Genomic DNA, 69,538 nt, shown 5'->3' with positions numbered 1-69,538 from the left:
GTTCTTCCCATAAAACGTAGCAACAGTAACTGTCTATGGTGACTCAGTGGCAACGACTGTCACCAGCATAAGGGTCCGCGAGTTAACGCGGCAAAACCTCTCTGTCGAATTCGGGCAGAACGGATTATGCGGATTCTTTATGTACCATTAACCAGCAGAACATTTTTTCGGTGACATGTTTACGGTAATTTTTTTCAGGAACGCAACTCAGTCAGATACGGACCCTGACCGTATTGTCCCATAGAAACTTTTTGTTATCCACGATGTCATCGCTATTACAGTGTATAGCCGCTTACAGCTCTTTTCAGTGTTGCCGGGCACAGATTGCACCGCAATGGATACAAGTCCTTCCTGCGCCTGCACCGACAACCCGATTTGAGATTACATCGGTCACTCCGTATATCTTGTCACCTACACCAGCAGCGCCAGACGGTGACATGATCCGCCTGATCGGATACGCCGTTAGCGGGGTTTCCGGATCAAATTCATCAGCAGATAAATCTGCCATAATGCACGATCATCATTTACTGCGTGCACGTGGCCTGCCAAATATATGGGCAGTCCCGGATGACAATGGAAATCTGATTAAAGTGACAAACGTTTCCCGAGTTCCGGTTGAAACGGGCGGTCTGGACATCTCGTTAAATGCGAGCATTATGAACGAACAGAACTGTAAGGCCTACTGCAAGGCCAGGACCCGCGAGCGGTAGGCTGCCGACAAAAAATTAATCTACGCAATCTGAGACTTCTGAAAAAGACTTCTGAAAAAGTCGCCCTCTAAACAACTGAAAAGTGACTACCTATATTGTGAACATATTATTTACAAAAGAAAACTATAATCGTTAGTCTGTAAACATTCTCAGCGATATCACAACTGTCGCATCAATGAATTTGGTTTGAGCTGTATGAGGTGATACACCGCCTAAGAAAATATCCAGAGGTTATATCCAGAGGAGGCATTTTGTAATTTTTATCGCAGCACTGTTGTGGATAACTAATAAAGCATTCCAGTATCGCATTTGCAGGCCCGATCTTTGCTACGTCCTATGTACACCAAAATTTAGCGAACTGGTGATCCTAGCTCGCAGCTCGAACTTTATGCAAACTGATGCATCAAATTGGCCAAAAATTTGTGAACTAACTGCCGAAGCGCGCTCTACCGCTTTTTTTGAGCAAGCTCTTAATTTGCTGCCATTAGGAGAAGCGCAACAGCTGTGTGAAGTATTTTACCTTTGCCTTATGACAATACAGAGATTTTGGCTGCCTTTTTAATATTCAAATTTATACTGCGAAGCAGTGCGCCCGCGCTTGCACTTTTTGTTATTTTGATGGTAATGGCATATTAAAATGTGTCTACAGCTGGTTTGGCGAATGTGTCTACAGCTGGTTTGGCTACAGCTGATTTGGCATCTAGAGAATCATCATGTACAACCACGCAGGTGACGTTGTTACGTGTAGTGTACGTATGTACATATGTCCGTACTATCGGAAGTGTACGATACGATGCTGTTCCGCTGTACTTGATTTCTCGTATTTCTTTGTGCTATTTCACTTAGCAACTTCGTGTTCCTTACTTTAGGTACTTTGCTACGATTCCTGTTATTCAGTTCAGTTGCGTTTCCTTTATGGTACAATAAAGATCAGATACAAACAGCTGCTTTGCACGGTACAAAGTTATACGTACTTCTCAACATATAGATATTTACATTACACTACCACCATCTCGGGCGGTCAAATTCGCGATTCATTTCCTCCTCCGGTCCCCGAAAAGCGTTCTCACCGGTGTTTATTTTCCTAGGCATCTGGCTGCCAGCGACTGGGACGTCAGTCGTCTGATACATCTGGGCTTCCGGCATTTTTTCCGTTCTGTTGTACAGTTTCAGTACGAGGACATTTGGGTGCTGTAAACATACCCTACACGATTAGGCTGCGATGAACAGCCGGCTAAATTTATAGCCGTTTGCGTTCAGACTGTGATATCAGTAGCGTTGAGAGCTACGGCTAACCAGCTGTTCATCGCAGCCTAATCGTGCAGGGTATGTACACAGCACCCAAATGTCCTCGTACCTCGTCCACAGTCGGCCATAGCGCGCTGCTTTTAAGCTGTAAAAGAATAGCTTTAGTAAATCTGCGCGTTCTGACCGCTTACTACCGATGTTCGAGGCAATTTATGCCATGTTCTTTCTGTGACGCACCGTTTTGCTGCAGTCGGATGAGGGTAGAGCTCTCAGCCGGAAATCCCCAATAGGTCCAACGTTGCAGTCGTTGGCGTGGCGACAGTACTGCACCGCTATAGTGGTCGGCTTTCCGTGTATAACATGGTAGTATGATCGGGTTGTGCTGAACGGCTAATTAAAGCTGGCGCTTGGGTTTTGCGTTGGGTCATTTTTGGCGCAAACATTACCATCACCATACGGAGCTCCGAAGAACGTGCAGTCAACACCGTCGCATCCGCGCTCGACCTGCGGTTCGCTATCCGGTACTGCCTGTTGCGCACTTTGTATCAACGAAACGCATTTTACGACGTTTAGACTTTGGTGGTTTTGCGCTCGTAACACGTAAACCAAAGCGTTTAGTACCGAAAGTAGTGCCTGTTCGGTGCACACACGGTAGGTTTTGCGGTGACGATAACGGTAGGCTTTCGTCATACCGTTATCGTCATCGGAAAACCTACCGTCTGTGCACCGAACAGACACTAGTAGGTATTGGCTTACGGTGACGAGAGTGTAGCAGTATCCGGCAGCGCATGGCATGGATTTAGTTTGGTTTGGCGCAAGTTCCACACCGCAGTGCGCATAGGCGGACGAGGTGCAGTTCATGCAGGTGACCGGAGCTACTGATGAAATTGCATCTAAAAATACAAAGTATAATTTTAAACTATGGTTTCTTTGCGAAAAAACAACCGACATAATGTAATCTAATATTATCTGTACTTCTATAATATATGATTAAAAAAACTTTTATTAATAATAATATACTAGCACATTTTTAGTTTGCGGACATTCTCGCCGGTAACTAGAACTCAGAAATATTGCTACAAAGTATTATCGTTAAGAATTGCCGGTTAATCGCGTACCGGTCTTCTCCACCGATATATTTCTGGACTTTGTAGGCTCACTAGCAGTGCTCTCCTCATCGTACATATAACCGGGCAACGTGGTACTAAGACCGTCAGCAGTTGCCGGCAGTGGAGAAGACCTTGCCATCGGTATCTTTCCATTGTCATCAGGAACAGTCCATACATTAGGCAACTGAGCCTTCGTAGTAAATGATGGGCAGCGTGCATTACGGCCGAACGATCTGCTACCGCAATCGACACTCCAATGACGTCGTATTTCACCAGGAGTATTAGGCGGCCATCGGACGCTGCAGGTGATTAGTAGTAGGTGTCAGATGTCAGTGCCAAAGTTATTTCCGGCCCAGCGGAGCCAAAAAGGCCTGTCCATTGCGGTTTAATCTGTTCTTGCATCACTTGATCGCGTTGACGTCGGCTGGCAGCTGCGATAGCGATGATATCGTGAAAAACGAATGGTCCTTGCAAAGTATCGGTGTCTGTTTCGTTTGCTAAACGATTCGCTGAACCTAAAATTCATAGCACCTGGTCAACCATTAAAATATCGTTAAATTTTGACTTTTGCATTGCATTGCAGAAGTTATTGCTTGCAACATCACAGTAGAGACTTTATCTAGACTGACCAGGAATAGCACAGCAGCACAAAGCAACATGGGAAATTCGAACAAGCCAGCTCATCGTGCGCATCTCCATTTGGAGTACAATTTACTGTGAAGTTCTCTCGGCGCGAATAATTTGGTCGGACGCTCTGTGCGAACCTTTTGTTGAGGTAGGTATGGCTGGTGTATTTATGTGCATACAGTGGCGTAGTGCTGAAATGTTTTGGAAATCAGCTGATTTGTTTCTTGGAGAGCAGGTTGATCGACGTTATAAGGTTGATCGTTGTGTCATGCTCGCATGGCTATCTGAAAAACATTCTGCAGGTCTATTGACGAAGAATTAAACGTACTTGATGTGTTTAGTTAGTTTAGTTTACGAGTACTCCGACAGTGCTGACATATTATTAAGGCAATTCAGCTATATAGTACGTAGTGCAGGCATGCAGTAGGTTGCAGTTACTGAATTTACTATGTAATATGCATTCGCCTATTGATTCAAAGCGTCATTCCTCCAGAATGTTTCCAGGGAAAACACAGCAACCGGTTCGGTTAAACTCCCTACTCAGTAAAAAATGTCACAATGTCACTGAGTATTCCTGTCTTTCTCAATACACTTTCGTCGTTACTCACCATTTTCTTGAAAATTCGGCAGCTAAACTCGTCACCGTGGGCACATTTTAAGGAGAGGATTATTCTGCGTTCGAAGTAGAAACTATAACACCACCTTGTGATTGATAAAAAAACTTTGTGCGTACTAATCTTAAAGCTACAGCAACCCGGTTTTCACGGATCCGTGGCTGACATGCAGCAGGCATGGATGGCCTTTTTATTTAATTTAAGGGTTTTGGAACTGTACGAATCTGAGTTACCTGATAATGGGACCGATTAGCGTCGAGAATTCATATTTTTTGACCGGTTTGTGCAAGTCGCACAAGGACGTTTTCCCTAACATAGTGTCATATCAAGATGTTTTGACCTGAGAGAGTAATTCGCATACGGACGTTACTGCCTGACAGTAATATTTTCTCCGGACGTCTGACTAACCCTAAATTTATATGAAGACCTTTGACCAGAGACTGCAATTCGCATCCGGACCGAAATGAGTCCGACCGTCAGCTAGTCGTACAGTAAAATTTGAAACAGTGTTCATAACACTGGACAACACTCCATGGTGCCACTGATATGTACAGAGTATATATGCGTCCATCGTTGCATGCTGTTCTCTCCGTGTTACTTGATTAATTGCTTTTTCCGAGAACCGTTCAACTGCAATACAATCGTTTCTAATTTTGTTCGCCCCGGATAGCAACATTATGACGCGCGCTTAAGTAAGGCCTAATTAAACTGTTATGTGTTGCATGACAGAGCCATTTAAACGGTGTAGAGCGGATGTTAAATGAATGTGCATTTGTAGCTCGATGCGCGGTTGTAGCTCACTGCAGCAGACACTTCCTTTCCAGTGTTTACACTGTAGACAAAACTGCGCCTATTCCTGGTGGGTAATTAACGATTTCTGATCTGTAAACACAAATGTTTGAATTATAGGTGGCTCAAACGGTGTCATAGCTCAGTAGGTGTAATTGCGTTTTTGAATTGCACCTATTATTCTCGTGGCTGCAGCCGAATCTGGGTATTACAGTAGTGCACAAGTTAAATAAACTATTATTTATTTCTTTTGATTCCATATCTCCGGCACGTTGTAACAACATCTAGGTTGTCGCCTTGTGGTCATTTATCAAGTGCAGAGTAATTTCACGCAAGAGGGAAAGCAAACCGCCCGCAAAAGGCACCGGTGACAATTTAATCTTGGCGTAATTATGTTCTGAGTGAATGCACTGCCATAAGCGCTAACTCATTCATGCAAAATCAAAATCTTTCATTCTCGTTGCCGTCGTTAGCCTGTTTCTGTTCAGTGGGCGATTGCGCACTTCTTTCAACATTTACCTGATCAACATGCTGCTGTGTCATATAGCGGCGTTCTCGTTAAAATGCGCCACAATTTTCAACATGCATATCACGGGGCACCCAGTGGAAACTAGCGTTGGCTAGTGCGCCGTGCGGATTCTGTACCTGTGGGTCGTTGATTCACTCGGCGCTTCCGGGCACGTGCAACTGGCACTGAGCCGCATCTGGGCTGTGACCTTTCCCCTCTCTTACCGTAAACACCACACAAAACGCGTGGCAATTCTGGCATGTATCCTCATGTGTATTGTGGTGTGCGCAACTCGTCTGCCTCATTTTATTGTGACCATCACCGAACGTTTAGGTGAACAAGGGAAAGCGTGTGTAATGCCTGTGCATGTGTATTCCCTGTTTTTCTCTATCATTCGGAATATCTCCATTGCCAGTATGATCATTATATTTGGGTCGGTGCCGTATGTGCTCGTTGTGCGACGTATTAAAAGATAGAGCGTTAATGCGTGTCCTCCGGGTAAGAAACTGCTTGCGTTCATACAATTAGGGCAAAAGATATTCCTGCTGGCATGGTGCAGTAATGGGGCTTCCGTAGTATTGGTTAAGAAATTTGTTCCGGAATCGTTTGTATTGTTATCCGAGTCGGAAGACGGCTTCCAGCGTCAAAGATCTCAGGTTACACATGTGGACCCGCTTATTTCAAGTATCAGGTTACTTTCAATTTCCGCGGTTTTTAGGTTAGTCAATACCATGAAAGGAAACGAAATTAAACGAAGTGTACAGATGTATAGGATGCACAATTTTTTTTAAAACCAGCCAAAACTAACCAGAATACTTTGGCCTGATACAAGATTTTCATTATTAATGGGGTCCGCCTGCGCGCATCGTCGTTGCTATACAAATATTATAAAACCAAAAACGACAATTTACATTTAAGATAAAAGTTTATCATTTAAGATAAACGTATGTCGGCCTATCCACAGTTAAATCATGGGCTGGGCTAGCATTAGAGCCAACTTTTCCATTTTCTCTGCTAGCAAATATTACGTCTAAAAAGACAACTTTACTGCGTATCAAGGAGGAAACCGCCTCCAACTATTAGTTTAACCTACTTCAGTAAAAAGGTAACTGATAATGGGCTGCTCATAACAACATTTTTGTATACACACCAGATCACTACCAATAAACTAAGGTTTTTGGCTTCGCTCCGGTCTGCCGATGCACGCCAACGTGCATTTTTCTAGTTTATACGTGGGTCCACAGTAAAAAGTAAAAATGAGTTTGCATGGGAAAGTTGAACTCCAGGTTATCCGTAACCCTTGGGAAACTGCCGCCAGGGTTATCACAGCGTTGGTTATCACCAAAACATTTTCTTAAAAATTTGAAAGAAGACGTTATTCCCGAAACATTATAATAGTTGTCGGAGTGTAAAGGTCCGAAACATGTCCATCGATTCCCGGCAAGGGTAACATCATTTCCAGAATGTGTTTACTAGTGTTAAAGAGTAGATTTCCAAGTGCTTTCCTCGATCATTTACAAGCTGCACCGCCGGTACCTCGGATTTCTCGGTTGTCTGTTTTTCGACCTTTAGTTGCATCTGCGGCTAAAGGTTAAAGAAACGGTAGGCGGGCCACTTACCTACCTAATAATGTTAATTACCTCTATTTTACTGGCTTATATAGCAAGCGCTGCAAAAGCAGTCAAACCCATTGCCTTGATCACAAAATCTCTAATCTTTTCTGCCTATGCTGGGGTAATTACCTCCCATTACATCTGCCTTTAAAATAAAACACGTGGGCTAAGAACAATAAAAACTGTTAAAATTCAAAGTGTTTTTAGAGAGCCGCACACCTGGAATCGCTTGACTTCACCGTTATTTTGTTTCCACTGATATCAAGGGGATGCCAGTGTCGCTAGAGCGACCCGCGGATCCTTGAGCACTGGCGTCCACGCACCTTGGTCGCACTTCTGGTTAGCAGATTCCCCAAGACCCCCATCGCACGGCAATGTTTGATCGTTCAGAAGGCGTAGAATATTAAATCAGATTTTGAATTTTTTTGGGTTGCCTGTGCCTTTGCAACGCGTTATCTGGGGCTTAGTTCTTGAAAGGTCACCGATTGATCCGGAAAATGGCTTTTCTGTGCAGATCGTTCTAACCAAAGGGTTACCGTTTTGGTGGTGAAGGGGATACGGCAAAAAATATCCGGGGGACGGGAGACTTTTTACCGGTCGCAAAGGTCACTCACTGTGTTAAACCTGAACCTGACAGTTATCTCTTGTGTTGTAGGGCTTCAAGGCAGCCGCAACCCGCACTCACTGAGCAGTGGCAAGAACGCCGTGTTCTGCATATCCTCGACCATCAACATTATTATCTGGGGATTTGCCATTGATACCGGGCATTTCTTCCCGCATTGGCGGCTACTAGCGGACATCAGCCGATTGTTTGGCAGTCTTAACTGTGTCTTGAACGATACCGTCTTTGTCGTCTGCGCTCCAGCGGCCAAAGAGATTTTCTTGGCCAAACTGAAATCAAATTGCAGAACCAGCGCAGCCCCGTCTCTGCGCAGAAAAGGACGTCGGTAGTCATGCCTCATGGTAACGCAAACGCTTAAGTGGGTCCACTAGCGAGCAATCGGTGTTACTATTTTTGGACAAACCAAATTCAGAATTACTACGCCGAGTACAACTAAATTCAAACGATGATTAACCACTCTTCACCAAGAATGCTCTCCATAGAATATGCAAGTTGGGACAACGCTTTTTTCTGATTGCAAAAACCGAGTTGGGCAGCATAAACCCAATAAACATCTAACATAAGTATGGGTCATGAAACACGAAACAGGAAACACTGAGCAATAGTAAATATGGATTAGTGAAACATTAAAACATGAAACACTAAAAATGAAGTAAGATTCGGGAAACGATGAAACATGAAACGTTTCGTGTTTCATGACTTATTTGTAGGTTTCGATTCTTTGTAATTCAGTGTTTCATTGTTTCATGTTTCATTTCTTGTTTGGTTTGTTAGGTTATGACTTCGTGCTTCCTGTTTCTTGTTTCGTGTTTCATCGCCTAAATGTCTCACTATGCATGTTTCAGTGTTTCGTTGTTTCAGGTTTCTATTCTTGTTACTCGTTAGGTTTTTTAACGCTCCCTCTCCAGGCTTTGCGTTTCTTGTTTAATGTTTCATGGGCGTCGCCTTCTTGCATATGTGTTTCATGCGTTTCATGTGTTTCATGTGTCTCCTGTGTTTCATGTATTTCGTCTGTTTCATGATCGCCTCATGTGTTTAATGTGTTTCACGCGTTTCTGGTGTTTCATGTGTCTCCCGTGTTTCATGTATTTCGTGTGTTTCATTGTTTATTTCTTAGGATGCTTACGCCATTTAAGTTTTCTGAGGCTTAAGGTTCACCTTTGTGCTTTATATGTCAAGCTGAGCCACCTGTAAATCATTGTCCCAACTCAAACATTCTCTCCAAGAATGGGCACCAATTGGTTAACCCGAAGACCGTAGCACAACTTCGGCTGTTTTCTATAACAGGATGCCAATTTTCACCGCTTGTCGCATTACCGTTTTAGCATAAGGACATGTCACGATACGGTTATTTCGTCAAAGGCATCTTGCAAAAGCACCAAAAAATCATGAAAATAATACTATATCCCTGAACGTATAAATATGTGCGTACATTTCACGTTATTATCCACGTTGTAGACAATTAGAATTTTTTGTTGTTATATTGCAGCGTTTCCAGTTATACTGTTGTTGTTCTTGTTGTTCTCGTATTACTGTTATATTTCATTCGTTATAAAATTTGCCTGCGGCTCTTGTGCCAGTAAAATTTCAGTTTTTGGGTTAAGTAGAACAAAAACAGACCAGTCACTTTATTGTGATACCGGTTAAACGATAAATAACGCAGTACATTATTTCAACACATAATACACTTTAAAAGTAGACCTCATAGTAAGCTTGAAACTGCTTTCATTGGTCAGGGTGAACAGGGCATGGTCAAATAAAAAAAGCACATATTAAAACGTATTTAATCTGTGTAACGGTAGCTCTTACGTGAATTGATTGCCAGTGTGCTTCTACTTACGTATTAACACAGGGCCGCCCCCCAAGACGCCTCGCCCTCCCCCTGGCGAAGCGGCAGTGTGCAGTAATAAATTTTTTTCCACTATTTTAAGGTCTGGATTGGATGCCTTCCGCATTTTTTTTGTTAGCACCTTTTTTATCTGTTAGTTCTGTAACCATTCCCGAGCCAAGAATTTAAATTATTCAATGTAACCCACAGGCTAGCAGTGTCAACGGACTCCGACCCCAAAAATCAGTCTCTATGTACAGTGTCCACCAAGCCGACAGGCAGATTTTGTTCAGTTTCTTCACGTCTAAACTAGCCAGATGCTCCACGCTCAAGCTGCCCTCATCGTCCGTTGTCCATGCCGGAATCCAGTCACGTCCCGGAATACGCGGATCCTTGATCTGATATTCACAGAGATTCTGCAAAAGCTGTAAATTAGTTTTTAAGAAACGGATACATGATAGGAAGGTAGATGAAATCATTATTAGTATTAATACTTCAAAATTTCGAGTACAATTCACCATCCTGGTGAGTGGTGACGGGTTTCTCTAAGTTATGCAAGATGGCCGGTGTATGTACAAATAATGTACTTCCCAGTTTCGTGCATGAAATGCGCGCCTTCACCGTGCAATTATAATTTGTGCTTACTTGGATTAGTTTCCTACAGTCTGCGTCCGACTTTCCGGCAATCAAATTCCGCGTCAGCTGCGCAATTTGTTCCACTTCCAGGGCTTTGTCAGAGCACACATGCTGCTCGAAGAGATCCCAAAGCGTCGCCACGTCGAAGCTTTGTAGACTGCACGATGCACAGGGAATGCGGAATTGCACTACAGGAGGGCGGTGGTAACTGAAGTGTCTCCAGATAGCGCCTTTCCAAACCAATCGTTCACAACAAGACACAACATCGGAATACACATCCCGGATGCTGTCGAGGTAGTTAGAGAATTTCGTGTCATACATTTTCACGGTTATTGAGCTTCGGAAAATAATCAGCCGGTCAATATGGATTCCGGCGTCGTCCAGGACCATTTTGATATACCGCGCGGCCTTCCCGGCGTACGTCTGGATTTCGCTGCTGACGTAACTGTGCTCTCCCATCCGTCTGTCCCGAATGCATATCGCCCGCGTGACCGGCGTGATCAACTTAAAGATACAATTGTACGCTGCGTAGTTCCACTCCAGGATGGCATCCGAATCGTCTAGCGATATACACACTTCTTTGCGCATTTCCGGAAGAGTTAGTATCTCGTCGAACAAAGAGCAGGTTCGTCGGCAGCGCTGCTGGCTTAGGGTGTTTAGTGAACGCAAAATCTCCAAAAGAAGCTCCGGTGGCAAGTAGAGCGGTTCTTCTTCGATGTCAAGCTGCAACTTGCGCTTTGATCCTCTTGCTGCTTCGTTTTCCACTGCTAAGGGCTCTTTATTTATCAACTGGTGTTGTCGTGTGAGGCTGCTCATAGTCTGGGCCATCAATCTGACCTGTTGTAACGCAATCTTTGAATGCCTGTTAATACGTTTGCTGCATGTCGCGTACAATTCAGTACGGGGACAAATATTACATTTTCAGTCCACACTATGGCGGAGTGTGCCACTGAGCAGCAGTGTTCTGTTTGAAGTTTTTACTTTTATGCAGAACTGGGCATTTACACTACCTGATCCGTGGTTTACAAATTGCACGTTATAATCCACAGAAGTACATCCAGAGCGCATAAACCAGCAGCACTGGGTTACAACACAGAAACGCTTGGCGCAAAATGCGATAGAATACATCACCTACTTTTTTCAAAACCCTACATCATGCCAGTGGCGTAAGCGTCTACTGGACAACTGGAGTGCGCCTGTATGTATGGCGGCGGTGCCTGAACTTACTGTATCTTCCTCCGTCAGCCAATCCACACTAGTTTGTTGCACATAGTAAATTCTTGGGCCAATGATGTTGACCACATGCAAACGCTTATCCAGCTCCAGCCTTTGGCGGAACCTAAGCCTCGCTGCAGGCTCCATTGTCGGCCAGCATTCCGCAGGCACGCTGCACGTTCGTGTAACAAAATGCCCCCGCCGCAACAGCCGCTGCCGGAGCCGCTTGCCTGATAACGGCCGTCTCAACTGCTGCTTGGGCAGAAGTTTGCGGGAGATGCGCCCTTCTACCGTCACATTCACCAGAACATAATTTGCCAAGTCGTCAAAGTTGCACATGAGGAGTTTTCCGGGATTCCAAATCCAAGGTTGATCGCGACTAGAGCGCAGCAGCACCTGCAAGTCGGTCTTTTGGCTGCAGTGGAAGTACGACACTGGAGCAGTTTATCGCTGCAGCGTGGGTAAGAACGGGGACCGTATATATTCTTGTTCTGTTGTGTAGAGCAATCAAACACCTTTCCGTAGTTCACCATAACCGCGCGCTGTGTCAGGCAACCAAAATCCACGATCAGTCGCTGTGTGTTGTCATTGCTTTCCGTTAGACCGATGACGTGGCCGTGCTGCAACTGCCCATTCACTTCCACGTCCACAGAATTCCAGCTGAATGCCGATTGTCTGCCATTTTTATACAATAGCATTTTTGAACAGAAATGTTATAATATGCAGTGCTTCTCCAGACAAACTCATCGGATGATTAATTGCCATGTACTGCTCCCACTGCCCAGTCGAACTGTTTCGAAGTCTATCATTTGTTGGTTGCACTGGCCAGTAGGTTTCCTGATGAAACAATCCATTACCGAAATGCCAAGCCACAAAAAAGTTAGTAGCAGATTCAGAAATGTAAATTTCATCTGAAAATTTCACCGCTTCCTTGTAATCTATACTACTACCCCAGTTTATCTGCATGCGCCAACCGCGCAGCGCACTCACACTTTAAGCGTTAACAACATCGATCGTAAGTGCGCTTTGTGCAGCGCAATTTCCGGCAAACAACAAGCCCGATTATGTCACTTCAAACAGAACAGTACAAAGTGTATTTTCAATCGACTGCAGTTCTGAGACTGACATTTTCATTTTCATTTAGTATCTGCCGGCATTACTGGCTCAGAATTACTGACAATCAGTACTAACAGTGAAACGAAAAGGCGTTGTTTGGTAATATGTATGAGACTGCGCTCTATAACACCGGCTCGGCTGGCGATACACCTGTACAATAAAATAAGCTTTTTAATTTCAGCATGCACGGTTTTTATCGGCATTATAGCGCAGCGGAAGTCATGATGACTCACGCGCTACACCAAGCACAAACAACAATAAAACTTTTGAAATCAGCTTATCACATAGAAGCCTTCCAATGCCATATATATGCCATTTATATATACTGCCATATATATGCCAATATATATGCTGCCATATATATGCCAATGCCATATATATGCCAATGCCGTATATGCCATTTGCTGAGCAGATGCTCATCAGATGACCGTGTCACCAAACGATACTGTTCATTGATTACAATTTACCATGCGCCTCTACGGGGTGCGTTTGGCGGTCTCTGGGCACTTTTCCGCAAGGGGGGGGGATTGTTTGATCGGACTAACACATCAGATTTCACAGCTATCATTGCACACTAGTACAGATTCACATGTAGTATGCAACATTACGTACTACAAAAGCTGCCCTTCAGTTACTGCATGTTGAACGAGCTATGCCATTGTAAAGTTTAAATAACCACCGGCGAATGTGGCACGCACAAGATGGTTAGGCGACGCAACAATTAATAGCAGTGGCCAGTAAATTACATACGCCCTCATAATCAAGGCAGAAGAACGTTACATAATTCACAAGGGCTGCCTCTGGTCAAACGGGGTGCAAGGGAGTTTTATAGTACATACAAGGGAGTGAAATAGTTGCCGATATTCTCATTTCGAAGCGATTTTTGTGGGGGTGCTTTACCGATTTTGTGTTATGTACCGGCATACTCGTTTTTCCTTTTCCATAGAACTGTTGAGTCCCGCAAAATCGTTGCTTTGTAAACTGGCTTACAACTGGGTGTTAACAAAATTTAGATATTTTGCATTTTGCAAAATATTGAACATTATTCACCGTCCATTATTGAACATTATAGACTGCGCCAGTTTGAAAAATAACGGTACTAGAGTCGGTACTAGCGTGAACTGCAGTCCTGCAGTTATTCGATAAGGCACAGGGCCTGCGAAATCCCGAATTTTTGTTATTCGCCGCTGTTTTTTTTAAATAAAAAATAAGTTCGAGTGTTAAAAATCGTTGCTATTATATTGAGTAGAGTTCAACAGACTTTTACTCCGTACACGAAGTGCTACTTTGCTGTTTGCACTGTCGGAGTATCACTTGCAACTGCTTCAAGTGCCAAAGTCCTTAATTTCTCCATTCGAAACGTGTGTCTACAGGTTTTTGTAAAAAGTAAAATCAGGTACGCTTGAAACAGATGATTTCTACAGGAATACAATTATACAGGGTGCTCTGAATGAAACTCATCATGATTGTGTTTTGGGAGCTATCTGTATGAGTTTCGAGCGATCACATGCGCGAATCACCTGTAGTCAAAACAGTGTGAGTTGTAACACGCCAGGCGCGCGTATATTTTCCTGAGTTTATACTGCAGATAAGTGGTCTCTTCCTAAAACCTCCGGACCCATTTGTTACCATCTGTCACCACTCACCAGACAACAACAAGGCCACTACAACATCTAACTGAAATTGCTTATACATCGCCTTTAGGGGAGCAGACGATCGTGTTGGCAGCAAACGGTGTAAGATCATGAAAGCTGCGTTACTCACCAGATTCGAGAAGTACCGGATCAACATGTTACCAGATAGCTGAGCAGGCCAGCTTGTCCGTTCGCCCCATACATTTAAAAGAAGACTCAAAGTAAAACCAGGATTATATTCAGTTCGATCAACTTCCGATTAAAATGAACCATGAACGCAGCTTGGCTGCATTCATGGTAAGTCGGTCACAATAAGTTATCACGAAATGGTAAACCGCTTGAACAACATTACAGCGGCTTTAATACGGCTAATACGTCCTCGAATCCGGCTTTACTGATGGTGCTGTGGACTTCGTTCTGCATAGCGGTCATGTTCAACGGCACGCTCGCCTTACCACTGACGCTAAACGTAAGAATTCGAATAGTCCAGTCGTCCGTTGAAACCGATGGTTGGTGTTCAACGTCATCGTTGACAGTGACGGCGACAGAGTGCGCAAGCCCATTAAAAGCCAGGAGCCATGGGCGTATAATCTGTTCGGCAAATATGTCATCGCTCCGCTTTCGATTCTCCGCTCTGATGGCGACAACGTCCTGAATACTAAAAGCGTGTTCGGTTAGGGTGCAGCTTGACTGGATGGCAGATTCCTCTCTGGAAACTGAATACCAGAACAATAGTTAACGTTATAGTGTATTTTCATTATCTTCAGTTAAAACACAAGAGTTTATCGTTTGGCTTCCATCAGTGCAAACTGCAACCGTTTGTTGCAGTTACAAGCAAAAGCTAACTAAGAACTTTTAATAAAATAATTTCTAACGAAAAGGTTTTGAACCACGCTTGCGCGCATGACTTATAAAACGCGCTTGGCTTAAAACCCACCTTCTACGGCGCCGGTAACCGCGAAAATGACCATGCACAGTATCCGTAACGCTGCCATTTTGTTTTTGGAGAGCAAAATTTATTGAAAAGAATAAGAGTAACAATTTGTTTTACAGCTGTACAAGGAAAGCAAAAAAAATTTCACCGGGTGGCTGGACAAGCAAGCAGCTGTATGCCCGTGTTGTCAGGTCTCTCACTCCGCTGTAGGTCGGTTGTTTTGCAATGGCATCTTGGATGCAGCGGTTTCAGTAATTGCAAAGCGTCAGCGGAAATGTGTTCAGCCACTTCAGAATTTAAATCGACAATGCGAAAAATTCTGTGAAAATGTAACCGTCGGCGTGTTGGACGCCCCGGATTACTTGTTGAAATCGGATATTTGTGGAAGCGTTTTAAGTCTACACGGTTTCCAGTTTCTACTGTACCTAAACGATGGGATAGAAAGTGTCAACATGATTATAGCTCCTGCGTTAAGCTTTCAATACGGCAATCATATTCCTGAGTCACCTGAATAAGAGTACACCACTACTTTTATTTTTTCACGCAAGAAACGTTTTCGGCGTTACAGCAAGCAACTGGAACGGTTCGTTTTTTATGGCGCAGAAAACAATTCAGTTATGTTATCCAACTAACGGCAGTGTTTTTGCTTCTAAACGGGAATAGGCCCGGCATTGCAGTTTGGCCCGTTGTTGCAGTACTGTACCGCTCCGCTCTGTGCTGCCAGCTTGGGCGTGTAAAAGAAGCGCATTTCGTTGAACAGCCGGCCAGCTGTGGTGTTCAATGGTATCAACCGGCTGTGGTCATCACAAGGGACGCTGGAGCCGCCGAAACCAGGAATCAAGTTGCACAGGACGCCACCACAGCCGCGCATGACGAACGGTATAGACCCGGCTTCGGTCTGTAAGATTGACAAATGAATCAAACAAATACGCAACTGAAAATAGTGGGAAAAAGCTCGCAGTTTGCATTTAAAACAGCATCGTAGAATATAATTACGCTGCCCTGCAAATGTTCGAGCGTCCGGCCGCGCTCTATTGACGGATCAGAAAACAAAAAAATTCTTCAGGTAGTACCCAAGTTATCTATAGTGTACGGCCAGTGTTGAGTTTTCAAAACGATTGAAATTTCTACCGGAAAGCTAAGTGATAGTTTTTGCGCTAGCTTATCAAAATATATGAAGAAGATTTGATTAGCATTCTTGAAAATTTCACCTGTACTAAATGTATTTTACCGTTTTAATTTATTGTTTTTCGTACCTTCACGTAAGTAAAGCAGTATCCGGCATTGCATGCCACCCGTTGTGCTTGTTCATCGCCCGGGCTTTGCAGACCACATTCTTCCGTAACCAAACTCAAACATTGAATGCAGCTGTTTACTGACGGAATGCTGGGCACTGTAATACAAATACATTATTTTTGTTTAGTTATTACAAAATGTTTTACTGGGGTTTTTTTAGCTGTTCACAGCTACAGTTACGTAGATAGGGGCAAATGGTGTCTGCAAGTTCTCGTTGTACACTACGACTTAGCGGAAACCAGGATCTTAATAAAATATGCCTGACTAATGACGTCCCTAAATTCCAGCATACAAGTTAAAAACCGAGGAACATAAAAGTACAAAGGTTCTTCGTTTTAACACATTCTGCGCAACGAAGCGCTTCTCTGTTCGAACTAGTATTGAGTCTGCGAGTATTTGCTTAAGCGCATTAGTGATTTTATGACTTTAAAAAATAAATTCTTGAAACTCGAACCAATTTTTGGTTTTCTACTTCCTTTTTCGACATTGTACACCGCGAAGTAACGAACCTGACATGCCGCTCGTAACAACGGTCACCGCCACCGCTCCGTTATTCGCCGGCTGATTGGTTGACTGATATCGCGCGGCAGTTCCGTTGTTGACAGATTTCGTAGCCAGTGGCGGTACCACCACCGGTATCACGACAGGAGCGAGTGGCGCTGGTGTCGTCGTGTCAGCCGGTGGCGCAGAGGCAGCTTCTAACGCTGTGGTGAAGCGTTGGGCAATCAGTTCGCCGCCCGTACCGCACCAGTCTTTATCGCAGTACTGCAGACTGCTGACATTCACGTTGCCGGGCAAGGTGGCTAGAAATACGCGGATGTCGTTGAACTTCTCATTTTCATTCACGGACGGCGTTTTGACTTTGTTCGCAGTGCTATCACACACTTCCTGCTTCTCCCAGCCACGCGGCAGCTTATCGCAGGTTACCAAGCCACAGCCGCGATATATGGTCCCCACTACATAACCCCAGCCTTTAAAATCGTTGTTGATAAGTAACAGTAATGCATATTAAGCATTCCTCTGTCAATATGTGCGTAGACGGTGTTCCCGTAATTGTAATTCATATTTAAAGGAGTAAGACTGCCACCGATGTATAACAAAGAAGCGGTTTGGGTAGCTGTTAGATGCATGGCAGTCTGCCGAACTTGGTATTTTCGTCATTTTTTCTCGAGTTCGTACTCGTACCTTGACCAGTGCCGCCCTAAGAATAAGACATGGGAGTAAATAAGACGCGTAAATTTGTGAAAGAGCAAGCAAAAAACGTAATGGTGTTGGGTTACCATCATAAGAGTGAAGCAAACTCCCTCCGGACAGACGATGCCGGTCCGCTTGTCTAGGTTGGACGGCGTCCATCCTTTGTACCAGCCACAAGCGGTTCCAGCTGCGCCGGCTTGCTCCACCGTGCCATTGCAGTTATAGCACGAAATGACATCAGCCAGCCCTGTAGAACGTTTTTTATTCACAATAAACAGGATAACTGCAGAGCAGTGAATTAGTCTCACACAGTATATCACTGAGCGAACTGATTGCAAAAAGTAAGCTTGAATGAAAGAATAACTTTTTGTTAAGTTGGCCATTCACTGTCCAACAAATAATTTTAATCTGAAATTCGACTTCTAAAAGGCAATTTATGATGTTTTTTTTAAATTATTCAAAAAGAAGACGCCGTTGCGCTCGTATTTGCGTGATTAAACTTCGAAAATTAAACGACTACACGAACAAATTTTTGCTTCGCGTAATCTAGTAGTAATACTTCTTGTACTACGTATACGTATATTAAGTAAAGGCTTGTCACGTTTTTGCAACAAGGTATATACTATATACTGTATTCCGCAAATTTTTTTGAATTAACCACGGTTATTTTTCTAATTTCGTGAAATTTAATAAATTTTAAGGTTGTCAAAACTTATTTATTTATTTAAATTACGGGCATTGCCAAACCTGAATCAGCGGTACCCAGCAAGAACAACGCGATCCACATCCAAGCCATCGCAAAAATGGGAGGAACGTTTTAGAATTTATTGCGCGGAGATGAATGCAAGCAGCTTCAACTAAACAATAGTTATAGACGCGTCTGTTTATTGCTTATACAGACGATTACATAATATTATTATTCACTTTGTCTACCGATGTCTACCGGCGTTCTTGAGCGAGTGAAATTAAATTTCCCCAGTGAAAGTGCAATAGCATGCGACTGTAGCATTTCCTGTTTAGTCGCCTCTCAGGCTTTTTTGTTTTGCAGTATTACTGTGAGTGGATTGGCGGTGCTGACAGTATTAAGGTCTGTAATTGGATTTTAACTGCATTTTCTACCTGACAGCTATGCAGCCTTTGCAAATTTATGCCAGTACACTAAAACATCGCTTTAATTTTAATCAATATCACTTAATGCTACTACGTATGCTATGCTCGTATTTTTAATTTTCTTAAGTTATTCTTAGGCCTCTATTTATCAGCACAAGCCAGTCAAGACAGAGTAATTAGTGTAGTAAAAAGAAACCTCATTAAGCATTAGATTTTCTTAGGCCTTGGATTTTCTTAGGTTTCTTAGGATGTTCTGAGGTAATTGAATCCAATTTTATGTAATATTGGCAGAACATCCAGCGATATTTGTTGGGCAGCCTTAATAGCTAGGTTTTCGTTTTGTTTATCCCCTTTTTTATCGCATAGTTTATTGAATTATTTCTTTTTGTCGCATGGGTCCTTAAAACGTCACAGAATCAATCTGAAAGATCCTGATTTTCAGCAACTTTACAGCAAGCTGATAACACTGGTTTATCACGTTCTGCGAGTAACAACTGCACCTGTGGTTCAAATTGTACCAAGTACCCAAAATACAGTGTGAAACCTCGCAACGAAAACATGCCATTGCTTTTCAGTTTTATAAGCATAATTTTCCTGACGTACTCATATATTAAACTACGTCTGTAAACACTTTTGCCCCTGAAACAAATTTCCGAGTGCGCGCCACGCAATAAAAGCAGTATTATTGTACTATTTTTTTGCGTTTAACCGGGAACGGGTCCGGAATTGCAGTTTGGTCCGTTGTTGCAGTACTGCACCGAGCCGCTCTGCGATGCCTGCTCGGACGAATAGAAGAATCGCATCTGGTTGAACTCCCGGCCGGCACTGGTGTTCACCGGCACCAACCGACCGTGCTCGTCACACGGGACAGTGGAACCACCCGCACCCGGAATCAAGCTGCAGAGGACGCCGCCACAGCCGCGCATAACGAGCGGTATGGAACCGGCCTGTAAGGATAAACATCATTAGACAAGCTGATGAACTGCACAGAATAATGAAAAGTAATTTTTAACGACAAACTATGCTTTTATTTTAAAAGCATTTTTGTAAACATTTCTGTAAACTTCATTCTGTTAAAACACGTTCGAGCAATGTCTGAAAACGTACTCTTAAAGCGAAGCAAATATGAGAAAAATCAAGTATGCTTTCGGGTGTTATTGATAATGCGCATACATATGTACCTTAACATATGTATAGCAGTATCCCGAGCTGCAAGCTTCGCGCTGCACTTGTCCAGCGGCCGAGCCATGCAGACCGCACTGTTCCGTAATCAAACTTAAACACTGGATGCAGCTTGTTACTGCTGGAAGTCTGGCCGCTGTAATGTCGAAAGCAAATCGTTGTAACTACTGTATTATCACATTATCCAAAGTACGACGGCGTTCTACACAAAATGTCGCTATGTTATCATTTTATGCGGTAACTGTATGAAGATGCTAATATTTACGGATTAGTTGCGGGAAAGGTAAGGAGACTGATTCTGGAACCACCGAATGAATATTACACGTCTGCTGGCCGTCAGCGCGATTGGAGATGTCGATGGTGTGATCATATGCTCGCGGGCAGTTCAGTCGGTCATCGCTGCTGTCCACACAGATGATGTCACTGTGGATGTAACCGTTCAAGGCACGGCAGTAGGTCTCCCTCGGTCCTGCCGCACCTGCAGCATTTCACAAATTACACTTTGATTACCAGGTCTGGAGAATTTCTGCACTCTCCAGTAAAGTTATCGAAATCTGTGAAGTCCGCTTAACGCTATTACCAATACCGCTCCGTTTTGTCTGTTCCGTTTATCGTAAGTTTTTCTTCCTTTCGACGAAAAAACCGAATTTATTTTCTTTACCAAAATGGTACGTAGGCTTTAATGGTTTTCACCTGCAACTATACATGGGTGAGTAGCATTAACATTTCATACCCTTCACAATGGTATAATCGATGACCACTTCATGCGAGTAGTTGTGCGAAGTTTTCGGTTTAATGAACATGTTGAAGGCAAGGCGTTGTTTGTTGCTGACAGATGTCAAGAGTTGTGCTACTGATTTGGGCTCAGGGTTACTCGGACTGGAGCCGCCCGGAATACGCTTAATAAGGCTGCCATGGCTGTCCAACTCCCCGTTCTCATAAACTTCCAGGGAATCCTCCGTGGCTAAATCCGAGCGTCTAGTTTAAAAAAAAGGAAGAATAAAATGCGGTCGTATTTGTACTTTATACCAAACAAATAAGCGCATAGCGTTAATACTGAAGATCTATTATAATTAAAACTACGTTAATTATACGTGTTAACTACCTCTGTACAATACATGTTAAAATACAGACAAAAAAAGAAACGGCCAGTCGGTCCATTATTTATAAATTTAATAAATAAATCAATGGACAGTGCGCAGTGCGGACCCGTCCAATGCGCATGAATCACCAGCATTAGGTTAGATTAGAGAAGCAATGCTTCTACCGCTCTGCGTTACTTACGGTATGTTGAAATAAATGGCATGCGGTGCCGTACAGACGGTCTGCACGCTGACCGAGCAGTTCTGCAACGGAATAATCCAGTAGTGCAATCTTCCCGCTCGCCCTGCAGCATCGTCGCTGTCGGGACACGATAAGTAGAGTATCCGGTCACAGTAGTGCTCCATGCGTACTATCAGAAACAGTTCCATAGAATGGTACGGATGTTTTCTCACAATTCTCGTTAACCGCCAGTTCTTGGCATAAAACTGCACAAAATTAACACTTACCTTCGAATCCTGAATAGTCGTAGCAGAAAGCTCCATCGATACATGCCATCAGGAGCACAGAAAGCGAAATATATTGAACAGATCGTAATTTCATGATGAGCAATTTATCTTCGAGGACTTCTAGTATGCAACAAATGATGTCTTCGCTTAAAAGTTTCCAATAACCGCTCTCAGCAAGTTTAATGGAGTTCATATCCAGTCAACTGCAGAAATAACTCAAAGCATACAAAATTCGGACTGTAAAATAAAATTCAAGCAGTTCCGTCCAGAGAACGCTTAAAGGCGGATACTTATTTATTGCTCAGCTGAATACTTACAGATACTACTTAATTACTTTTGTCTACAGTACAGCGGTGTATCAGCTTTCTCTGGCAAGAAATTGCCATTAATTTTATTAAAGTTTCTCTACTCTGGTTCAACACAATGAAGAGTCGCATGCATCAATGTTTCTTATGTTTCTCTACTCTAGTTGAACAGCCGCGTTATTGATGGCGCTGTCACTTTCCTAATTACCGTCGGAATAAATTATTTGATTGCTCCTGGCAGCGATAGACTTTTAGAAGTTATTTTCTTATTGTGGAATATAATTCCGCACAATGAAATGCTTGTTATGCATTTACAGTATTTGCGTGCGTTACGTCGTTGCAACAGCTGCAGTACGTCGCAACGCACAGAATTTTGGGTGCGTTCGCAGAAGTCGCTCATACCGTATGAAAACCCTTGCATCACAACGATTGCACGAATACGCATACATGCTGCCATATATTACATACAGTACTGCCTTTGCGGCCGTAACCGTACACTGCGGCTTTTGTCTTTTCTGGCGTTTTACTGTACTCATGACTGTTTATTGGCAGGACTATTTAGAAAAGCAATAAAAGCAATCAGACGTCAGGTAACGGTCTATCAAAGCAGAAAAAGACATTACGATTTATTGTAGAGACAATCTAAAAAAAATTGGAGTGGACGTGGAAGTAACGGTTGTATCCAATCGGTTCTGAAGGCAGTCATAGAATGATGAGGCGATTCGGCTGGCCAGGGTTTCACGAATCACGACAGCTGTTAGTTTTCAGCATACCGTCGCTGGGAATAGTGAATTATTGTCGCGCTGGTAGCAACATGTTTACGTATTCCTGGACAGTCTAAAATCAGCAGCAAAAATTAAGTGAATACAAAAAGCATGCATCATGTCTAAGACGTTAAAAGCTTGTTTAATGTTCTCTATAAAACCGTTGTGCGCATTGATCAGAATGAACAAATTATCGCCAAATAGTCAGTTACCGGCATGTGCGAAAAATTCTACGTTTGCGTTAATTCCTTTGGAGAAGGTCACTTCCTACCTTTGTTGGGAAATATCGGACGAATTTCAAGGGGAAATCGCCAACTGGCTGGAAATTGCATTTCTGGCTTGCGTTGCAGCTGAGGAGCGTGGCTGACCGCTCATCCCCGGATCGAATCCATTCGTGGTATGGCTGAAACTGATTGTGTAGCCCGCCGGAAACGGGCGCCAGTCGATCGTTTTCGTCGCACAGAGCCAGCGAACCCGAAGCACCAGGGACCAATCGGCACGGAATGCTGCCACCGCATCCCCGCCACACCACTGGCATGCCAGGAGGTTCAGCCTGGAAGAGCACACGCTGGGGTTTTGGTTCGCAAATAAAACGGAATGTAGCACTGGTTTTGATTAGCTACCAGCCCGTCGGTCCAGCCGTTTGGTTAAGAAACCTAAACACTGGAAATGCCGATATCGCCGGCGCCACGACAATATGTTGGCCACTATCGTGCTACCAAAAACTTGCTGACCATCATTTGCGGATCAACAAAATATCGGTCAGCAAATTGTCGGGAAGCGAAACGACGTTCAAGTAATTGACGTGCTACCGGTACTGCCGGCTCACTATAGCGCAAATCTCTCGCAAATGTGCACTTAGCTTGTTATGAAACTCAAAACTAGCAGACACAGCGCCTGCATGTGCTGTTGCGTAGTGAGACGCGACAGTAGCTTCCGGTTAAGAAATCATTCCTATGCTTATTCGACTGAAGTGTACGTCGGTTTTGGCATTAAAGTTCGCAACAGTTCTGCTTTTGGCTGTTAGGACAATGCAGCGCAAGTAATTGTGACTGTTAAAATTGCCGGTACAATAATACCGGCTTCGCTCGTCCGGGCGCAGAGGTAAAGCAATTTCTGATTGGTCTAATATTGCCGCTTTTTATCTGTGACACAGTCCGTTTCAGTGTTTGGAACAGAGTCTGTACATCGTACTCTCACTACTCTGTATTCCGTACTTACCCAAACGTAAGTGAAGCAGTGCGGTAGAGTTCCCGACGGTGAACACTGGGTCCATGTGTTCACCTTCTGTGGCCTGTGGTAAAGCGCCACACGATTCATTCACCAAACTCTTGCAGGAGATGCATGAATAAGAAGAAACATATCCGCGCGCTGCAGCAAAACATATTCTATACGTTTATTATTGCACGCGAGTCGGTCACGCGACGATGGCCTTTCCCGTAGCCCTGGCCAGGAATAAATCATCGAAAAACCGGCCATTGAAGCCGTATAGCTATTAGCTAGACATTCGCATCGTTATAACATGCCTGTTGTTTATTCGTTTGCGACTTTGCCCTATTGCTTATGCGGGAAAATGTACAGATACAGATATGTACATGTACAGTTTTTGTAAGATCGGTTTAGAATTCTGAAACTATGATACATACCTTTAAAGACGAAGGTCATGTATAGAAATGGTATAGAAGCAATTACTCTCCACTTCATGCTCATGTTTTTTTGTGGATCTATATAATATGGATAGTATCCAAAGTTCTGCCGAAGAGATATTCGCGAAACTAGAAATCCCCAACCATCGACTGCATGCCAGTTAAATTAAATCAGTGGCAGGCTGACAGCTATACCGTATGGAGAAGAAAAGATCGAATGGCTCTGCATCGGTGAAACATGGGTGACTGAATGTTATCAGTTGATCACACACAATCGTAATTTCCATCGCGATTTGTCGCGATATGGCGCGGTACTGTCGAAAATGCATTACAGAAAAGCAGATGCTTGTTAAGCCACCAGAGCCTTTTCTATGCTTTACATTTGCTTGTAGAAAAGGCTTCAGGACAAAAAACGTTTGTGAAGCACTCATTTAGTTAATAGTTTTTATACTAGATTCTGCACTGCATTCTGCACAAGGCCAGATTATCTACCGATCTAGCTAGAAATTCCGAGAATCAATATCGGATCAATCTAATTTCTTCACTTTGGCAAATTGTTTCGCCGAAAACAAATCCGCATTAATATGAGCATGCTCTAGATTTACTAATGCAATTTCACATGAAACTCTAGAAAAATTTTGCCAGACAAGGCCTGTTGCGTGGCAGTCTACGAAAGAACAATTACAAAAAGTAGCAAACGCCCGTAATTAGCTGTCTCAGCCGAGTGTACAGCGGACGCCGCTGCTGAATTCCGCCTCCTCCAAAACCCCGTCGCCGTTCTTATCCATTGTGTGAAACATCTGCGTAGCTTCGGTTCTTGATGGTTCGGTGTTTCCGAAAGGTAAGCCGTCCGGCAGCATCAGGTTATTCAACACTTCTTGCACTGTCTGCAACCATGGCTATCACATACATGTAGGTTGCCCAAATTTCAAAACATCGTATTATCTGATTCACGCCACTTTGTGGATATGTTAAACAGCGCATCTTTTCTCAGAAAAATCATAGACTTACTGGCGTGCGATGCTGATACAAGTTCTTCAAGGGGAAACTGCGAACCGACTGGTAATTGCACAGATTGCCGGCTTTGCAGTACTGCACCGAGCCGGCTCGCAGTTTCCAGGTGGGCTCTTGGCGAGCCGAGAAGGAGCGGATCTTGTTAAAAGGATCCCCATTGCTGGTGTCGACCGGTTGCAGCTTATCGGCGTCATCACATAGGCCGATCGATCCCACTGCACCGGGGACATGCTTGCATGCCAAGGGTCCACAACCACGCCATACCGTCGGCACATTTTTATTGCCTTCAGCCTGAAGAAAACAACCTCCATAAATTCCTGTGTTTAACAAGGGATGAACCACCAGCAGCAAACATTTTGATGCATTGTGGTGCGCCAAAAGCCATGTTAACGGTATTCAGGCATAAAAAAATCATCATAAAAATATTTTAAAAAATGTGTACTGGTTCATTGCCTTCAGTTTTATTATCAGGGGAATCGGTGGAAGGTTAAACTTACCCAAACGTAAGTAAAGCAATAGCCGTAATGACATGGATAAGGATCAGTGGGCATCGCTTCCTCACTGGCGCCCAAAACACCACACGAGCCATTCACCGGACCTTTGCACGCAACACAGTAGTAGGGTGCGCGAGCCTCGGCTTCGACTGCAATTCATTGAAATATCTGAAGTATTTCTAGACAAAGCCTCAAGGGATAAGCAGTACGACGTCGTACCGAAAAAAGTGCTTACGTTCCGTATCCACCGCGAAATGTGTGGGCTGACTGTTACACCGGTCGCTATCGCAGTATTGCAGTCGTCCGGTCTGAGTGTGATGCTCATTGATAAAGGTATACTGCTGATTAAACGGCGGTCCAGTGGGAACATTCTTGCCTTTCCGGGTGTTATCCGCGCCCACCTCGCATAATTCCGAAATATTTCCTTGATAGGGAAGCGCGTAGCACGATACTCGACCACAACCGCGCTCCACTCCGAATGCTAAATCGTACGAGTAGAATTTACAATTCTTTGTCAGCAGCTACGTCATAATTAAAACCAAAAGCACTGTTTTGTAATAAATTCGTTCTATATGTGTATGTAATTACCCTTTCCTGCAAATGTCTCGCTCTGCAAAGCATAGCAGCGATTATTGGTTGATCCATGCTGAGCAGTTCATCTTAATATTCTGCGTACCTTTTCGTATTTGTAACAGAATCCATCCGGGCAGGGTTTCACATCTTTTTCCAAATCGGAAACATTCCACCCGGCCGTTAACCCGCACGCCATGCCGGCGTGACTGTTGCAATGGTAACACGAAATCGTCGCTTCAGTTCCTGTTTGAAGAAGTTTAGGTGCAAAGGCATTATTCTGGACATTGACTGTTTGATTACAACATTTAATTTGGAAAGCGACCGATAAGTTGCACTGTATAGAGTACAGAGTGTAGTACCGTTTATTGTGAGAACAGATAATTTTAACGATGTTTGCAAGTGCACTCTCGTATTCAAGGATCTAATAGGTTAGTATTTGGCCACCCATTTCGCACTGCAACCAGAACGTTATCGTCTGGGAAAATCTTTGCGTTTTGGCGCAATGTCCATTATTATACCGCTTGCGTTTTCTTAATTCCATATACAATTAATTTTTATAGTCAGCAAATTTTCAGAACTGCGTAGATGAGCGACAAAGGCATAATAAACTGCAAGGAATATGGATGCGTCGCGTAAGTGTTAATACACGAATATTAAGTAAATCCGGCAAAAGATTGTTGCGGCCTTTCACTAAGAATGATGTACGACATGCTTTACATTGATTAACAGATTCAATCATCCTTACATCTAAATTGATCTAATATTAAAATGCCACGTTTTGTAAATTTATTTATGACTTACCTTTTGTAATACCCGTAATAAAGACGATTGTAAGAACTGAGTAAACAACGCACCCCATGTTTGCGGTTATAATTGTTATTACAAGCTCAACCTCGGCCTCCGGCCTCGGTTGAGAATTTTTAGAATCGAAGAAAGTAATGTGGTAGTTGTACAAAGATTTAGGAAACGGAATTAACTGGATCGGAAATGCGGTTTGTTTTGAATTTGTAACTGTCGTCATTAAGTACTCAATGCTGCAGAATTCAGCTAAGTCAGTTAGTTATTTCGGTAGAAGGTCGAAAGTGTTGGTGTTTTCCCGTTATGATACAACCACGTCGCAAGGCGTAAAGCAAGATTGCACTTAGCGTTAGTGATCTTTTGTTACGCAATAAGGAATAAGGAGCATGTTGTGTAAATGAACAATTGAATTACGCTAATATCTTACTGTAAATATAATAAACGGAGCTATAAATGTAAAGAAACAACCATAAATATTCTAGAAAATTTAGTTTAGAACATGTCAGTAACACATTCAATATGAATTTCATTTTGCGCTTAACATAACTTAAGCCTCGGTTGGGAAAATGTATGACTGAATTTCGAATATTGTGTGAGCGGTTTACCTGAAATCAACTACTTCAACTACTAAACATCAAGTACTGAATCCGTGTACTTCTATCTGACCGGCGAAAATGTCTGTACCTCTATATGGTCGGCAAAAATCCCTGTATTTCTACTTAACCGGCGAAATCCCTGTACTTCTATCTGGTCGGCAAAAATCCCTGTACCTTTATCTGACCGGCGAAAATCCCTATACTTCTATCTGGTCGGCAGAAATCCCTGTATTTCAATTTAACCGGCGAAAATCCCTGTACTTCTCTCTGACCGGCAAAAATCCCTACCCATCTGGTCTAACAGGCGAAATCTCTGTACTTCTATCTGACTGGCAACAATCCCCGTACTTCTATCTGGCCGGCAAAAATCCCTGTATTTCAATTTAACCGGCGAAAATCCCTGTACTTCTCTTTGACCGGCAAAAATCCCTACCCATCTGGTTAACAGGCGAAAATCTCTGTACTTCTATCTGACTGGCAACATTTCCGGTACTTCTATCTGGCCGGCAAAAATGTCTGTATTTCTATCTGGCCAGCGAAAATCCCTGTACCTCTATCTGACCGGCGAAAATTTCTGTACCTCTATCTGACCGGCGAAAATCCCTATCTGGTCGGCAAAAATCCCTGTATTTCTATTTAACCGGCGAAAATCCCTGTACTTCTCTCTGACCGGCAAAAATCCCTACCCATCTGGTCTAACAGGCGAAATCTCTGTACTTCTATCTGACTGGCAACAATCCCCGTACTTCTATCTGGCCGGCAAAAATCCCTGTATTTCAATTTAACCGGCGAAAATCCCTGTACTTCTCTTTGACCGGCAAAAATCCCTACCCATCTGGTTAACAGGCGAAAATCTCTGTACTTCTATCTGACTGGCAACATTTCCGGTACTTCTATCTGGCCGGCAAAAATGTCTGTATTTCTATCTGGCCAGCGAAAATCCCTGTACCTCTATCTGACCGGCGAAAATTTCTGTACCTCTATCTGACCGGCGAAAATCCCTATCTGGTCGGCAAAAATCCCTGTATTTCTATTTAACCGGCGAAAATCCCTGTACTTCTATCTGACCGGCGAAAATCCCTGTACCTCTATCTGACCGGCGAAAATCCCTATCTGGTCGGCAAAAATCCCTGTATTTCTATTTAACCGGCGAAAATCCCTGTACTTCTCTCTGACCGGCGAAAATCCCTACCCATCTGGGCTAACGGGCGAAAATTTTTGTTCTTCTATCTGACCGGCGAAAATCCCTGTACTTCTATCTGACCGGCGAAAATTCCTGTACCTCTATCTGACCGGCGAAAATCCCTATCTGGTCGGCAAAAATCCCTGTATTTCTGTTTAACCGGCGAAAATCCCTGTACTTCTCTCTGACCGTCGAAAATCCCTACCCATCTGGGCTAACGGGCGCAAATGTCTGTACTTTTTTCTGACCGGCAAAATTTCTCCCCCATGGTCTGTCTCACCGGCAAAAATACAATCGGAAGTTATATCTTCCAGTCGGAAATTTTTGCATTAGAGGAACATTTATTGTGCTCATCGTAGTCCCTTCTTTTTAATAAGTATTTATGTTAGTCTTTCTATGTACCTTTCCCCGTTAAGGTACAGTTATCCTTTTCTTCTTTTCGTCAATTAAATGAGATGCCGCTCACCTGATATTATACTACGTGTTAGCATCGCTCGAAAGGTTACACATTTTCGCCAATCAGCTGTTATTTACCTTATTATAAGCCAATCAGCGAAATTCGTTTTGGTCATGCTTTGTAACTAAGTGACGAGAAGATCGAAAAACAAAAGTCGTAAGGACAAATAACATAATCTAAGCGTTTTTTAAGCTATCGTGGAAGAATTAGCGCCGAAGGGATAGGAGGAAAATGAAGAAAAACTATGAAGTTAGCTCTTTATATTAATAATAGTAATTTTAAAAACATAGCATACGTAATTTTAAAAAAAAATATTTAATTTTAAAATCATAAGTGTCGTTGTACCGCATGCCGTTAGTCAGCAGTTTTCGTTCGAAAATTTTCGCGTTTCCGCCAATCCTCTTTTAATTTCTAACAATAAGCCAATCAGCGATTCGTTTCGAGCGCGTTGTGTAGTGAGTGTGTCTCCTATACTCCTACAGAAGTGGCGACGGTGTAGAAGGAGACGTTGGCCGAACAAACGGCTCAGTTTTGCATATGAATCAGTTTGTACATATGCCATGTGTCAGCGGTTTAGATTCGAAAGTTACGCATTTCCGCCAATCTTCAATTAATTTCTAATGATCCGCCAATCAGGGAAATTCGTTTTGAACGAGTCTCATAAATTAGGGGAAGAAAAGATCGAGAAACGAAAGTCGTTGAGTCAAACTACGTGATTTTAGACGTTTTTTAAGCTATCGTGCGAAAATTAGCGTCAAACTGTGAAGGAGGAGATGTTGGCCGAAGAAACGGCTCAGTTAGCTTTGTATATATATAATATTAAAGCGAAGCTGTAAAATAATCCAGGTCAAACAAACGGTATAAGCCGGCTTACAAATTACAAGTGAGCGCGCGCATGCAGTGCCTGTCCTGCTATCAAGATTATGTGGATTAATTGATTCGTCGTTCCGATATTGGTATAGCTCACCCATTTATCGCCGCGCAAATACACAACTTGTTTCACATTTTTCTTGAAACGTGCAGGCTATTCAACGATCTTTTAACGAATAGAACGGTATCTGGAGCTCTTCGGGCCGGTATAGCCGGCTAAAACAGCCATTTATTCATGATTTGTGCCCACATTGAAATAGATAGGACTTCACCAATAATTTTTTTCGCAGTGCGTAAGTTGACTTTTGCGGAAAAAAGCCGAAACCGGCCTTCTGTCTGAGAAATCTGGTCAGCGCACAAAAACTGCCAAAACCACCCATTCAAAATAAGAGCATATTATAATACTTTTGTTTATTTTGGCTGGTAGACACGAAATGTAGCGTACCTTTAATTACAGGTTCTTTAATGTAAGCACTTCGACTTGCTCTCAGTTGAAATAGCCAGACAAACTTATAAATTTCCGAAAAGTGTTTCGTTTAGGTTTCAGGACAACCGACTCAAGCTCTTGCTAAATTCCGTTTCGTCCAGTACACCATCACCGTTAACATCCATTATGCGAAACAGCTGTTTAACCGGACTATCTCCCGTTCCAGGATTGCTGTGTATCGGGCCTTTTGGTGACTTCAGCTGATCCATGACTTCCTGCACCGTCTGGAAAACAGCAATTATTTACGAAAGGCATGTTCTTTGTAGTGGCGTATAAGTTCGGCTGAATAGCTGGGACGTACTGGTGAACGATTCGGGTACAGGCTGACCAAGGGAAAACTGCGAACCGACTGATAATTGCATCGCGTCCCTGTTTTGCAGTACTGCACTGTGCCGGCTCGCATCTGGCCAGTGGGTCCATATCGAGCCGAAAAAGTGCGGATCTTGCTGAAAGGGTCGCCGTTGCTGGTATCCACCGGTTCCAACTTGTCAGCTTCATCACACAGGCCGATCGAGTCCGATGAGCCAGGAATATATTTGCAAGAAACCGGTCCACAGCCACGCCAAACTTTTGGTACACTTCGGTCGCTCTCCGCCTGCAAATCATCGCACACTTAGGTTCTGATCGAATAATACCTCGGAAAATCCACAAATTAAGGAAAACGTTTTGTGGGAACTTGAGCTGGTTGGTAACTGTTCTGCTGGAATAGATGCCTACTGAACTTACAAAAACATAAATAAAACAGTACCCGGATGGGCACTGATATTCGTCGGATGGAACCCTTTCCTCACTTGCGCCGAGAATGCCGCATGATTCATTCACCGGACCTCGGCAATTAACACAGTAATAAGTTTTGCTCGTCGCATTGGATACTGCAATTAACATATGCGAAATTAACTTATTACCAAAAAGACTTAATTAAGAACAGATCTAGCACACGATAAACGCTCGCGAAGTAGTGATTAGCAACGAAAAAACAAACTCTCCAGCTTACGCTCAGCATCCACCGCAAAGTGCGTGGGATCCTTGTTACAACGGTCGGTATCGCAGTACTGCAGGCGTCCGGTCTGCCACGTCCGGTTCCGTAGCTCACTAACGAAGTTATACCGTTGATTGAATGGCGGTCCGGACGGGAGAGGAACGTTTTTTTCCTTTCGATGGCCGCTACTGTCCACATCACAAAGTGCCGACACGTTACCTTCGTAGGGCAACTCGTAACACGGTAGCCGGCCACATCCCCGTTTTACTTCAAATTCTAAGCAACGGTATCGAGCTTGTTTTCGATATGCTGTTGCATTTTATCAGTGCCAGTGTCTGCTTACTTTTGGTATCAAATACATCGCTCTGCAAACACGGAGCTATAAGACACTTTTCAATCGCTGACGAAAGTATTAATGAGCTAGTTTGGGGCGTTAACATTACGCTTTGGTAAGTGTAGCAGAATCCATCCGGGCACGGCTTGACGCTGTTCTCCAGATCGGCAATGTTCCACCCGGCCGCCAGTCCACATGCCATGCCGGCATGACTGTCGCAATGATAGCACGATACGGTGGCTCCGCTAGCTGATGAAGAAATAATTATAGCTATCTGATACTTTGAGTGTTTGCGGTTTTCTACTACTTCATAAACCTGCAGTATTCCAATATATTGTTTTTAGTGGGAGCATAGCTTTTGCAGCGTATTCAAATTCAAATGCCAGCAAATTTTACAATTTATAGGATGTGTACAATGTGTACTTCACTACTGTGCAAACGATACACGGAGAATTTAAAAGCATTACTATAGCTAAGAATATCACACCTGTGAAAGAACTGCAATCTGGGAACTGATTAAAATTTATATAGTTTGGAAATTTACCGATCTCGGTATTTTGAACAATAGAGGTTTTTTGATGCTTCCGGCTGCTGCGATATTTGAGCTCACAGTGCGAGAAAAATTGATTCATAAGCTATCTGTTTTTTTATCTGCTTTCAGACATTTTGCATTTTGTCTAATAACTCACCATTAATGCGGTCGGCGATGAAAAAGGTAGTTAGAGCTGCGAACAACAGTATTTCCATTTTCGCGGCTTTCTTTTTGGATGAACACTGGCAAACTGAAAAATTTTAAAACGGCAAACGGGTTTTCAGTTCCAAAGCTGTTATATACAATTTCGTTATCACGATTGCAAAGACTGATATAACTGCTTCACTACAGCAGAATTTTTATCGATGGATCGCCTTTCGCAACTAAGTATGTTATGTGTACATTGCCGTGTGGAGCAAAGTACGATCTAAGAAGTTTATGTAACATGGTTTACCACTCTGGATATACGATATTGGCAATATTATTCGCTGATTCAAAAGAATATTGAAATAGGCTTTCAGATGGTATGTACTTAGTTCGATTCCTAGGTTGGGTAACTTTTACGAGTACTGTATCTCATAAAACCAAAAACCAAAATAAAAACCAAACCAAAAACCGAACCAAAATCAAACCAAAAAACAAACCAAAAATAAAAAATGTTCAAAACAACATTACAGTTTTTTATTAGCATGTTAATGGATCGAGTTTGACTTTATGTGCCATTTTATGTGCTCGAGCGAGAACATTCGCAGTCTTGCACCCCCCGACTGTCAAACACGTTCCCGTATTTATGATATTTTGTAGGAAAATGATTTGTTTACATAGGCGTGAAAACCATTTGGCGCGCAACCTCCCGATGGGAAATCATGAGAAAAACAAACTCAGAAAAGTTGTTCAAACGCAAAAATGTGCACAAAAAGTTGCAATATGGGCTGGATTTCTTTAAATTTTGCAAATAATATGTAAATTCACACTTCGCAAAGCAAGAATGTCGCAAAACGATAACGGTGCTGGCAGTTATAATCTGATGTTTTAATTACTGAATGACGAGAAAGGCTTCCAAACGATTTTTTTGAACGGCAAATGGAAACGGTGAAGGCTGGAGTATAAATTGTGAATCTGGGCTTACATTTAAGCAAAGGCATTCATTTCCGTCAGGTTATTCATACGAATAATTAATATTCCTGCCGCGTATAACTTAATACTCGTTTAATCTGCGCAGTCAACAGTTGCTGCGAGTTTCGGTTTCTCGCGGTTGCGTCAAATGTTGTTGAACAATAAAACAACGCAAATCGCTCCGCGCTCGATGGTCTTCATCATTAAAGCAATCTTTTGTTGATCACATAGAATCCAGAAAATGGCTTGGAAATACTATGGAATTCTTAACATATTTTATTAATTTTTTTTAGCCAGCACCCGTGCAGGATCCCGTGCCCACGGCCAACACCCGTGCGGGACCCCAAAAGATCACCCGTGCACCCAGCCAACGCCCGTGTGTACCAGTGCACGCAGCCATAATGAAATTTGTTTGCTTGCACACGAATTTTGTGCTATGTAACGGTTTACTTTTCTTAAAGTTTTAGGCTGGCGAAATTAGGCTGTTCTAAGAACAGGAAAATGTTCATTTGCCCGCGCGGTTTTACCGGTTATATATTCTTTTATACTTTGTAACATCCATTTTACTACTGCTGTAATTTCCTGCTGCTCTCTACGAAATAAATTACTGTAAATAGTGCTAAATACGATAACTGCAAAAGTACCAGTACCTGCAACAGTCTAAATATAAATTTTTTACAATGTATTCCTGCTGCGCTTCGACCATGCAGTGCCCGCCAGAAGCGAGTGCACTTTTCTAGTTTATTCGAAACTCGATTTTGATGAACCGGCTACGTAAGATTAGCTGCAAATGGTCGACGAGTAATATTCCAGTTAAACTGTACTGGATATGACCGAAGGATTATACAGTAGTCTAACATTACTTACGCCGCTTGAAAATCAGTAAAGCAAGCGGAGATGTTCCCACGAAGCTTACCAGACCCGCGGAAAAGCCGGAACGCATAATCAGAGAATTATATTTTTGGCGGTTGAAATACCATCCAATTTTGCGCTCCAGTCTTACTGCTCTGTAAACCACTACTTCATGAATGGTCTTGGATGTACAATAGACTTCATTCGCATTTAGGGATTGGAGATGACACAACTATGGCATGGTTATGTTATTTTGAATCCCTAATAGCATGAGTTTATTAATCAATTTGTTGCGTATCGCTGTACTGGAATTCTGCAAGCAGTCATGTTAGAGCTTTTCACATAACACTGTTATCGCTAGCATGTCGAAAGTCCGGCAAGTACGCTGCGGCCGTGTGCCCCTCAGTCCATTCAGCACATTCCAGCCAGGCTGCCCAGGATTACCGTCAAAAGTTAATTGAAAATGCATCGAGTAAACAAAGACAGTACTGAAATCCTATTTGTGGAAGCGGTTAAGTGCTCCACTTCCGCGTATATCCATCATCAACAGTGCGTTCCTCTGGCTGTTCAAATAAAAACCCAAGCCTTATAATCCCGTAAGCGCAACCAATACCAACTGGTGCATCCGTTGAAGTCTTTTCCCCAAGTACTTTGCAATTGGGGACAATAAGCGTCAACCATGCTGCCGCGATGTTGATCTGCACGTGTCGTACCGATGTCAGTTCCCGCTAGCGCTCTGAACCTGAGGCCGGCATTTGGCTGAACGCGCTGCCGTCTGCCCATATCGGAAACTTGCCCGACGACGACACCCTGAAGATCAGCATCGGACATCGCTTGGGCGCGAAAATCTGTGAGCCACACCAATGCTGTAAATGTCGTAGACCTGTGGATGGCTACGGACATCACGGGCTGTCATGCCCTTTCTCCGCAGGCAGACACCCACGCCATGGGTGCCTGAACAGCATCGTATGCCGTGGACTGGTGTCAGCTGGTGTGCCTGCCAAATTGGAATCGCATGGAAAACCAAAGGTGGAACGCGACACTTGTATTCGGGACCGTGGGCGAAGCAGATAAATTAAACGAGATATACCGGTTATAACTCTTTTCTTTATTATTTATTCTGTTACGATATCTTGCTCCTTGTGTTCGATTTGACCAATAAAAGTTTGTAGTGTACTGTACTAGTTGCTATAAACCAATCCCGACTTCGAACTCAGCCATTACTCTCCATTACAGATGCGCTAGCGAAAGTACTGCTTCTTTTAGTACGACTGTACGAGTAAGAAGCCGCCAAAAGTTTGATTAACGGCTTTGTTGCAGCATCTCCTACTACCGACTGAATCGGAGATCCAAGCGGGCGCCTTCCTAGCGGCACAGACTCCAGGATACGAAGTTGAAGTAGAATTCACTCGCGTCTCCGTCGGCGGCCAACGAGCCACAAGCTGCCATCGTCGTTCCGGCATATTGCATTTCACGATTAAGCCCCACCACGATCCCAAGGCCGAAGCCCGAGCACATCGGACACGCTAAATACTGGGCGTGGCCATGCCCGAACAGAGAAGTGGGCAAGTCGTCGGTGGCGCTTCGGTTCGTTAAAAGACCTTTTGCGAATCCTATATTCCCACCATCGAGGACACTTGTACACAGGTAAGAGTTTTTTGGCTAACGCTTAACAGAAAATCACGTTCAGGAATTTTTCCTCATCGTTTTCTCTCAATATATAATTTTTAAACATTTCAAAAGCTTCACAAATTGGAAAAAATCCGAAACAGACCTTTCTTGATTTTGCTGTTTTGCCAGTTTTTTCTAATAATCCATTCGTCAACGACGCAAAACGTATGACATTTGGAAAAAGTTCATTGCTTTTAATTTTAGCCAACCAGTTAAGAGAAAATAACTAGTTGTGACTTGTCTCAGTTGTGTGGTCGTCATTTTTTCAATGCCTATTTGAGCAACTGCTGAATCGGAACTGTTGACGGTAAATTTTAGAGGCTATCAGTCCATAATTCCCATAACATAAGCGGTGCATAATAACTCTTGACAAGTCGTGGCACGGCGACTAATGTAACGTATTATCTCTATCACCGTCGCCGTAAGCTCAAAGTATAGAGAAACGATCACGTGGTTCTGAATTTTTCTATTGGCGGTCGGCAGCCTCGATCTAACTCAGAATGCTGCCCACCAATCAGAATCGCGGAAACGCGAAGTTTGTAAGTACCTGGACGTCGCTCAGACCCGTTACAAGGTACGCCCATCTTCGTTACGGTTTTCGTCGACGCCCACCGACACATCGAGCGAAGAGCGACTTACAACGAGGCCCAGCCAATTGGGACTTGGTACGCCTATTTCTCGCTCCGATGTATGTCGCAGATGCTCGATGTAAGTCCGCGTTCTGACTCTGCGCATCCTTTCTATTGAGCATACACAGATACACACACAGCGTACCACTTGTCACATGTGATTACTTACACGAGTACACCGAAGCCCCCATCGCCACCAATTAACGCCATCCTTTACCGCGCCCATTTAACGTTTCTCGAGTTATTAGAGGCTTTGAGCAGAAAACACCATAACCATACCTTAACCATCCCTTATCGTGTAGCTGGACGACCGTCATCGAGGTAGCAGTGTACAAAGTACTCAGCGAAGGCGCATAGCTGACTCTGGGTGCCTTCAGATTTAATTTGTTTTCTCGCACTGCGTGAAACGATCTCTTTCCAAAAAATTACATTTACATTCAAAAATGTTTTCTCTATTCAAAAAGTGTATACCTGGGGAAGTTAAATTGGGCAGGTGTTAAGAGGAGCCTTTGAAAGTCCATCACCATATGACGCGTTTGTATGGTATTCACACTTACCATACGCTCGCACTTAACCATATAGTATGGTTAAGTGGGTATATATGGTACCAAATTCGTGCACATGCACTTACACTTTCGCGCACTCAAACACATTTTGTTTCGGTTTATGACGTTTTGTAATAGAAGAATTGTGCTGGCGTGAAAACCGTTTAGCGCAACATCCGGTCTGAGTTATGGCTGCTGCAAATTCCAAAGTTTAAATGCGTTCAGGTGTACCAAAAGTCTTATTATAGACCGATCTCTCAAATTTGTACGTAAATGCGCATGTCCATGAAGATCGTTTTTACACCGATCCAGAATTCCATGATTTTTTTCAAATTTTAAAATGAATTTTAAAATTTTTGAAATTCATTTTAAAATTTGAGAAACATGCTAGAACAGTGGATCGGTGTAAAAACGGTCTTCGTGGTTATGTGCATTTACGTGCAAAATTTGAGGGAGATCGGTCCATAATGAGACTTTTGGTACACCTGAACGCATTTAAACTTTTTGGAATTTTGCAGCAGCCATAACTCCCGAACCGGATGTTGCGCGCAAAAACGGTTTCCACGGCAGTGTATACAATTCTTCTGGCTACAAAACGTCATAAACCGAAATAAAAATGTGTTTGGGAGAACGCGAAAGTGTAAGTTTTCGCGGAAGTACACGAATTCGGTACCATGTACCGGCCCACTTCCCTTAAGTGTATGGCTATGGTTAAGTGGAGCAGTTGCTCAAAGCTTCTATTGTTGGCCACATGCTGTTGTTTTGCCACAGGTGATCAGCTGCGACAGCAACGTCTGCACCCTGTAGATCACGGACACGGCCGGCTTGCACCAGTTCCCGGCCATGCGGCGGATGTCCATCCCGCGCGGGCACACCTGCATTCTCATCTACTCCATCTACTCCATGCATAATTTTGGAGGAGCTCAAGCCGGTCTACCTTCTCATTAAGGAAATCAAAGGCGCCGAAGCCATGCCGTCAATGCCCGTGACGCTCGTTGGCAGGTGATGATACCCACCGCTTCTCATTTAGAACAGTCTGCACACTGGAATTTATAGGCTGATAAAAACTCTACAGAATTTTTGCGCACACACTGAAAAGCTTGTTCAGAAAGCGCAGAAAACTTAGGGCAGACGCTTTTTTTGCTGCCGGCTTTTTGGTTCGTTTAAGGACTGAACGTCTGCCGGACATTTGCTGTTAACAAAGGCTTCGTGTATTATTGTATTGCATATGCACTATACACTTGATCCCGCTCTGGGCTTGCAGTGGCAGTACGGTGTTTTCCGTAGAATCGTCAGGACCAGTCAGGTCAGCGAGTAAGCCGATCTTAAACACCCTGATAAAAACCAGCGCTCATTTCTCTCGACCACAAAGCCGTATTTTTTGAGCGAGGCTCCAGTCGTAGAGAATAATGCGCCAACTTAAGAACACTTTTGCAAGTGCGGGACAGCTTTGTATACAAGTTTCGGCTCTGTGCGCAGCATCGCTTCTTTCGTGCAGTCCGTGAAAGAATTTGTCCCAAACACCGTTAAGTTGCCCTACTTATCGCGTATATACTGCCCAGCGAGATACAATTATTCACTACGTGGCTCCTGTAGCGTTAATTTTTTCTCGCCGTTGAATTTAGGGTATTACAACTAACGAAATCTCTCAAACCCGTGGATGATTACGGCCACCACGGACTGTTATGTGCTTTCTCCGCCGGAAGGTACCCGCGCCACGACGGGTTAAACAACATTGTCTGCCGAGCATGTGTATCCGCCGGTGTGCCGCTTAACTGGAGCCGCGTGGTACCTCTCACACCACGGAACGTCGTCCGGACGGCTGCACGACATTTGCTTTGAAGCGCGGACCGTGTCTCGCATGGGATGACTGTGTCTCGCATGGGATGTAACTTGTGTGCACACGGTTGCGCCGTCAAATGTCAACGCCACCTCGACCACAACGGGAGCGGCCGCTGCGCAAGCTGAGGATGAGAAATCCCGATTTTAGTCTTACCTGGTCGGCCGCTACCTATTCGTCCCGAACGCCTTTGCAAACCTTGGCCCGTGGGGACCCTCAGCAATTTAAATTTTCAGAGAACTGGGGAAAAGACTTAAGCAGCCAACCGGCGAAGCGCGCTCGCATGAATTCTTACGGCAGCGCTTGTTGATAGAAATTCAACGGGTTAATGCGGCGTCTGTGCTGGGCACGATGGAGGGGCTGGATAAACTGAACCAGATTTCCTTGTTGTAGTTTTGATGTTTCTTTCCTTAGTTGCACTACGTATGAGTGGACCAATAAAATTGCTGAACGAAATGTCCAAAGAGTCTCGTTCACACCATTGGCGATTTTGTTTTCTTTTATGTCGTGTATCGGATCATTCTGGTCTGCGAATCATTCTCTACCACAATCCGAATTGGTAAACCGTTCTTACTGTTCTCACATTTTTTTAAGATTTGCCGGGATTTATAATATGTTATGAAAAAAAAACAGTTTTCAGGAAATAACCTTTCTGATAATATAAAAACTCTTATAATATTATAATGGGTTTTGCAAACCGCAAAGTATCTGAACATTTAAGTTACAATTAACGTTGTTAATTGGTTTTAATGTTAGCTGGAGGTTGTGTGCTCCCGCTCTTTCCTTTCGCCTGCTATAGCCAGTTACCTGGGTCGTGGTGGCGCTGCGCCGCTACGGCCGTTTAGATCAAAGCGGCCGCTGCCTTGCACGCGCCGACGCCGGCGTTTGCGCTCGGCACAGTTCCTGTGCCCGCGCTTGGTTTGCTTTTGGTTCTGCATTTGCATTTGCTCTATCACTGCATATCTGTTCGTTTGCGCGCGAGTGATTTGTTCTTTATGTTCTTTATTTTTAAAGTTCTTCAATTTTCGAACTTTTCGCGTCTTGATAAAACGTTTACTGCTGATTGAACGAACCAACATGCCTCCTGTACGCAGGGACGAGGACGTGGGAGAATCGGCACGAATTCTACGCGCGGACAGAGGAATCCAACGCGGCCGGGTCCCCGCCGCCTGCGTTCACAAGTAGTGGTCCCAGCTACTACCACGTTCACATCAAGCACCGACGACAGTATCCGAGCGCTAACGGAGCAAGTGGCTGCTTTACAGCAGACGGTCTCCACTTTGCAGCCAAGTGGCGGATTAGCGAGTTTGACTGTCCCTCCGGCTGGATCCCGCTCATTGTCAGAATCCTCAAATCGGATCGTCGCTGGCACCGGTAAGCAACCAATAGCTCAGATAACTATTGATAGCGCTCCAGAGCCGAAGAATATTTCCCGTTATCCGGGAGAGCCTGCCGCCTCTTCAGCTTTCAAAGATATGCAAGCCGTCAACCCTAAACTGCGAAAAACTCTTCTGGACCACACTCAGTTTGTCGATTTTGTGGACCTGCTGCCACAGAATCGCGTGCCGTCCAAGCGTCCCCAAACTGGCACAAAGATGATGCACGACCCAGCCACAGGTGAAGCGGTTTTCATTCCATCAGTTAAAAAAGAGCAAATCACGAACTATGCCACCTGGTCTCGAGCGTTTGGAGTCTTTGTCTCCTATCGCACGCTTAACCACCCCGAGTTCACGGTTCCCTTCATGGAATACATGGATCTCATTGCGTTGTTTTCCGATCCGGACCGCGGGTACAACTTCAACCACGTCCTCGAGTACGACATGCGATTTCGGAATTACGCCGCCAACAATCCGTACGACACGGATATTTGGACGCGACGCGACGAAGAGTCGTTTCAAGAGTGTATCGCTAATCCCAAGATATCCACCTCTAAGGCGGCTAGCACTAGCGGTTTGGCTCGTCACGCGACGCTCCAGTGCGGACGCTGCAAAGAGGTTGGACATATTCAAAAGGATTGTAAACAGCCCTTTCGAGGCCGCCCTGCTGCAGAGGGGGAAATCTGCAACCTCTTCAATAAGGGCATTTGCTCAACGCCATGCCGCCACGGACGCGTCCACGAATGCAGCGACGGTCAGTCGCTCAACCATGGAGAGTACAGTTGCCCACGGCGCACGCCGCAGTGGCCACGACGTCAAACGGGAGTGACCTTCGCACCCCACTTCGGCCACACGTGTTTGCCAAATACCTCGTCGATCATCCTAATTGGCAATACGTAACCGGCCTGATCGGCATGCTAACCAACATAGCTTACCTTGGCTACACGGGCCCGTAGCTTGAGCGATTTACGCAGAATTCCCGTACAGTCTCCGAACATCCCGCTGCTATGGCTGAATGCATCTAGAAGAGCATCGATTCCGGACACGCACGCGGTCCATTTAAAGTTTCCCCTTTACCGAATTTTGTCTGCATTGCGCTCAGCATACGAGCGAAGTCGAGCGGTGGCTTTCGACCCATACTAGACCTGTCACAGCCAACCGGAAACTCTGTGAATGACCACATTCCGAAAGATGATCCGCCTCTAAGTTTTTGTTCGGTTGACGACGCCGTAAAGCTAATTATTCGAGCTGGCCGCGGCGCAGTTATGGCAAAGCTCGGCATAAAAAGCTTTTTCCGACTGATACCAGTTATGCAGTCACAGTGGAACCTATTGGGATACAAGTTTAAAGGTAACTACTATTTAGATGTCGTACTGCCATTTGGTTGTCGATCTTCACTTCGGCTGTTCTGCGCTTGTCCGGACGCAATCGAATGAATATTTATTCAAATATCCGGTCATTATGCCGTACTGCATTACATTGACGACTTTTTGATTATTGAACCGCCAGGTAGCCTTTGCGCTGAACTTGTACTGCTGTTCAAGGAACTATGCGAAGAGCTAGGCGTTCCACTCGCAGCAGACAAGCTAGAGGGACCCGCCACTCAGCTCCTGGGTATAACACTAGATTCATTATCGCGTACGCACTCTCTACCAGCAGGGAAGCTCGAGCAACTTATCGAGCTGCTCCGGTCCTGGTCGGAGAAGACAACGTGTTCGCTCAATGAGCTGAAAAGCCTGGTTGGTTCACTGCAATTTGCTACGAAGTGCATCCCCGCCGGAAGGCTGTTTCTCAGACGTTTGATCCAAAAAATGACAAATCTGCCGCCTCGCCAGCCGCACCATGCGCCGTCACTCCAGTTAGACGCTGATTCCAGCTCGACATTGCCTGGTGGCTGCAGTTTCTTCCGGATTGGAACGACAAAGCAAGTTTTCTCACGATTGACTGGAGCAGCCCTGACGTGATGCAGTTATACACCGATGCATCGGGGTCAATCGGTGTCGGTGGCTATTTCGCAGGCCGCTGGTTCAATGCTCGTTGGCCTGCGTGGATAAGCAGGGTCAATCCCTGTAACGAATACTAGGAAATGCTTGGCGTGTTCTTTGCTATAACCCTCTGGCAGGACTTATTTCGCATCCTGAAGGTTATGTTTCATTGCGACAACATGGGTGTATGTCAGGCGTGGGATAAGCTTGGATCCACTAGCAGAGCAGTACTTTCGCTGATGCGCAGGATGGTGATGACGGTCGCTCAGAACAACTTAACTATCACTATCAAGCACGTTAATGGATGTGACAACAGCATCGCTGACGCTCTGTCACGGTTTCAGGACATGCGATTCCGCCAGCTTGCCCCGGACGCCAGACAATCGCCGGACGCCTTACCGGATATATGGGAGGAGCTAGAGGCCAACTACATCAGTGCAATGAGCTGAACGCTGTAGCCAACCGGCTTCAATACCACCACATTGCAGCGTCCACCCGACAAGCGTATGATGCCGGTTGGTTCCAGTTTGAGCAGTTTTGCGTGCGCTTTGCCGAACATCCACTCCCTGCATCCGATGACACAGTGCTCCGGTTCCTTGCCGATCTTCACTTACGGGGCATAGCGATCGCAACAGCCAAAGTTTACCTGGCATCCATCGCCAACAAACATACTGAATGCGAATTCCGGATTCCGACACGTAGCGCTGCCGTTTCTCGCGCGCTCCAAGGTTACCAGAGACTGGAACCGACGCCTCGGGATCACCGCCTGCCTATCAAGCTCGATTGTTTTGCGATACCTGAAAGACCGCCTTTCCGCAATGAATCTTGCCACGGTCGACAAGCATATGTACTGGGCGGCATTCACCATGGCCTTTGCCGGACTTCTCAGAGTAAGCGAGTACACGGCACCATCACCAGCATCCTACAGTACGGCGCGCACGCTGCTGTTCAATGATATCGCGCTTACCGCTGACATCATCACCGTGTCCCTTAAAACGACAAAAACTGACCAATACAGTCACGGTTACAAGCTGTTACTGCGTAAGACAGGGCGTTCAGTTTGTCCAGTTCGTGCTCTTGCGACATACGCGGCGTCAAGACTCGAACTCGGAAGTAAGCGTGAACCGCTTTTCATACTGTCCAGCAGAGCTTACCTGACTCGTCAAGACGTCGATCGAACACTGAAGCACCTGCTGTGCCCCCTGCCGGAACATCACCGTTACGGAACCCACAGCTTCCGCATCGGCGGTACCACAACAGCCGCTGTTGGAGGATCCAGCGACAATGAAATCCAACGCCTTGGACGCTGGAAAAGCAACTGTTTCTCCGCCTACGTCCGCAGCCAAATTCCAACGGACGGAATCAATCCTTACGCCTGATCATGGATGTTGTTTGGGGTTTGTTTGGGGCCTTCGGTTAAGCAGGGCACTGGTCGCTCTCTTCCGCCGACCCCCGGTCGGCCGGCTTCTCGCTGACCCACGGTCACCGCACACAGCCGCTCACGAGGGTACCAGTCGCCCAGCAGCCGGGGTTCCAGCGCCCACAGTGGTCACCGGAAGCGGTAAAATTAATGTTATTTTTGCAGGTGAAAACCGAAGACGCCTCAAGGATAGCGAAATCATGGGGATGCGGTTTCATGAAAACCTCGGCCAAGCCCACCCACAACGTAAACCAGTTCTTCCAGGCACTCTTGCAGATGGAGAAGAAACGGAAGCTGTCGGTGAATCTCGACGACAAAAAGGGCAGCAAGACGCCCGAGAAGCTAAAGAGCAAATGCTCAATAACCTAGCACTTGTAGCCATTGTACAGACACGCATGCCTTTCGTCTCTCGCCTTTTTTCATCCTGCAATTCTGTCTTGTCGGTCTCTGTAATACTGATTTCACCATTATTTTATACGCATCGCTTGTGGTGGCTAAACTTCTCACTCTGTGCCGATTGTTGATTATTAACGAAAAAGTGGCTGCAGACTAAACCCGCCTTCTCGTTGTTTTGGCTTTCGACCGTACAAATCAGCCGTATATCGTCGGCATCATACAAATCACAATACTTCGGAGAAATTGATAAAATAATGGATAATACAGAAAACGGTGACTATTACTAGTAGTACTTCGTATCGTATAACGAGCCGTTCACGTTCATAATAATATTATAACTTTCATTAGGCACACTGCATACATGGTTTCAAAAAATTAACTGAATGATACTAACCGTAAAATTGTTCTAACTTCTAAGTATCATATAGGGTACAGCAAACACACACAGTGACTCAGGACTTCACCCTGTGGATCATCAGGTAGGCCTGAATTTATAATACTGCGAACTACATGCAGCTGCATAAGTTCTGCACAAACCGGTTCAACGGCAGTTCTGGTTATTTTTTCAGTGCTACCGAGATATCAATTTTACTGATCTGCCACGCCGAACGTTGCTTATATGTACAATACTGTACTTCCCCGATGCATATAAATAGTGACAGTTTTCGAATGATCAGGCATTCCGTATAACCAGTACTCACCATTGAGTACAACTTTGCCTGCAGGCGATATTATAATATTATTTCATTAGGAATTTGCTGACGCGGAATAGTCAGGCTCATAGATCACATTCTTTAGTGAGCACCGCTATTCTTGTCCTACTTTTTTACTAATCGCGACACGTCCTGCGCCAGCACTGCGAATTTCTTCTACGTTTACTTCCTGCAGTGTTATAAGATTACTGTGGCTGACAAACCATGGATTCCGCAAACGCACCACTGGCTAGTACTGGCGCCAAAGCACCAATCACCATGCCCCCGAACGTTGACCCGACAGCTACCGGCAGCGCGCGGCCATTTCCACCGCAGGAAGGAGGCGACGGCACCGATTGCTGCACGGCTTACTTTTCAAGCCCGGTGTGGTTGATGATGTGTCCTTGCAGTTGGTGCGGCTAAACACCTGCTGATATTCTTCGGAGCGCCTGTTGTCGGCGTCAATCTTTCTTAACATTCTCGGACTAAGACACTAGTAATTTTCGATGGTTGGGAGAAGTGATTGTTCAAATTCCGGTAAATGATTTTTAGTGGAATTCAGCAGTGCCAGAAATTGCTGTGCTGACTTATGCAGCTACCGTATTCTTTTTAACCATACTCGGACAAAATGATATAATGAAACATATTTTACTTACCATTAGAAACGTGCTTCGTAATTCGTATTGTTAGTTGATCGGCTCTGTGATAGCACAAATAGACCGCGAAACAACAACTAAATCCTGGAATGCAAAAAAGCATGCCTCAATTTATTTTTGCGGATTGCAACACAATGCTACAAATACTGCTACCATTCTACAAATAATGTTTCTCTTTGTACATCGATTACTTTTATTCACTTTCTTTGCATGCTTTATTACGAGTACCTACCGTATATAGTTTTCTTTTAATTTATTTCGAGCAGACAAATCCTGGGGCGCTCTTAAGTCTGGTCACATGATCGTAAACAGCAACAAACAATAAAGCAACAATGCACAGAGGATTACAACAAACTGGTAGATGCGATCATGCGAGTATCGATAAGTAGAGTTTAACAGAACCACAGGCAAAACTTTCGTCACCGCTTTTCAGTATTTTGACAAACAAATCTTCAAGCCGCTTTACCAAGGTAATCTTTCCAATACATCTGCGCGGCACGGTATCCTCACGCTCCTTGATACGAAGGGCGTATCGAGTGCTGGTTTCCTTGAAAGGGAATCGCCCATGTACGATGGTATTAGGAAAGCTCTCCCGATTTCGTATCCTATACAGCCATACTGCTTCCTTCCTTCCTTCCCCTTTCCATCGCTATTCTGCCGGCGTACTCGCCAGCTGCCAGTACAGTTCTGGTGTTACCCGTATCCTGTTACCGGTGACGGTCCGCAATGCCGCATGCTGCCGTTTCATCTGCTTCGTCCGCTCACCCGAGGACGCCGATGACCAAGCCAGTCCACAGTAATCTAAGAATGGCACAACAGAGGCGTTGTGAAGGGTAACTCACTGGGGATGCTGGGTCTAGTTTGTGCGCTTGATTTTTTGAATGCCGTAATTGATGTTTCTTTTACTTTCTGAGACTACTTGTTCCACTTCAGTTTCTCGTCCACTTCAACGAAGATACGTTACGAGCTTTTTAGCAGTGAGTGGCTGCATGACCACTCAATATCTCTGTTGATTTCGCTTCCGCTGTCCTTTTCCTATCACTGGTGATGAATATAGCGGCACATTTGTTAACGTTGCAGCACTAAATGATTGTCGACAAACCATTTCGATGCCTTCGCTAGCGCTTCGTTTAATCGTTTTGCCGCGGCAGCCTGTCTTACCGCGTACGTACATAATGGTGTCGTCGGCAAATGCTTCAGTTTCGTATTCGCTGCAGTACCGCTGCAAAATGCGTGAGATAAATATTGAACAGTATTAGACTTATTCACCCAGTACTGTCCTTGCGGCATTCCCGAAATGACAGGCAGATAAACTGACACATTCCTGCCGGTCGTTGCCCTCTGAATACGGCCAATCAAAACCTTGTAACCACTTGAGAACACTTCCGTCAATTCCCATTTCTCGTATACGGGTTAATGGTTATACAGTTTTTATTAACGTATATCGCCTTTAGCGTGCAGAACAACAGCGTCTCAGAAATCATTACGGAATGGAAGCGATACAGTTGCGTTAAAATCTGCTGCGTACGGCGCAATTTTTGAATACCGAGCAATTACGGCACCTGCCGTTACCGATGAGTTTGTGAAGTATGGACTTGATCTAGGTGGATAAGATCAGGGTGTGACGGAGTACGAGGAGATTAAATTTGAATTAGTCTGTATATTAGATAGCTTAGTATGGGTTTGCACCTTTTTTGTCTAAATTATTACTGGAACTCCACAGTTCTCAACCTAAAGGGATACACTACGTACACTGTGTGCGCCTGCTCGTATCACTAACTACGTATAAGATTTTTGTTGATTTACGAGTTAATTAAAAGGTTCTACTTCGTATAACCAATAAATTTAGATAAGATACTTGCGAATCATATTAAGACCGTCAGCGTGATGTTTGCTTGTCCGTGATACATATTTATCAGCGGCAAATGCGCTATACCAAAAAACTAACGCCGTCATTTTGAATTTGTAACTAGCTGTGGTGTTCATGATTTTAGTCGCAGCGCTGCATAAAATTACTTGATTAAAATCAGCAAGATAAAAACTGTAGATTTACTTGCTCGTGTTAGTTTTTGTATCGAGTGCTAGCGAGATGTTATGGTTAACAGTCACCCTACGGCTGTATTCATATTGCGAACATTTATACTATTAGGTGGTACAGGGTGCGCAACAGAAATTTTAGACGAGCTATTTTAAATTATAGTGTGAGAACAGTTAAGGACACATAAATTTGTTAGACGTCTGGAGTCTGTATATGCTTGTTACACGATCACCGTGACAATATCAAATAAAATTAATAACGTTCCAGTAGCGCCAGTTGGACGCTTTAAATGTGTACTGTACTCGTACATCTAAAGGGGGAATTCAACTGCCGAGGCAAGCACTCCCGTCTCCCGTACTTGCTGCCGTCACCCGGCAGGGGCAGGGGATAAAAGGTGGCAGTGGCACCTGCCACTGGCAACTGCCACCGGCAGTGGCAGTTGCCACTGTTGTGGAAACTGGCAGTTGCCAGATTTGGCTATATACAAATATGTATGATTTCTAGTGCAGTAAAAGAACCTATGAGAGAAACAAGTACTACAAAACGTATAAGTACCAATACTAAAATAAGTACTGCAAAATCTGTGCATTTATTTTAAACATCAACTCGCAACTCATAATTAGTTCCCGATGTTCGAGCAGTCGTGCGGCTTTATTATCGTGGCGCACGCACACTGCCGTGAAAAGTGTTTGAGGGGTTGTCGAAAATTAGGGGGACGGCAGAGAGAAAACTGTCTTCGTTCTATTCGTGCGCTTTTTTTTAAGTTTCACTAAAATAAGTTTCCTTTAAGCTTCAGAAAATAAAACTATGGTTTTGTAAAGAAATTTTTCCTCTATATTATGTAACCAACAAGCAGCTGAGAAACTCATGGACGCGTTTAGAGGACAAAGAATGTCCTCTTGTATTTCTTATACACTTTTACATGTCAGGCAGTCAGTGAGGACCGAAGAGCACATTTTTGTGAAGCTTTGGGGTCAAACCCATCCAGTACTGGCTGCCAAGCATGCGAAAATATACGAACAACACAAGCGGATGTTTTCCTTTGATTTATCCTCCAAACGGTTTCGCATGCGCAAAGCTTACTCGTCGAGACTCGATTGCGCGCCAGCGCGTGATCCGCGCAAAGATAGGTCTGATAGGATGAATCACAGTACTTATCTGAAATCTCTATATATTAATAAAATAAGCCTTAGCGGATTCCATACAAAGCTCCCTTTTTTGAGCGACACACTTAACGAAACTTGGGTGTCTATATATCATTCGATAGCGCCAGGTTTGCAGATGGCGCGACACAATCTGTTTTTGAGAAAAATGAAAAGTTTAAAAAAGAAGTTTAAGAAAAGCTAACATACAAAGTCTACGGGAAAAGTGAGGAACCCACCACTGCTAAATCGACCACCCCACCACTGTCTTGAGTCGACAGGTGAAACGCCGTTCTTCAAGCTCTTCTTCGAATGGGGTGCTTATGTAATGACATGTATCACCTTATAGCCGTGGTTTAGATATTTTTACCAGAAATTTTTGTTTGCAAGACAGTTAAAGCTGAAGAAGTCAGAAAGATCAGTCAAAGCAGTCCGCGAGTACGGAACAGCTGCAAACCCAGTTTTTAAAGCAGTTGTTCGAGCTTCTTTATTGTAGCGCCTCCAAGGGCGGATGCGCGTGCCGTTATCACTTGCCTACCGTACAACCGCGTAAAATCCATACTACGGTGGCACCGTAGTATGGATTTTACGCGGTTGTATTAGAATGTGGTGCAAGTAGCGGAAGTGCGAATTATTCACGACGCTGCTGTGAAATTAAATGATTATTATTAATTAACTAATTAGTTAATTTAAATTATTATTCACGACGCTATTGTGAAGCGACGCTATTGTAACAGAAGGCGAAGCCGCAGGTGACCCCGAGCTCCGGCGCTAGGGAGCTTGCGGAGCAGCAATATTGATAGGACTAATGCGAGTATAAGATAATAAGCGAGACACACTCAGACACTGCGTCGTGAGTGACTGCGTCTGCGCATTGTTACCGGACAAACTGAAATTTAAAAACCCATGACTGGGATTATGTTAATGACTTGATAAGTGTGGCTGCACTGGCTGGCCAAAATTCTAATACTTAACAACGGGCAATATATTACAATTCAAAGATACCGAATAGCAGACTGATAAAGAAGAAAACTCAAGGGAATTTCTATAAAACAGCATATACTATTTAAACGGCAAGTTTTGAAGTTTATTACGGTTTTCTCTGCAGTGCACCGATCGCCGATCGGGAAAATGTTAACACAGAACGATCAATATAGAATCTTCGGTAAAACAGTGAACCCAGCTACGACTACGAGTACAGTAGCAGCACCTTATTTTAAAATTTGCGAAATTTAATCTATCACTGATTTATTCCGCGCAGTTTGCGCGGGGTCTACTAGTACTATATATTTTGTTACAAAGATACTTAAATAAAATTGTGTAATTATTTTCATAACAAAGGAGCTCTTCCGTGCAGCAAATGTCATTTCAAGATTCCGGCAGTTGCCACGTTTTATCGCTTGCCAGAACGCGTAGTGGCAGCTGCCACTGCCGGTGGCAGTTGCCAGTGGCATGTGCCACTGCCACCTTTTATCCCCTGCCCCGTCACCCAGCTGGACTTTTACGTTGTGGCTAAACATGGTGCTTATGTACCGCGCCTGATTTAACCGTATGTATTGCCGTAACGTCACATTCAAAAATTATAGATCTGACCAACCATTCCGAGTCTACTTCTTATGTGTGGTGCCACATTTCATGTGGCATCTGCCAGGTGTTATCGCTTGCCAGTTGCCGGAGACTCCATCTTTTATCGTTTGCCATGCCACAATAGTGCCACTGGCAGGTGACACTGCCACGTTTTACCCTTCCAATCGTTCCACGTGCTCGCGTGACCATCTGCATCGTTAAACGGATGTGAACAGAAATTTTTGTTGTTACACCGTATTAATTGCTTAGACGAAATTCACCGGCTTTTGACCGTTACTGACAGACCCCACTAACATCGGTGATACTCGCTGGTTAGCCTCGTGTTAAAAGTCACGGTGCAACTGGAATTCCACGTCGCGGGTGAAGCCGTAAAGTGTTTAGTGCTTGCTCACTTGGTTCAGATCTGATGTGCCGCGCTCAGCGCTGTATGTCTAACACAACAATCAACCACGAATTATCAGGTGGCGCAGCAAAAAAAATATCACAGAAATGCGGCCACGTGCGTTTTTTTCGTAGTACTATACTGCGGTTGCCAATAACACGGTATTGATGAAAGATGCGGGGATTCTCCGGAAGTAGATGTCGGTTACCTTATCATTCTAAATCTGATCGAACCGAGTCTAATCCAAACTAGTAATTACGTAAACTCCCGCTTGTGCCGCCAAAAATACTTACTTAAAGGAGTTTTAAAAAGGCAGCACAATTACATTATATTCTTCTTCCCGCTTTTCCCGCTCACTTGTCAGCCGGTGATTGCTGGTTATTTTTGTCAATAACCAGCAGAGCGTTTAAGCCACCATCAGTTTAAAGGTTTTGTTTATTGAATAAAAACTACTGAATAGTAAGCACTGAAACAGCGTTGATTACTGAATAATAAGCATTGTCCCACCGCATATAAAGCCAGCAAAAGGATCTGTTCGTGCGCCTTGCTGCTCGGATTGGCAGCGACTGCGTTGGCGGACACATGCGCCGAGTTGCGCGAATCGTACCCCGAGCGACTAAAAGTGGAGTTCTCAAAGTCAAGATGACCTAAGCAACCTACCCTGGCCAGCAACCGATGAAGAGTACGTGCCATATCGAGCGTCAGCCGATGAATTCTGCCGGTAGGCTGCGTAATCGAAATTCCGAAACTTCATATTGCATTTGCAACAGAAAAGTTTTAAATACATAGTCAACACAGTTTAAATACATAGTTTTAAATACATAGTTTTACATACATAGTCAGCAAAGTAGACCCCGCGCAAACTGCGCGGAATAAATCAGTGATAGATTAAAATGCAGAGAAATATCATCGTTCATGACATCTAAGATACGTACGTTGTCAAATTCAGATATATTCTACGCTTCGTTGAATTCATTCATGCTTAGAAATTTAAAAATCTTAAATTTCGCAAATTTTAAAATAAGGTGCTGCTACTGTACTCGTAGTCGTAGCTGGGTTCACTGTTTTACCGAAGATTCTATATTGATCGTTCTGTGTTAACATTTTCCCGATCGGCGATCGGTGCACTGCAGAGAAAACCGTAATAAACTTCAAAACTTGCCGTTTAAATAGTATATGCTGTTTTATAGAAATTCCCTTGAGTTTTCTTCTTTATCAGTCTGCTATTCGGTATCTTTGAATTGTAATATATTGCCCGTTGTTAAGTATTAGAATTTTGGCCAGCCAGTGCAGCCACACTTATCAAGTCATTAACATAATCCCAGTCATGGGTTTTTAAATTTCAGTTTGTCCGGTAACAATGCGCAGACGCAGTCACTCACGACGCAGTGTCTGAGTGTGTCTCGCTTATTATCTTATACTCGCATTAGTCCTATCAATATTGCTGCTCCGCAAGCTCCCTAGCGCCGGAGCTCGGGGTCACCTGCGGCTTCGCCTTCTGTTACAATAGCGTCGCTTCACAATAGCGTCGTGAATAATAATTTAAATTAACTAATTAGTTAATTAATAATAATCATTTAATTTCACAGCAGCGTCGTGAAAAATTCGCACTTCCGCTACTTGCACCACATTCTAATACAACCGCGTAAAATCCATACTACGGTGCCACCGTAGTATGGATTTTACGCGGTTGTACGGTAGGCAAGTGATAACGGCACGCGCATCCGCCCTTGGAGGCGCTACCATAAAGAAGCTCGAACAACTGCTTTAAAAACTGGGTTTGCAGCTGTTCCGTACTCGCGGACTGCTTTGACTGATCTTTCTGACTTCTTCAGCTTTAACTGTCTTGCAAACAAAAATTTCTGGTAAAAATATCTAAACCACGGCTATAAGGTGATACATGTCATTACATAAGCACCCCATTCGAAGAAGAGCTTGAAGAACGGCGTTTCACCTGTCGACTCAAGACAGTGGTGGGGTGGTCGATTTAGCAGTGGTGGGTTCCTCACTTTTCCCGTAGACTTTGTATGTTAGCTTTTCTTAAACTTCTTTTTTAAACTTTTCATTTTTCTCAAAAACAGATTGTGTCGCGCCATCTGCAAACCTGGCGCTATCGAATGATATATAGACACCCAAGTTTCGTTAAGTGTGTCGCTCAAAAAAGGGAGCTTTGTATGGAATCCGCTAAGGCTTTCTATATCTTAATAAAATAAGCCTTACGAAATCCCCTTCAAAACTCCCTTTTCTGAACGATAGATTGAACCAAACTTTCCTGTCTGCATACCGTTCGACAGCCCTTAGAATGGAGATTTGTCATCACAAATCAGTTTTCAAAGAAAATGTTACGTTTAAAAGAAAATTTTAAAAAACTTTAACATAAAAAGTCTATGGGAAAAGCTAAGAATCCACCACTGCTAAAGCGACCACTCCACCACTGGCTCAACAGCCAACACGCATTTTTCCAAATTACTGTACGCTGCAGCTGGATGGAACTTCATGTTCCATAACGGATAATATTCCTTCGGTCGGAGTTTGTAGCAACTTTGTGCATTTCTCATCAAAATTTAGTTTGAGAAAGAAAGTAAAACTGAACAAAAATGGCCGAGAGATTCCACGAATGTGGAAAACTGGGAAGGTTCGACAGTCTACTTTCAGGTACGAGTAGCTGCCCTCTGCAGTGGTTTAGTAAGTCGTCGCGTAGTTATACTGTAAGCGCTTTCACGGGCGGGCGCGGTTGTCTTTTTGTTGAACTGCCAGCGGTTTGTGAAAGCCGTTTTTCAAATTTTTTTGTTTTCTGTAGAAATCGTGTCCGAGATAGTCACGTGGGGCAACTTGGCTTCTTTATGGTTAGTTCTGAAAAGCAACATGCTGTTTGATTCGCGTAGTGTTTCGACTTTGGATGTAAAACGTTTAATTAATGCGAATTCACCACGGTGCTGCTACAATCTAAATCATGTTCGTTTTAAACGAATACAGATAGTGTGGACTGTGGAGTTGCATTAGCGCAGTGCATTAAATAAGCTGGAGTGCTTCATTAATATTTTGGAAAAAGGATTTTTGGAAAACTCAAATTAAATTCTTCAGTTCGTTAGACACGTATAAACAACGTTTTAGAAGGCGGAGCCGCAGGCGACGCCGAGCTGCGGCGCGAGCGGAGCTCGCGGAGCAGCAATAGCCTATTTCAGATTGCATACGGTAGAGGCTCCGTACACAGAATCGCACGGCGTCAGATAAGCAGCACGTTGGCAGGATGAAAACTGCTTCAGATCTTTGTGCGGTTACACTTTGGTCACGTACAGCAACGAAAAAATAAATCGAGTCGAGTGCGCGCAAGGACGTGACCACCCTGCTAACGGTCGGCGGTCTGAGTGCTCAAAAAAGATCCACGGGCAGCATACGCTGGCCTGCCATTCACTCATGTGTCTGAGCCGTTGCAAGCATCCGCGTAAGGCAGATAGTTTTTACGCGTCACCGCACGACGCTAGGTTACAGCTGCTAACGTCGCGAACGGACGTAAAACAACCCGGAACCGAAGGTTCCACATGGAACCGGAGCCGAAACTAACACAAACCGTGCAATCTGAAATAGGCTAATATGAGCTAGAAGCGACACAGTGGGCCATGCGTATTGCGTAACAGTATCCGGTGTGAAATGGGAAAACGTGTAATAAATTAAAGGGGAATGAGCTAAATCTTAAAATGTCGAATCAGCATATTGTTGTTATCTCTGCTTAACAACGTGCCACGTGATAATGCTCAGAGTGTTAATTTGGAACGGTTCCGTCTTATGTTAATGGGAAGGGCTTTTAATTTAAATCACCTGAACTGAACGCAAGATGTTGCCGCAAGACCCGAACTGAACGCAAGACGTAATTAAACATACAGATTATTGTTATCGGACAGGCTGAAATTAAGAAAGCGCATACCGAGGAAGTAGTTAAAAAATATGGTGGCCAAGATTATTAACAATTCAGCGGAATTATTTAGAAGACTGATAGGCGAGAAAACCCAAAGGATTTTTTATAAAACAGCTTATACAAAAACGCCAAATTTTTTTTACGTCCGTGAAGGTTATCTTTGCAATTAATTCATTCATGAAGGTTATTTCTGCATGCAGCAAACGGGAAGATGTTTATACGAAATGACCAGAATAAAAATTATTGCTATCGACCGTAAAACTGATCTACAACTTACAAGTACAGCGGTAGCACCTGAATATTTTGTAAGTACTCTGTGTACCTGTTTCTAATTTTAATTTTTAATAATACTTAAGTGTGAGCGAACGGTAGAATGGACGACAAAAGTAGGTAGATGAGACGCGACCGCAGATTTTTACTTATTTTTGTCATCCACTGTACTCTATACGTAGAATATAATAACGATGATATTTCTTGCATTTAACGTTAACACATCGCTGATTAAATTATTCCGCGCAGTTTGCGCGGGGTCTACTATATTTTATTAATATATAGAGATAGTCAACACAGTTTAAATACATAGTTTTAAATACATAGTTTTACATACATAGTCAACAACACATTTAGGGTGAAGAAAGTGAAAATCGGCCAATCGGCCCGCGGTTCACGCAGCCTGAGCTGCTGTGTCATATTCTACCAGTACTTCCATTTTTTCGTAACGCTGTCATCGTGAGCATAATAAAGTTTATTACTCATGCAACGGTCTCCCACGGATTTTTTATTCGCGAACAAAGCGAAGTTGTTACAATGGACTTTTTTGTAAGTAGTATTTCGCTAATAAATTTTTACTCATAAACCACAATGGACGACAAAAACAAGCAGGTGAAACGCGACCGCAGATCGACCAGAAGATTTCTACTTTGTTTTTGTAATGCACTCTCCGGTTTACACATCAGTGACATCACTGTAATTACACGCCGGCAACAATGTTTGACAACAATAAGAGCGAAGTCAAATTTTTTGAAACATGTCAGTGTCCACTGCCCAGTTCATAGATTTTATTTAGATGTGAGCGAACTATAAAAAAGCCTAAGTACTGTGCGTACACGATAGCACAGCTACATCGTGTCATATAAAAATGGTATTGTGTTGCATAAAGTATCGATACTGTGGTGTTCCGATTCGTAGCCCGCAAAATGCAACTGCACACTGTAGGAAGGCCCTGATTGCCCGTTGTCTCGATGCTCCTTGCTTGCTGGCTGGTGCCCTCTCTTACGGTGCATACTCAACAGTAGTTTTTATCCATGCTCGCGCTGTGCCAGTCCGACATCAATCTCCTGCGGTACTTCCGCGCCGAGCGACACTGTCGTCAAATGGTGCAGTATGTTTAGAAAGCGTAATGATGGCATAGTACAAGCAGCAAGGAAAACACTATTTGAACAGTCAGTTTGCATACAGAAAATGTACGCATTAAAAGATAACACAACATTCTGATAAAAGATTCGGAACAACGATATTAATAAAGCGTTAAGAGACTGATGCCGTTTATCGAAAACGGTAAGAACTAATAAAGACAAATTTTATCGAACTTAGGTAAATTTAGCGGTTGGTACAGTGCATGTTTCTGCGTTGCCGTATCTGGTGCGTTCGATATGGTCCATGCAGCAATGGCCTCGCATGAACTTATTTCTCGTCGGAATGGATTCCGAGGGACAAGGAATCCGGGTGTTACGACACACGACACGCCCCCTCTTTTAATGGTCTCTCTGTTACAGTAATGTGTGTATATGAAATGGTATAACTTCGGAAATGTTCAATGATAACTTGTGTCACTTGCTGAGTTAAAATTTTTTTGTTTTCGTTCGTTTTTTGTGATGGCTTGGAGCCGTTTCCGGCCATGTTTCGGCAAATCTGCGCAAAGGAAGTAAAGTCCAAGCCCAACTTTCTCGCGTGGCGTATAGGAGTAATGTTCTAGATTTCACTTCCAAGGGAGACCGTCAATCGGAAAGAATGAGAAAAGAGAAAAGAGCTGATCGGATGACGGTGAAATTTGTTTGTTACCAGTCAGATGCATATTATGCAGCATGGGTGTACTTCAGTCGTTGGCACGACTGATTTTACTACCGAGTGAGTCGTGGGCTGCACCCTCTCTCGTGCACGCCCTGATGTACAATAATTATTCCTTTGTTTACGTTTACCTGAGATCGCTATTCCCAGTGGTCTGTAGACGGTTGACCTTCTCAATGAGGCTCGCTTTATTGGCCGTTGTGGCTGGCACAAAGGATGCATTATTGCAACCTACCATATTCTGAGACACGAAATCACCCGAACTGAAATTAGCAAACATGTGCGTTACACAATATTCTATAATAGTCTTCAAGTGCTAGCTTATTACGGTACTCAAGAGTACCTTTTTGCATACTGAAATATACAAAAAACCCTTGAGTATGCCATTGCCCAGATATATGGTAGATTGGGCTGAAGCGTTTCTATATTATAGACAGTAAAATAATATTATATATTAATATATAATATTTTTAGTAAATATTATTATATATAAGATATAATATTATTTTACTGTATGTCTATCGATACGGACCAAGGAAGGCGACCGTAATTTTGAGCTAGTGCATAGCTTCTTACTCTCGTGTAGTCCGGTCCTCTTCTCGTGCACAGATTACATTTAAAAAATCTAGAAACCGACAAAGAGTTGCTCAAAACAGATGTACGATAGCAAACGGACACAAGAACGATATTTCAAACGATTTTCAAACGTAATTAACCGCCGTACCGCGACTAGTTAAAGCCCGAATCACAGTTACAGCCACCGATTTAGCAACCGAGAAGTCTTTGTCATTCATGGAAACGCTGAATTTAAGTGGAAAGCAACAATATACGTTATTGTGATGTCTTTTTCACTTTTTCTAAACACACCACAAAAAAACGGAATAAAGCTTCTTGCCTGCAGTCGATAACGATTACGACATCTTTGGGTCCGCTCGCGACCGAGTTGTACCTACCAAGAGATGTCACCACATAAAACAACAAAAATGTATCAACCACCAACCGATTCTGCAGTTACATACGACGGGCAAACTGGAAACGAAAAACTACATTACTTTAAATGTACGTCGGAAGTATAACTACTCGTATATCCTGCACAATAACAATCCACTGGTTAAGAAGGCAAATGAGTCAACACTCAACCATCGGGCAAAGCTTACCATGATTGGAGTCTAGGGTCACCATCACGCGTGTAGTCCGTGGCATTTTTATGACACTCACGGCCGGAGTATAATCGAAGTGGTCCTGTGATTGTGCTAAAATATTGCCATCTAAAATGGCATTATAAACAGGTCAGACTTCAGTCATTTTTACGCTAATTACGGAAGACATTAGTACACTACACGCATTGATGTTCATCGAATTAAACTCATTCCCAAAACATAAACAAAACGGCCAGTTTAGTTTGTCTCCGAAGGAATGCGATAACATTCTCGCAAAGTATTTTACCCTATCGATTTATCAGCCAGGCTGTTAGGCTGGAACGCTGTCTTGTCCAGTCCAGCGCTGTACTGAACGTCTTCGATGATTGGTTGACTGTCGTTGGGCAGCCAATCGAGGAGCATGACATAACTGCGGCTGCAGTCGGCAACCTTAACACAAGCAGTGATGCAAATAATTTAATGAGTTCTCAGTACATCAGTCACTACCTTTAAAAAAAATTTCATGGCTAAAAGTAGTAACGTTATCATAATACCTATGTATCGAACCAAATTTTGGATCGGGGGTTCTATCGTGTATCTACCAAATATTTTTTTCTCCTAGGAATATTTTTAGCTGTTTGTGGGATCTCACCGTTTCGTTCATTTCGACGTTGAATTTCCAAGATAAAGATGACGGCATCTCCGCAAGACTTTTATAGCGGATGGTGTTGTTGTCAATTTTTGACATTAGATAGTTGTCATGAAGTGTTGTAGCGGCCGCAGCGATCCGCTGCGAAAGTGCGTTAAATATGTTACTACAAAAAAAGTGCTCCCGGTTGCATTATTCATCCGTCTGCGGTATGCACATTACGAGTACAGGTATAAGTATCTTGGCCCGAGACATTTCGATAGAATATACGGACCCATGCAGCTCTCTTTCTCCGAAGCAGCAAGTTGCTTAAGTCGAATTCCGCCATGCGCTAGTGCTTGTCCTTGTGTGTTTCGTTGGTAAACGGCCCTAAAGCCGTATGCAGTGCGCTCCTTACAATTTTTCCAGTGGCAGTCTGTATTTTATTGTACATCATGAATTCTGCAGCAATAAGCAAACTAGGGTAGTTCATATACTACGCTACAATTTATTTATTCTGAAGTTACAAACTATAAATTTCCGGTCTTCTCCTCGGTCTGTTGAGATCCTTACATCATTGGGCCATGACCCCGTTGCCCTACGATCGATATTGCGGAGCTTTGTTTGAGTTAACAGACTGCAATAGGCAACTGTTGATATGTTGTACAGCAGTTACGACCGAAATCTGCATCGTGCCGAGGACCTTCACGCAGTAAATAATATTTTAGTTAATTCAGTTATTACAATAAGAATACGGGGAATATGCAGTAGTTGGGGTGTTTTGCAAGCAGTTAAAATCTCATTTTACGAATAGTAAATTACTTATTAAAATCTACAGCAGCAGGAAAGGTGAAAAACAGGCTGTTTTTTTACCGGCATTCCGACAGGAGTGCTATATACGCTCTTTGATCACATCAGATAACGCCACTAGAATTTAATTTCCTTACAGCGAACCTTTATCGGATTAGCCAATCTTGTACTTTCAGACTAACCAAGTACATTGTACAGTACTTTCTGAAAAATCCCACGGTGATTTATTTTATTGATACGTCCATGCAATTCCTACAACAAAATCACCAAACGTTATGGATTGGGAGTCTGGGACCAATGTTCATCTCGTGGAAAATTTTGCTGTTACTTAACTGAACCGAATTTTGCTGTTATGAACTGTTTCTGTGTACATAACAGTAACACAAAGACATATTATTATTATCTTGCCCGTGTACGGGGGAAGTGTAGGATAATGATTCATTTGTCGAGAGACTCGAAACATGTCAAAATGTACAAAAGTATCTCGAAGCATGGAGAATTCGCAGTGCTAACATTGCACAATCTTTGATTCCATAAATATATTACAACAAAATTTAAAGCATAGTTATATGTAATATGTACTTATCTGCCTCATGCGTGTAATAAGGACCGTCTGGTGAAGGATACGTTTCTGCTTATGCCTTTTTTATGAGCAAAAAATGAAATACAGATCCATATCCGTAATACTGGCAGCAGAAGCACTCTTGACATTCATAATCTTCTGTGGACTGTGGTTACACGCAATGAGTTTTCCGGGATGCCGCGCAGACGGTGCTCACAAAGTCATCGGATTCACCCAAATCTGGTGTAGATCGATCATTGATCTGTTTGCATACAAAAATTTGTTTTCTTTAGGAAAGCAAACAAAAGGTGGCAAAATAAATCAGGAGAATTGGATGCTTTGCAAACATATTCGGTAAAAGTCAAATGACGCTGCCATTAATTTTGTCCGGCAAGCTTTTTGATTCGTAGTTAACGTATATTTAGTTTATTAATTTTGTTTTTTACGAGATCACTGAGAACGTGGAAGACGCAGATACCGTTCTTCTCTTTACTGTAATACATGAGCAGTTACGAATAACGGAGAATGTTGGACAATCTGTGGAATACAAAATAAAGCAGAGACTCCGAGCAGAGACTTACATGACTTCGCTAATTTTTAGCAGACACAAAACCAATAAGACGGTAGGCAGCGTAACGCGAGATTTCGCCGATTATACCTATCCCCAGGACATCTAGGGCAGTCGCAGACATTTCGCCACATCATCGCTAAAACACACGAGAAAACGGAAAAAAAGCATTCAAAAACGCCAACGAAACCCTAAGAAAGCTTAAGAAAACCTTAGAAAGCTTAAACAAGATCTGGAAAAACCTGTGAAAGCTAAGCGCATCGAAATCTGTCGCATGCTTCGAGAGTCCTGAGACGAACTGCCAGCAAAACACGTCTTGTGTCGAAGTGTCAGAAAGGCAGAATGTCTCAGTGCGGTATGTCCGAAACCCTAGAGTCGCATCGTCCGTATGTCATGCGGAGAAAAGTTGCGCGTGGAATTTGCGAGAACGAAATGTGACAATCCCAGCTGTCCGGGTGCGGGAAGGCAGACAGCCAGTGGTTCCACTAGCTAGAACAGTACATTAGAAAACAGCATGGACGGTACTAGAAAGAGCATCGAGATTCGAGAGCGAAGCACTAACGCATAAATGTCCAAATAATTGTTTTTAAAGTTTAATTGTTTTGAAAGTGGCGTACGAGTATTGTGCTATGTGTTCCTTACCCCCCACTTAGTGGTTTTACAGCGCTAGCACGGCGTTGATGGTTTCGAGATTACTCACATCACAGCTCATTTCTGTTTCGCAAGGCTAGTAGTCACATGCAGACTTTATCACATTTCCAACGACACGCCAGCAACAACACCGTCCACGCACTTCTCTGACAGTACGCCGGCACAAGCCCGAGGAAAGGTGTCAGGCAATGTCTTTTGTTACAGGATGATATTCCTTCCTGATAAACCTAAGTCTTTCCGCCTGTACACAAATCCGCAAATCAGCTTGCAATCGCTACTGGCCGTTCCAGATATGATGAGCCAGTACGCTTTCGGTGAGCTTTTACGCCGTTTTTTGTTACTGCTTTTCTTAAGATCATCGCACAGTTCTTCATGCAGCGGTTACTTAAATAAGTTAATCCACGACTTCTCGGGCCAAAAGGACCAGAATAGCTAGACCAGCAAGTAGTTTGCACGGACTTACGTTAATGGCAGAATGAGAGAGGGCAAAAAATATCTGCGATGACAAAGCTACATATATGTGCATGCTGCACTGCACTAATCAGCACGCGTTGTATTCAAATTGCAGCTTGTGATGTCATGGTCTGGATTCCTGTAAATGATCGCTTCAACGGAAAGACAGGGAATTCTTTATTATCAATCACAGACCGAATCTGTAAGGCGTGCATTCCTAACCACGGCGGGGTGAAATGCTGTATCAGGAGATTTAACAAAAAATGTTTCGCAATTATCGTGAGTCGAGTCCGGATTACATAAGCCGCTCCCAGTACGGAGGTGTACAATTCATCCTAGAGAGGCATAATTCTTCGGAATTCAAGCCGGCGAACTGTACTTTTAATCCAGTTTTACGCGGAACGGTTGTACCTTATCCTCTGTCCAGGACATTCAATGTTTCTGTTAAGTATAATCACCAGAGTGGACGTTGATCCAGCGATCGGGTCCGGTAAGTGCTTAACTGCTTCACACAGTTCTCTATACAATAAGCATATTATCTTTTCCTTGTGCCAAAGAGTTCGTTATCCTTTATTAGCTGGTTCTGTAGTATCACTGTACAGTCCGTAGAGAGTTGTCGCCGTTGTATGTCACCTGTACAATATTTTGTAGCCAACAGAATTCTGACCTGGTTCTTCGCGCCGTCGGCGTTTGCCGAAGCCAATCCTCTCACCCTGCCCGGTGCCAGTCTAACGTTAGGATTAACTGATCGCTTTGATGAACGCTAGACACGCAAAGGGAAGGCAAATACCGATCTACAGTTTGTAAATTATGCTCAGCAGAATCTACGGTTGTCGGACAGTTTTCAGAATTAAGTAGGAAGCGCTAAGGCTTCGCACATTAACAACATAAGCTGCATAGTATCGTGAACCAGAGTTATCCGATGTAAAGATACATAGACCAATATGTTTTACGTTGGAATCTGACAAAAAATATATTAACGAGGAAATATCTACAAACAACAGACGAAACTTTGATGGTTTCACAAGAAGTCCGCGTAGTAGATTCTAACCCAGCGTTTTTTTTGTTTTTTTTTTCAGACAAACGGTCACGCAGTTCGTTTCACGCTTTCCTACCCGAATATGGATCCGACACTATTCATTTTAGGGCTGGTCTGATTACAATTGTGCGCAATATTCATCGTCAAAGCTTCATAAGTCAAGTTTATTGGTCCAGTCGTTGTTCTACATCGTCAGATAACCACATTCCCCACAATCCTGTGCATTCCTTACTTCGGTTGCGTACTGAGAGATGCACCAGCTTCTGTTGAAATAAAGTTTTGCTGAATATAAGGCAGCGTGTTTGGCCAAAAGCAGAGACGCGTTCTGCAGTAGTTTAATGACACGTTGCACGGGTATACTTTTCAAATACTGATAATTGTTATTACTGTGCATAAACTAGATAGTCTATCATTCTACGTAACTACATAAGCTTTCAATTTTGGAAAAAAAGTTTATACTGGTGACCAGGCTACAAACAAATTTAGTTTCATTATACGAGGTTTGTGCCGCTCCCGTTTCGTTTTACAACTAAAAGGCTGAGTCTGACTACTAAAAGTTTGAGTCTGAAACTTGATATTCTGCGTCCACTTACGAAAAAATGTACGACAGTAAAATGACGCCATTTCGGCAGCTTGCGCCTTGCCGCAAAAATTTGGTCAGATTCTCTAGGAGAAACGTACCGCATGCCGGCGCATGGCCCATGTGGTGCAATTGTAATACATAATGTTTCGCTATACATAATATCAATACAGTATTTACCGCACTTATTTTTACATACCATTGAATTATTTTTGTTACTATTAATTAAATGATCATGGTTTTTTTCATCATTTGTAATAACTTCAGCATATTATTATTTTTATTTGTTGGTAAATACATAACGTAGTAAACGGCGTGGCGTTGTTAGAGTCAGTACCTAAAGTAGCATGTATAGCGTAGCTAATTTGGAATTACATAGTCTTGTGTACAAACTGTACAGCGTACAGAGTAGACAATATAACAATAAAACGTTTTTTATTTACACGCAGAAAAAAGAATCTAAGAAATAGAGCGAAATGCTGATAAAACGAAACAATTAAGTGATGCTATGATCTCACAGTATGTTGAAGTGCACACGGTATTAGCGCCGTCTTTCACAAAACTGACTGACCAGAAACGTTACAATGAATGCACTGAGCGGACTTCAACAAACGATCGTTAAACTGAATAAAGATTCTCGAACGCGAATTCTGTTGAAGGCTAGTGGACCGAGCACATTGCTGCCCCTCCTTCCATGGTTCCGAAAACGGAAGCGGCGTTGCCTGTTAAATACAGAGAACAATCGCTTGCTCCAGTCCTCTGAATTCAATTGTGTAACTGCTTATCGGTTGAAGGTTCTCCTTACGTTATCCAGCCGAGCTCTTTACGTCGAATTGGATGCGCCAGCAAAAATGAACACGCATTGACGTTTCTAGTCAGTACACACTTTGATTCGAATTGTCCACATCGGTTCGTTGGCTCGTGCTGGTTTTGTGGGATTTTCAATTGAAACAACGCTCTATAATCCTAATTAAATTGTGGAAAAGTAATTTTAATGGTAGTAATTGGAAAATATGTTTTTCACCGTACTTGCTCTTCCAGTACTTGCTCTTCCTGTAAATGAATCCCGGTAATATCTGAAGGTGCATGATGCGTAGCAGCACACTGCTTCCGCCACACGTGAAATCGCGTAATTGTTTGCAGCTCGTGCAAAATAACTGGAAATGTACCGGTAGCAAATGAAGGCTAAATGTGTGAAAATGTAGAGCAGCGATCTTGAGAATCAGAGAGGGTCAGAATATCAAATTATCTTAGGCTTATAAAAAGACTTACGTTGCGTTCTACGGCTGTCATTGTTTTCATGGTTTTCGAAGAATTTCGGATTGCTGAATAACTCGACTTGATTAACCGCCGTCTTTTACTGTACAAATTCTGACATTGCAGTATCCTCGTCAAGCTTCTTCTTAACATTGTCGAACCCGTGAGCCCGATTATTCGAGCTAGGTCTGGTATCCATTTATTTCTCCAAAGCTTGTTGTGGTGCATTAGAGCACTCGCATTTCACGGATCCTTCAACGATGGCCTTCGGTAATACATCTCCGCTATGAATATCACCCGGTCTAATGAAAATTCTAGAGAAACGGAAAATAATGTACCGGTATTCAGGTGGAGTGCGCCCGCGGTCGCCAAACTGACGATCATGACCTTAAGCCTAATTCTAAACTTGACGATTTTCCTGACCTTTCTAATTCACCGACACCTCCGCAATCCATTCACCGTCTACTTGATAAACATCGTTGGCACGAATTTCTTATTCCACGCCGTCCATGAGCCTTTCGCCATAATTACCCGGGGCGTATCGCGCTGGTATCCGGGCATCGTGGGCTGCGGGGTGTACATGTACATGGACTACGTCGTGGCCCCGTACCATATGTGGTCGCAGGCCCTAATCACCATCAGCCGTCTCTGGGCCGTGGGCTTCCCTCTCTCCTACCGCACGCATCATACCTTCAAAACCGCCGTGGCCATGTGCGCAGTGGTGTGGCTGGTAACGCACACGATAGGCATCGCATATGTTGCCACCGATGCGTCGTGGTATCGACAACGGACACGCTGTGCCATGGATGCCACCGCACAGCCCCTTATCGCGCGCGCTTATGAAGTAGTCATGTCGGACGTGACGGTGGTAATTATCTGGACAGCGTATCCATTAGTGTTTTACTCCTTGTGGAAGCGCTTACGACAACGCCGGCTGATGGCAGCGCCCAATAATGCCAGAGCGGATCAGCAGAATGCCAATGGCGGCTCAGTTACACAGCACCCTGACAGAAGCATCATGCAGAATCGGGAGACATCCAAAACATTACTAGTGTTCTCCCTGTTGACCATCAGCTCGTCCATTTGTTATACTCCAGCTGTGGTTATTTTTCTGGTATATGGTTGGGGAATCGGGTCAGTTTCGCCCTTGTGGTACAACATCGCCAGCTATCTCTTCACATTGCAGCCATTAGTGGATCCGATTCTTCTAGTGGTTGGATCGAAAGAGTTGCGTCGCACATTGCTGAGAAAAATATTACAGTGCACTTCAGAATGGCGTTAACGCCTACCTACGGCCCTCAACTAGCTCCGTAAGGCTGAAACTATCGGCTGTTGCTATTATCACCTTTATAAAGCCCACTTTAGCGAATTATTTCATTTTATGGGTTGTAAGTTTTGTGAACAGACTTAAGTAGTGCGTGCGACTGCTTTTCTTAATCAATGGTATAATCTGGTTGCTGTTAAAGGAAACTGCTGCGGCTGCTTAGTACGTACCTTTCACCTACGTGAAGATAAAGATTTTGGTTGCTTTCACTAACGGCCTAACGCCGACTTCTGGATTGATTTTGGTATTGTGCAGCCAACTGTTTGTTTACAGAGGCGTGAAAATTTTACTTACGCGCGCAATATTCGTTCGCGGCGTAATCAGGTGAAAAAACTCCCAAAAACTTTAAAAGCGTTCACGTGTACCAAAAGTCTCCATACGGACCGATGTTCTTGAAATTTCGCCTGTAAATGCAAATAATTATGAAGATCGTCTTTATACGGATTCACAGTTCCTTTTTTTTCCCAATTTTAAAATCGATTTTCAAATTTTCAAAATTCCGTATCAGCGGCTGTTTTTCTGTCTTTACTTGAAGTAGTCCCACTTTCCGACGCTTACAAACGTACAAGTTGAGTTTATTTCCCTTTGTAAAACGCTTGTCGAGTGCCCTTAAACCTGAGTAAGCATTTCGCTCAAAGAAAAAAATTCCGCATGCAGTATGTGTAAAAAATCATGTCTTGCGGATCGATGCCGTCGCTCAAGGCGGCCGCCGTCAGCGTGGTCAGCTGTGTAGCATCCAACGCGGTGATGATCGACCAAACATGGTCAGAACTGACCAAACGGGGCTTTCGGTGGTCATGCTGGCCTTTACAGCCACCTCCGCATGATGATAACCAGAAGAATCACAGAAGACGTAATTGAAAGGTTTTACACAAAAACGAAACAAAATTTAGTGAAAAACTTTTACTGGTCAGCGATGGTCAACTGAAAATACCCTGTCGGTTTTGAAACAGTTGGGCATGGTATTAATTTCATAATACTCTTTGAAAATGTATATGAGTTGGCAGATGCATCGTAGGCGGTACTCTAAACAATCAATTAAAAAGCCCGTAAAAAGCGGTATTTAACTGATTTGAGCATAGTGTTCAGCAAAGTGGCCACTGGTGAATACATACCGGAAATTAAAAAATGTTATTTTTGACTGAACACAAATAAAATGAATGTAAATCAAGTGCAAAAAAGTGTGTGATGACTGCTCTTGGTAGCTGTAAGATAGCTTTTACCCGTATTACTTACAAGCTTGAAGCTACAATGGACTGCAAAAATGACTTAACGTAAAACCAAACTAGCTGCATGACCAATTGTCCAAAGCATAAATTACCTAAGTACTGGTACATATTAGTGCTTCTTGGCTTTTAAATTTCTCTGGACCACTGGTCATCTTGATGAACATCACGTTGCAAAATGCAAATATATTGAAGTACTCGGTAAGATTTATCGTTTGAGGCATTGCGTATCTTGTGCGATTTTTCTATCGGCTGTCTTAGGCGTCAATGGATAACGTGTCGGTGCAATATGGTTACCAAGCGTGTTAGTCCGACATGGTCATCTTCTGCTTGGCCAATTGACAACGGCACAATCAGGCGTGCCGAGGGTATACGAGGCGTAGCGTGCCTAGCCATTGTCATTTCAGTTGAGACAATATCGCGAGACATATAGGACTTCTGAACAACCATATGCAAAACTCCATTCCGAATCCGATCTAACAACTTGCTTCAACGCCATTTTTCTTTTAATATCTTTTTTATAACAATAGTTAATTAAATAAAGTTATAATTGACACTAACATGGTGGAAATCTGTTTGAGAGTTCATTGTTGAAGTTATATCTGCACTCTGTAGTTGTGTGATGCTACGCAGAATTTGAAAATGAATATATTTTGTTTGGAATTGTGCTAACGGTAAGTATATCCCAGTAAATGGTTTTAGCTTATAGAATGGTTGCACCAGCAAATGTTACTAATGACTAAGATTATCTAAAAACGCGCGCTAAATAAAAGTTTATTTTGGATCTCATAGGGCGGGCATGCGTCGTCTGGGATATCTTCAGGATATACTGGATATAAATAATTCGTCGTCAGATACTTTGTAATACTGCAGAGTAGCAGTAGACTACCAGTAGTTACTGCTAGTTACTACTAGTAGTTGTACTTATAATAATTTTTATAATTTAAACGAAACATCATGCAGCGAAATCGCTGATATTAGATTTAGATCGCGGTTTGAACATTTCACAATACATGATAATATGAGCTGAAGTTTATACAAAATCGACAACGTTACTGGTTTGCGACACTCCAACGTTCCGCTTAAACTTTTCAAAATTAATTCATTTTTGTATAAAAGTTAAAAAATGGGTAATAAATTGTAGAAAAGTGCTGATATGTAATATATACTGTATACTTTGTAAGTCGTTGCTAAAAACTTGTCAAAAATCGCTTTTCACAATCGAGTAACAACTAGTAAACGACGCTCGCACTTTACAAGTTCTGTACAAGAGTAAATCGAAATCCATGCAAGTACAGAGAAGTCGCCGCCCTGGTTACGTGTATATGGCAAGAGCTATAACTTGGGACATAATTTACTTACGCATAAAACCGAGTGTGACATTTTGCTGGTATAGCTCAAATTGTTAAGATTAGTTTAGTTTTATAGTAATTCTTGTGCTGAATAACTTCTCTTTGATTGTACTTGAAAAAAAAAACAAGTAGAAAAGTGTATACACGTTGAAATGTGGACTGCACTGGTGCTTTCCCCATAGACCCATATGCTTAACCTTGCGAAGCGTCTCATCTGTAATGACACAATAGAGCCGAAATCACACCTCATTAGCGATTGTGCCGTTGTCAATTCATCTGGCTAAAGAATTTCATAAAAGAAAGAAAAGACGTGTCTCAGAGTGCACGAAAATGGAAGTTTTCGTGCATATACCCGAATGTAACTATGTACCGGGTCAAATCTCGGTTTTGGCGTTTCTGTTTTCAACAATTCTACTATGGGCTGGTAGGAAAACGCAAAGGAAGTTTTTGTAACTGTCGGAATTGCCAATGCCTTTATCTAGTCCGCAGGTACACTAATGCCGGCTTCGATCGTCCAGTTGCAGAGGTAAAGCGATTCCTGACTGGTAAGATATTGCTATTAATTGTTATTGATTTATGGCACAGTCCGTTTGGTTGTTCGTCGTACAGAGTCTGTACATCATAGTCTGCATTCAGTACATACCCAAACGTACAGTAAGTGAATGAGTAACCGACGGCGCGCATTGGGCCCATGAATGCTCACTTCCTGTGGCGTCTCATAATGCGCCACATGATTCATTCGCTAAATTTTTGCAGGAGATGCATGGATATGAAGGAGTATTACCGCGCGCTACTACGGCAAAATATAAACAATAATTATCGCACACAATAGTGAACTCGCCGAGGCTCCCATGTTGGATCATCGAAAAACACGCCATTACGAGAATAGTTCGGCATTCGCATCGTACTTTTAATTAAACATGCCCTTTTGTTTACGCTATTGCTTTTGCGATAAGGTGTACAGATCAGTACATGTACAATTTTTATAAGATCGTTGTAAGACTCTTTAAGCATTATACAAACCTTTAAAGACAACGGTCATGAAGAGAGACGGTAAAATAGCAACTACTCC

General features: G+C 43.4%; 6 protein-coding genes and 1 long non-coding RNA gene across 7 annotated transcripts; all 7 read right to left on the bottom strand.

Annotated features, from left to right (window-relative positions):
- Positions 1-9,779: 9,779 nt before the first annotated feature.
- LOC129592545 (uncharacterized) lies at positions 9,780-12,615 on the bottom strand. Its single transcript, XM_055488608.1, has 3 exons — positions 11,532-12,615; positions 10,314-11,141; positions 9,780-10,084 (listed from the first exon to the last, which is right to left on the bottom strand). The coding sequence occupies exons 1-3, from the start codon at positions 11,856-11,858 to the stop codon at positions 9,863-9,865; spliced, it is 1,377 nt and encodes a 458-aa protein (XP_055344583.1). The 5' UTR covers positions 11,859-12,615; the 3' UTR covers positions 9,780-9,862.
- Positions 12,616-14,473: 1,858 nt separating this feature from the next.
- On the bottom strand, positions 14,474-15,382 carry LOC129592577 (uncharacterized). Its single transcript, XM_055488644.1, has 2 exons — positions 15,207-15,382; positions 14,474-14,985 (listed from the first exon to the last, which is right to left on the bottom strand). Exons 1-2 carry the CDS (start codon positions 15,262-15,264, stop codon positions 14,618-14,620), a joined length of 426 nt encoding a protein of 141 aa, XP_055344619.1. The 5' UTR covers positions 15,265-15,382; the 3' UTR covers positions 14,474-14,617.
- Positions 15,383-15,730: 348 nt separating this feature from the next.
- On the bottom strand, positions 15,731-18,645 carry LOC129592535 (uncharacterized). The gene is made up of 6 exons (XM_055488594.1): positions 18,441-18,645; positions 17,780-17,940; positions 17,685-17,700; positions 17,009-17,455; positions 16,460-16,596; positions 15,731-16,101 (listed from the first exon to the last, which is right to left on the bottom strand). The coding sequence occupies exons 1-6, from the start codon at positions 18,487-18,489 to the stop codon at positions 15,853-15,855; spliced, it is 1,059 nt and encodes a 352-aa protein (XP_055344569.1). The 5' UTR covers positions 18,490-18,645; the 3' UTR covers positions 15,731-15,852.
- A 561-nt stretch (positions 18,646-19,206) lies between these two features.
- Positions 19,207-21,915, bottom strand: LOC129592539 (uncharacterized). The gene is made up of 6 exons (XM_055488601.1): positions 21,536-21,915; positions 21,270-21,438; positions 20,719-20,963; positions 20,251-20,463; positions 19,985-20,121; positions 19,207-19,750 (listed from the first exon to the last, which is right to left on the bottom strand). Exons 1-6 carry the CDS (start codon positions 21,726-21,728, stop codon positions 19,508-19,510), a joined length of 1,200 nt encoding a protein of 399 aa, XP_055344576.1. The 5' UTR covers positions 21,729-21,915; the 3' UTR covers positions 19,207-19,507.
- A 419-nt stretch (positions 21,916-22,334) lies between these two features.
- On the bottom strand, positions 22,335-24,438 carry LOC129592544 (uncharacterized). Its single transcript, XR_008690989.1, has 4 exons — positions 24,251-24,438; positions 23,826-23,975; positions 22,876-23,157; positions 22,335-22,677 (listed from the first exon to the last, which is right to left on the bottom strand). It is a non-coding gene; the product is annotated as an uncharacterized LOC129592544 (long non-coding RNA).
- Positions 24,439-24,841: 403 nt separating this feature from the next.
- On the bottom strand, positions 24,842-27,167 carry LOC129592563 (uncharacterized). The gene is made up of 7 exons (XM_055488631.1): positions 27,133-27,167; positions 26,435-26,574; positions 26,347-26,368; positions 25,994-26,239; positions 25,762-25,907; positions 25,262-25,555; positions 24,842-25,137 (listed from the first exon to the last, which is right to left on the bottom strand). Exons 2-7 carry the CDS (start codon positions 26,525-26,527, stop codon positions 24,967-24,969), a joined length of 972 nt encoding a protein of 323 aa, XP_055344606.1. The 5' UTR covers positions 26,528-26,574; positions 27,133-27,167; the 3' UTR covers positions 24,842-24,966.
- Positions 27,168-30,506: 3,339 nt separating this feature from the next.
- LOC129592542 (uncharacterized) lies at positions 30,507-32,902 on the bottom strand. Its single transcript, XM_055488605.1, has 7 exons — positions 32,725-32,902; positions 32,145-32,284; positions 32,045-32,066; positions 31,717-31,977; positions 31,449-31,594; positions 31,024-31,317; positions 30,507-30,946 (listed from the first exon to the last, which is right to left on the bottom strand). The coding sequence occupies exons 1-7, from the start codon at positions 32,780-32,782 to the stop codon at positions 30,779-30,781; spliced, it is 1,089 nt and encodes a 362-aa protein (XP_055344580.1). The 5' UTR covers positions 32,783-32,902; the 3' UTR covers positions 30,507-30,778.
- Positions 32,903-69,538: the final 36,636 nt, after the last annotated feature.

Source organism: Paramacrobiotus metropolitanus, unplaced genomic scaffold (genome assembly GCF_019649055.1).
Source record: "Paramacrobiotus metropolitanus isolate TYO unplaced genomic scaffold, Prichtersi_v1.0 Parri_scaffold0000053, whole genome shotgun sequence".
Taxonomy (NCBI): Eukaryota; Metazoa; Tardigrada; class Eutardigrada; order Parachela; family Macrobiotidae; genus Paramacrobiotus; species Paramacrobiotus metropolitanus.
This window is presented reverse-complemented; position numbering and strand designations above follow the sequence as displayed.

Excerpts from the sequence above, each read along its gene's own strand:
- LOC129592577 (XM_055488644.1), bottom strand. The coding sequence starts at position 15,264 with ATGGCAGCGTTACGGATACTGTGCATGGTCATTTTCGCGGTTACCGGC. Across the intron at positions 14,986-15,206 it reads GGTTACCGGCGCCGTAGAAG|TTTCCAGAGAGGAATCTGCC; the intron begins GTGGGTTTTAAG and ends TCTGGTATTCAG.
- LOC129592542 (XM_055488605.1), bottom strand. The coding sequence starts at position 32,782 with ATGGAAATACTGTTGTTCGCAGCTCTAACTACCTTTTTCATCGCCGAC. Across the intron at positions 32,067-32,144 it reads TCTGCTACACTTACCAAAGC|AGCGATGTATTTGATACCAA; the intron begins GTAATGTTAACG and ends CCGTGTTTGCAG. Across the intron at positions 30,947-31,023 it reads TGTACCCGAATCGTTCACCA|ACGGTGCAGGAAGTCATGGA; the intron begins GTACGTCCCAGC and ends GCTGTTTTCCAG.
- LOC129592545 (XM_055488608.1), bottom strand. The coding sequence starts at position 11,858 with ATGTGCAACTTTGACGACTTGGCAAATTATGTTCTGGTGAATGTGACG. Across the intron at positions 11,142-11,531 it reads GGCTGACGGAGGAAGATACA|GTCAGATTGATGGCCCAGAC; the intron begins GTAAGTTCAGGC and ends GCGTTACAACAG. Across the intron at positions 10,085-10,313 it reads ACTGTAGGAAACTAATCCAA|AATCTCTGTGAATATCAGAT; the intron begins GTAAGCACAAAT and ends CAGCTTTTGCAG.
- LOC129592535 (XM_055488594.1), bottom strand. The coding sequence starts at position 18,489 with ATGGCTTGGATGTGGATCGCGTTGTTCTTGCTGGGTACCGCTGATTCA. Across the intron at positions 16,597-17,008 it reads TGTTACGAGCGGCATGTCAG|TGCCCAGCATTCCGTCAGTA; the intron begins GTTCGTTACTTC and ends TTTGTATTACAG. Across the intron at positions 16,102-16,459 it reads ACTGCTTTACTTACGTGAAG|ACCGAAGCCGGGTCTATACC; the intron begins GTACGAAAAACA and ends TCAATCTTACAG.
- LOC129592563 (XM_055488631.1), bottom strand. The coding sequence starts at position 26,527 with ATGGCGTGCGGGTTAACGGCCGGGTGGAATGTTTCCGATTTGGAAAAA. Across the intron at positions 26,240-26,346 it reads CGAGACATTTGCAGGAAAGG|CATTCGGAGTGGAGCGCGGT; the intron begins GTAATTACATAC and ends CGTACGATTTAG. Across the intron at positions 25,556-25,761 it reads ATTGCTTTACTTACGTTTGG|GCTGAAGGCAATAAAAATGT; the intron begins GTAAGTTTAACC and ends TGTTTTCTTCAG.
- LOC129592539 (XM_055488601.1), bottom strand. The coding sequence starts at position 21,728 with ATGAACTCCATTAAACTTGCTGAGAGCGGTTATTGGAAACTTTTAAGC. Across the intron at positions 20,964-21,269 it reads GCCATTTATTTCAACATACC|ACGCTCGGATTTAGCCACGG; the intron begins GTAAGTAACGCA and ends TTTTTAAACTAG. Across the intron at positions 19,751-19,984 it reads ACTGCTATACATATGTTAAG|GCCGGTTCCATACCGCTCGT; the intron begins GTACATATGTAT and ends TTATCCTTACAG.